General features: G+C 47.4%; 1 protein-coding gene across 1 annotated transcript; it reads left to right on the top strand.

Annotated features, from left to right (window-relative positions):
• Window positions 1-4487: 4487 nt before the first annotated feature.
• On the top strand, window positions 4488-59368 carry tnfsf11 (TNF superfamily member 11). Its single transcript, XM_067992271.1, has 5 exons — window positions 4488-4620; window positions 46276-46312; window positions 52860-52949; window positions 56982-57260; window positions 59063-59368. The coding sequence occupies exons 1-5, from the start codon at window positions 4558-4560 to the stop codon at window positions 59221-59223; spliced, it is 630 nt and encodes a 209-aa protein (XP_067848372.1). The 5' UTR covers window positions 4488-4557; the 3' UTR covers window positions 59224-59368.
• Window positions 59369-60948: the final 1580 nt, after the last annotated feature.

Here is a 60948-nt window from a genome sequence, read left to right on the forward strand (position 1 = left end):
TCCACGATAGTCTCAGCATCACGGATGCTCCACAGTGAATCCACCCGCAGCTCCAGCTCCGAAATGCGGTTAGCCAGTAGCTGCAGCTGGACACACTTCCTGCACACATAGTCGCCAGGGACACTGGTAGTGTCCATGACTTCCCACATAGTGCAGGAGGAGCATATCACGGGTGCGAGCTGTGCTGCCATGACTTGCCTTAGATTTACACTGCGTTCACCTCTCAGACTCTCCTCCTGCTCTGGGTCTCTCCTTTTATACTCTGCTCACCTCTCGGACTCTCCTGCCTCACCTGTGACGTCGCACAGTAGTTGTCTCTTGTTGCAGGTCTGCTGCTGATTTTATTCCCCGCTCTAAGTCTTCTGCTGCTCAGGTCCGCCGCCACTCTGCAGAAAAAGTTAGGAAAAGCAAGGCAAAGCAGCACCTCCTTCCCCCACTTCACCGAACTCCCACACTCACCAAACTCGCAGCTGATCACTCTGTGCTCCGCTGCACTCAGTTAGGTAGGGTAAACGTAGAGAAGATGTTTCCACTTGCAGGGGAGACCAGAACTAGGGGCCTTTAATGTAAGGTAGTCACTAATAAATCCAATAAGGAATTCAGGAAAAACATCTTTGCCCAAAGAGTGGTTAGAATGTGGAACTCACTACCACAAGGAGCAGTTGAGGCAAATAGTATTGGTGCATTTAAGGGGAAGCTAGATAAACACATGAGGGAGAAAGAAATAGAAGGCTCTGCTGATAGGGTTAGATGAAATAGGGAGGGAGGAGACTCAGGTGGAGCATAAACACCGACATGGATTTGTTGGGCCAAATGGCCTGTTTCTATGCTGTACATTCTATGTAATTCTATGTATAGAAGTGGATTCAGTGAGCGGAAGCTCCTGGTTTTTATTTTGGTATTTGGAGCACATGATGTGTCACCAGACGCAGCGAAGGTGGAAGCTATCTCGAAGGTACCTTTGCGACAAAGTGCCGCTGAGGTGAGAAGTCTATTAGGGCTGGTCCGGGTGCAGTTCACACTTTATCCATTACCTCTCAATACCACTGCAAGGGTCAATACTGAACGATGTGAAATTCCAATGGGAAGCCAAACACCGCTGTCCTGTGCCACAGCTAGACTTGCTTTCTCGTGATACTGTTGTGTCATATGAAGGTACTGAGAAGACTGCAGAACTCTGGGCAGATGTGAGCGCTGTTGGCCTTGAGCTAATGCTGACAAGACCAGATGTTGAAGATCCATCAGTTATTCTATCTGCAATGATGACAACAATGTAGCCAGACTGAATGAGAAGCCACCATGGGGGAATATGTTTCCACATGCAATATGAATGTACGGAATTGACGGGCGGGAAAGCAGGAAAATACCAGCTGGTCCATCAAGCCTGCCCCATACCTCAATATGGGTTGAGCATCATGACTAGACATTCCCCCCCCCTCCCCCCTCCCCCACCCCGCTCCACTGCCACAGCTAGTTAACAGCACAAAGGTTTTTAATGGACCATTAGATCCTATCTTCGGAAAGCCAACATTGATGGGATGGCCTTTACCTGAATGAAAACGGCACCAATGTCCTTGCAGAGAGCGTAAATAGAGCACTAGGGAGGAATAATGGCAGGGGTGGGAAAAGTCTCGGTTTGAGACTAGAGAGAGAGAGCAGGATTAATGAAACTATTGGAATAACCGTGACTGACTAGAGAAGTTAAGGATGGTATTAGATTAAAAGGAGAGGCTTACAATGTTGCCAAGAAGAGTAGGAAGCCTGAAGATTGGGAGGGTTTTAGAAACCAGCAAAGGATGACCAAGAAATTGATAAAGAGAGAGAAAATTGAATATGAGAGTAAATTAGCAAGAAATATAAAAAAAGATTGTAAAAGCTTCTACAAGTAAAAAGGAAGAGATTAGTGAAAGTAAACGTGGGTCCCTTAGAGGCAGAGACAGGAGAAATTATAATGGGGAATCAGGAAATGGCAGAGACAGTAAACAAATATTTTGCATCTGTCCTCACCGTAAAAGACACAAAAAACATACTGCAAAGAGACTGCAAAGGGATATAGACAGGTTAAATGAGTGGGCAAGAAGGTGGCAGATGGAGTATAATGTGGGGAAATGTGAAATTATCCACTTTGGCAGGAAGAATAGAAAAACAGAATTTTTTTAAAAGATGAGAGACTAAGAAATGTGGGTAGTCAGAGGGATTTGGGTGTCCTTGTACACAAATCACAGAACATTAACATGCAGGTGCAGCAAGCAATTAGGAAGGCAAATGGTATATTGGCCTTTATTATAAGGGGGTTGGAGTATAAGAGTGAGGAGGTCTTGCTGCAATTATATAGGGCTCTGGTGAGACCACATCTGGAATACTGTACAGTTTTGGTCTCCTTATCTAAGAAAGGATATACTTGCCTTAGAGGGTGTCCTAGGGAAGTTCCATTAAGACAGAATCCATACAGATAGAATTAAGAAATAGGAAAGGAAATGGTGCAATTTTCAGTGTGCACTACAGGCCACTAAACAGAGATGAGATGGAAGGGAGTATCTGCAGACAGTTCCTCAGTAGATATAAGAACAACAGGGCAATAATAGTGGATGATTTTAACTATCCCAAGATAGACTGGAATGAAGGTGATACATGTGGTCAAAGTGGGGGATGCTTTTTAGAATGCATCCAGGATTGCTTCCTAGATCAATGTGTTTGTAGTCCAACAAGCAAAGAAGCATGGCTTGATTTAGTTCTGGGAAATGAAATGGGGCAAATAGCTGATGTGAGAGCAGGAATACAATTGGGAAATAGTGACCACAACATAGGTTCGATGTAAGAATAGAAAAAGGATAATGAACAGTCAAAGATAAGGGTGCTGGACTGAAAATAGGTGAAGTTGAATGAGAGAAGAAGGGTCCTGGCCTAAATTAACTGGGCAGAGAAGTTAGATAATAGGGTAACCGAACAGCAGTGGGAAATCTTCAAACACGAGATGGATAGAGTACAAAATAAATATATTCCTGTAGGGCAAAAAGGGGCAGATCCAGCAATAGAGTTCTGTGGATAAATAGAAAGATTGAAACTAAATTGGAAGTTGTAAAGGAGGAATATGATAAAGTTAGGGCTAACAATACTCCAGCAGATCATGATGTGTGGCGAGAAAGTGTAATGGTGAGGTGAAAAGAAAGAAAGAACTTGCATTTATATAGCGACTTGCACAACCTCAGGTCGTCCCAAAATGCTTTACAGCCAATTGAGTATTTTTGAAGTGTAGTCACTTGTAATGTAGGAAACACAGCAGCCAATTGTGCACAGCAAGGTCCCACAAGCAGCAATGAGATAAATGACCAGATAATCTGTTTTAGTGATGTTGGTTGAGGGATAAATATTGACCAGGACATCGGGGAGAACTCCCCTGCTCCTCTTCGAAATAGTGCCATGACATTTTTTTACATCCATCTGAGAAGGTAGACGTGTCCTGGGTTTAACGTCTCAAACGAAAGACGGCGCCTCTGACAGTGCAGCATTCCCTCAGTGAAGAATGGATAGATAAAGGAATGCAGTAGATGTAGTGTATATCACTTTTCAGAAGCTGTTCGATAAGGTATTTCCCGAGAGGCTTGTTAGAAAAATTCAGGCCTATGGTATAAGAGGAGAAGAAGTAGCATCACTCATTTGGTAAATTCCTGGCTGGTATGTAGAAAATGAGCAAGAAGTTGAATAAACCAGCACCTTCTCCATGGCCTTTCTCTGTAAATCCAATTCCACACACAGCAGTACTCTGGCGAACTGGCCTTCTGATTTACAGATTTCTCACTTTATGTACATCTTTAGTTTCCCACTGATATTATGTACTTAAACTCCCTGTTGCTCCGAACAGCAAAGGAACAGGTCTTGGTAAATTCTGTAAGCATTGTTATGCTGTGAATATTGTTTGGTAATAGCTTAGTTCCACCCTACCTGAGCATTATTTTACTGAATGACTTCACTCTCAGCCCACTGAACTAAATGTAACGAAATGACTTAATTTCCAGTAAAACCACCTGCTGGTTGTCCGTGTCCAATCTTCTCACCTAAAAGTATCTATGAAATCTACTTATATTACAGCTCTGTGGGATTAAAGTAGGTGGCTTGCATGAAGAAAAACACCGACAGAGACCTGATGGGCCAAATGGCCTGTTTCTGCACTGTAACATCCTCTGATTCTGTCTTTAAATATTAAAGGTCTTCTGTATATCATGCACTTCCTGTTTGTGTCACACTTCCTGTCACATTTTCCCAACACACTCTGTTGATAAAACAGCCTCTGCTCTAATTCAAGACGAGCAATGCCACGGGAAGTCTGCTAGCTGTACTTTTATATCTTTCTCATTCATTGTACAAGTCTTCCAATCCATTTGATATTGTCTATGAGAACTGCATGTGCAGTGGGTTTTCCAGCTATAACACGCCACCGGTTAACACTCTGTCCCTCCTTTACAGAAAGAAATCAGTGGGATCTCTGAAGAATTCTTGCAGTGCCTGAAACTGATCTCCAATTTTAACAGTAGTGCCCCACATCTGTCAGAGTTGGACATGAAGAAGGTCTCCGAGTCTTGTTCACAACCACTGCAAGGACTGAAGCCACTTGTTAACCAGGTGAGAAGTGTAGGCTCCTGCCGCAGGCAACTTTACCAGTGCTCCTGGTTTCTAAGGTTCTTTGTTGTATAGTTTGTTCAGTGGTTCAACTGCCTCACTGTAAGAGTGCGATTGCATGCCGCTGGCTGCACTGACGTTGATCTCATCGCTGTTTTGGGCAGAGGGTCTGGCTCCTGTTCTCAGTTTGTGCTGTTGACCCTGGTGTCCTGGCCAATAGTTATTCCTCAACCAACACCACTAAATCAGATTATCTGGTCATTATCACATTGCTGTTTGTGGGATCTTGCTGTGCACAAATTGGCTGCCGTGTTTCCTACATTACATCAATGATTACACTTCAAAAAAAAAAGTACTTCGTTGGCTGTAAAGAGTTTGGGATGTCCTGAGGTCGTGAAATGTTGCTATATAAATGCAAATCTTTCTTTTTTTCGGTTATTGGTATGTGTGCAGCAGGGATTGGAGCTGAGCAGGAGTGATGGGGGCTGACATCTATTGCATGAAAGAGTGCAGTGGAGGTGAACATATTCATCATCGTGGATCAAAAATCAGCGACTTAAGTGTTTTGGCTTCTCTTTAGTTTTTTCTATTGGGCACTTACAGTGGGTGCTCAGTCAGAGTTTGGAACATCTCCTGTAACATCATACAGTTCCCCCAGCACACCATGCTCACCAGCCTCATTGAATTGATAATGCAGATTTTTAGACTGTAAAGTGCTCTTGTGTAGTAATGAAGTGAAGGGATATACTGGAGTTAGAAGGACCTGCTGAAAGGGTTAAATGAGTTAGGGTGGGAAGAGGCTCATGTGGATCATAAACGCCAGCATAGACCTGTTGGGCCGAAGGGCCTGTTTCTGTGTTGTAAAATTCTATGTAATTCTATGTGACTGCTATAAAAATGAGAAGTGATATGATCATTAACACACTAAAGATTCCTTTCACCTAAGCCTTGTTACATCCTCCAAGATGACATGCCTGGTACCTCTACCCTTTGTGCCAGGATCGGTATCCAGATACCCGAGCCAGGCAGGGCCGTTGCATTCCTGGGCACTGTTGATGATTGAGCAGACAGCCTGGCTCGCTTATAGAAACTGGAGGGGCAGACCATTGTCTGAGGGCTGGGATTCTTCCCACTTGGCTTCAGACAACCGTTGTCCTAACAGAGCATGGTGATCCTAGGGGGACAAGCAGCAGGTGTGCTGTGTTGGTACTGTGCGGTTTCAGCTGGTTAATCTCGAGCAGTGCTCCTCTGTGCCTTGAGGGGGAGGTAGGGTCCCCAAATCTTGGCTCAGCCAATCTGTACTCAAGTAGTCTGGACTCGGGTAGGTAGGGTGCGTCGCTACGGGAAGAGAGTGTGACTTTCACATTGGACAGACAGAAACTCTTCCTGTGTAAAACCATGATGTGGAGATGCCGGTGATGGACTGGGGTTGACAATTGTAAACAATTTTACAACACCAAGTTATAGTCCAGCAATTTTATTTTAAATTCACAAGCTTTCGGAGGCTTCCCCCTTCGTGTAGTTTGCTTCAGAAACTCTTAAACATGGTGATAGGTTTCCAGACACCTGGTTGACTGGAAAAAAAACATTTGTTACATGCTCTGCTTGCCACTTTAGGTACAGATTCAATGTCAGAGACATTTGTAAGAATCTAAGCCAAGAAATTGTTCAGCCAAGCTTGAGACCCCGGCTCTGAGCATCCAGAGGAGGAGGGGTGTCTGAGTTGGATTATTCCAGGGGTTGTACGACACAATGACCAATGTCTCATAGGCAGAGATTTCCTCCCCTCCGCCCCCCACACCCACCACATACACGTCTGCCGTGCAGGTTTGAGAGAGCGACCCTCGATGGTCATTATCCGAAGACCCAGCCTGCAGTATAAAAGGACCGCGAGCAGAAGCCTCCTTAACATTCAGCTGCTTCTGAGGTGTTTGTACATGAAACAGTTAATTTCTGTGAGCTCTCTTGCTGGTATCTGCAGGGACCGCTGTTTGCAAGTACTTGCCGCTTTCAGGAATTTCCGGTAAATATAGAGGGCGTGCCACTGGAGCCTCTGCAGAGCTTCGCGTTCACGGATAGCTGCAGTGGGACAAAGGGGAGAAAATGGCCCAGGTCACGCCCGATTTCTGGGTGCTGAACGAGTGTTCTGAGGGACTGCTGCATTGTCAGATGCGATATCTTTCAGATGAGAGGTTAAACTGAGGGCTCAACCCCTTGTTCAGGTGGATGGAAAAGATCTCATGGCACTATTTGAAGAAGAGCAGGGAGTTCTCCCCGGTGCCCTGGCCAATATTTATCCCTCAACCAACATCACTGAAAATGGATTACGTTCCAAAGTCAAAATGATTTGAATTTGGTGGCTTCCCTATTATAATCGATTGTATAATAGAGAAATCTTTTTTTAGAAAAAAAATTGTTCTCTAAGTGTGGGTGCTGTTGGCAAGGCTCACAAGTCACTCAGTTCGCTCAACTGAGTGACTTGGTAGGCCAGAGTCATGTGTAGACGAGAACAGGTAGGGGCAGCAAGCTCCATGCGCTGGACATTAGTGAACCAGTTGGATTTTTACAACAGTTTGGCATCTTTCATGGTCATTTTCCTGGTGCCAGCCCACAAATGACCAGATTTATTGAATTCAGTTTCACATATTGGCCATGGTGGGATTTAAACTCATCGTTATTCCAATACTGGAACCACTGGGCTACTGTACCTGTAAAAGGCTGTCTTTATTTGTTCTTTTTACAACTGAGTGACTTAGTTGGTCTACTTTGGAGGGTGGAGCATTTAAGCCCCCTCCATTCCCATACCTAGTCTTTAGCAATGCCGAATATAGGAACATAGGAACAGGAGTAGGCCATTCAGCCCCTTGTGCCTGCTCCGCCATTTGATAAGATCATGGCTGATCTGTGATCTAACTCCATATACCCGACTTTGGCCCATATCCCTTAATACCTTTGGTTGCCAAAAAGCTATCTATCTCAGATTTAAATTTAGCAATTGAGCTAGTATCAATTGCTGTTTGCAGAAGAGAGTTCCAAACTTCAACCACCCTTTGTGTGTAGAAATGTTTTCTAATCTCACTCCTGAAAGGTCTGGCTCTAATATTTAGACTGTGTCCCCTACTCCTAGAATCCCCAACCAGCAGAAATAGTTTCTCTCTATCCACCCTATCCGTTCCCCTTAATATCTTAAACTTTGATCAGATCACCCCTTAACATTTGAAACTCCAGAGAATACAATCCCAATTTGTGTAATCTCTCCTCGTAACTTAACCCTTGAAGTCTGGGTATCATTCTAGTAAACCTACGCTGCACTCCCTCCAAGGCCAACATGTCCTTCCAAAGGTGCGGTGCCCAGAACTGCTCACAGTACTCCAGGTGCGGTCTAACCAGGGTTTTGTATAGCTGCAGCATAACTTCTGCCCCCTTGTACTCCAGTCCTCTAGATATAAAGGCCAGCATTCCATTAGCCTTATTGATTATTTTCTGTACCTGTTCATGACACTTCAATGATCTATGTACCTGTACCCCTAAGTCCCTTTGGACATCCACTGTTTTTTAACTTTTTACCATTTAGAAAGTACCCTGTTCTATCCTTTTTTGATCCAAAGTTGATGACCTCGCATTTGTCTACATTGAATTCCATTTGCCATATTTTTGCCCATTCACCTAATCGATCAATATCGCTTTGTAATTTTATGTTTTCATCGACACTGCTTACAATGCCACCAATCTTTGTGATGTGGAGATGCCGGTGATGGACTGGGGTTAACAATTGTAAACAATTTTACAACACCAAGTTATAGTCCAACGATTTTATTTTTAATCCCACAAGCTTTCGGGGGCTTTCCCCTTCCTCAGGCGGTGTGGAAGTGACAATTTCGAATCCTTCGCATTTTAAGATCACATAACAAAGCCTGGTGATTACTGCCCGTTGCCAAGGCAATCACAGCGAGCAGACAGAAAGGTGTCATCTAAAAGGCCACTGAATATACAACCCCCCCAAAAAAAAAGAGAGAGAGACAGAACGAAGACAGTCAATGACCCGTTATATTAAAAACAGATAACATTTGTTCGCTGGTGGGGTTACGTGTAGTGTGACATGAACCCAAGATCCCGGTTGAGGCCGTCCTCATGGGTGCGGAACTTGGCTATTAATTTCTGCTCGACGATTTTGCGTTGTCGTGTGTCTCGAAGGCCGCCTTGGAGTATGTTTACCCGAAGGTCGGTGGCTGAATGTCCATGACTGCTGAAGTGTTCCCCGACAGGGAGAGAACCCTCCTGTTTGGCGATTGTTGCGCGGTGTCCGTTCATCCGTTGTCGCAGCGTCTGCATGGTCTCGCCAATGTACCATGCTCTGGGGCATCCTTTCCTGCAACGTATGAGGTAGACAACGTTGGCCGAGTCACAGGAGTATGAACCGTGCACCTGGTGGGTGGTGTCCTCTCGTGTGATGGTGGTATCTGTGTCGATGATCTGGCATGTCTTGCAGAGGTTACCGTGGCAGGGTTGTGTGGTGTCGTGGACGCTGTTCTCCTGAAGGCTGGGTAATTTGCTGCGAACGATGGTTTGTTTGAGGTTGGGTGGCTGTTTAAAGGCGAGTAGTGGAGGTGTGGGGATGGCCATAGCGAGGTGTTCGTCATCATTGATGACATGTTGAAGGCTGCGGAGAACATGGCGTAGTTTCTCCGCTCCGGGGAAGTACTGGACGACGAAGGGTACTCTGTTGGTTGCGTCCCGTGTTAGTCTTCTGAGGAGGTCCATGCGATTTTTCGCTGTGGCCCGTCGGAACTGTCGATCGATGAGTCGAGCATCATATCCCGTTCTTACTAGGGCGTCTTTCAGCGTCTGTAGGTGTCCATCGCGTTCCTCCTCGTCTGAGCAGACCCTGTGTATTCGCAGGGCCTGTCCATAGGGGATGGCCTCTTTGACGTGGTTAGGGTGGAAGCTGGAAAAGTGGAGCATTGTGAGATTGTCCGTGGGCTTGCGGTAGAGTGAGGTGCTGAGGTGCCCGTCTTTGATGGAGATTCGTGTGTCCAAGAAAGAAACTGATTCTGAGGAGTAGTCCATGGTGAGCTTGATGGTGGGATGGAACTTGTTGATGTTATCGTGTAGTCTCTTTAGTGATTCCTCACCGTTGGTCCATAGAAAGAAAATGTCGTCGATGTATCTGGTGTATAGTGTTGGTTGGAGGTCCTGTGCAGTGAAGAAGTCCTGCTCGAACTTGTGCATGAAAATGTTGGCGTATTGGGGTGCGGATTTGGTCCCCATGGCTGTTCCGTGTGTTTGGGTAAAGAACTGGTTATTGAAGGTGAAGACATTGTGATCCAGGATGAAGCGGATGAGTTGTAGGATGGCGTCTGGAGATTGGCTGTTGTTGGTGTTGAGTATTGATGCTGTCGCAGCGATGCCGTCATTGTGGGGGATACTGGTGTAGAGTGCCGAGACGTCCATCGTGGTGAGAAGTGTTCCTGGTTCAACAGGTCCGTGGGTACTGAGTTTTTGTAGAAAGTCTGTAGTGTCGCGACAGAAGCTGGGGGTTCCCTGCACGATGGGTTTCAGGATGCCCTCGATGTATCCAGAGAGGTTCTCACACAGGGTTCCATTGCCTGATATGATAGGACGTCCGGGTGTGTTGGCTTTGTGTATCTTTGGGAGGCAGTAGAAGTCTCCCACGCGGGGAGTACGTGGGATGAGAGTGCGTAGGATGTTTTGAAGGTCTGGATCGAAGGTCTTGATCAGTTTGTTGAGCTGATGGGTGTGTTCTTTGGTCGGGTCTGCGGGTAACCGTCTGTAGTGTTCCTGGTTGTCCAGTTGTCGGTATGCTTCTTTGCAATAGTCCGTTCTGTTCTGTATGACGATGTTGCGGTTGGTCTTGAGAGCTTTGATGGCGTTGCGTTGTGCTCGGGTGACATTCTGGACTGTCTTCCGAGTGCGGCTGGTGAATCTGGCATAGTCGCATTTCCTGACAGCTTGAGCATACATGTCAAGCTGAGGGCAGCGACCCTCTGGAGGAGTCCAGTGAGACTCTTTCCTCTTCGGTTGCTGTATCGCGGATCCCTCTGTCTGCTGTTCCGGATCGTTGATTGTCTCATTGGGTTCGCTGCTGAAATTTTGTGGTTTGTGGTAGAATTCCCGGAGCCTCATTCTCCTGATGAATTCCTCTGTGTCTGCCGCGAGACTAGTGGGGTCCATTTTGGTAGTGGGGCAGAAATTGAGTAACGCAACGCAACGCCATCAAAGCTCTCAAGACCAACCGCAACATCGTCATCAAATCAGCGGACAAAGGAGGAGCCATCGTCATACAGAACAGAACGGACTATTGCAAAGAAGCATACCGACAACTGGACAACCAGGAACACTACAGACGGTTACCCGCAGATCCGACCAAAGAACACACCCATCAGCTCAACAAACTGATCAAGACCTTCGAACCAGACCTTCAAAACATCCTACGCACTCTCATCCCACGTACTCCCCGCGTGGGAGACTTCTACTGCTTCCCAAAGATACACAAAGCCAACACACCCGGACGTCCTATCGTATCAGGCAATGGAACCCTGTGTGAGAACCTCTCTGGATACATCCTGAAACCCATCGTGCAGGGAACCCCCAGCTTCTGTCGCGACACTACAGACTTCCTACAAAAACTCAGTACCCACGGACCTGTTGAACCAGGAACACTTCTCACCACGATGGACGTCTCGGCACTCTACACCAGTATCCCCCACGATGACGGCATCGCTGCGACAGCATCAATACTCAACACCAACAACAGCCAATCTCCAGACGCCATCCTACAACTCATCCGCTTCATCCTGGATCACAATGTCTTCACCTTCAATAACCAGTTCTTTACCCAAACACACGGAACAGCCATGGGGACCAAATCCGCACCCCAATACGCCAACATTTTCATGCACAAGTTCGAGCACGATTTCTTCACTGCACAGGACCTCCAACCAACGCTATACACCAGATACATCGACGACATTTTCTTTCTATGGACCCACGGTGAGGAATCACTAATGAGACTACACGATAACATCAACAAGTTCCATCCCACCATCAAGCTCACCATGGACTACTCCTCAGAATCAGTTTCTTTCTTGGACACACGAATCTCCATCAAAGACGGGCACCTCAGCACCTCACTCTACCGCAAGCCCACGGACAATCTCACAATGCTCCACTTTTCCAGCTTCCACCCTAACCACGTCAAAGAGGCCATCCCCTATGGACAGGCCCTGCGAATACACAGGGTCTGCTCAGACGAGGAGGAACGCGATGGACACCTACAGACGCTGAAAGACGCCCTAGTAAGAACGGGATATGATGCTCGACTCATCGATCGACAGTTCCGACGGGCCACAGCGAAAAATCGCGTAGACCTCCTCAGAAGACTAACACGGGACGCAACCAACAGAGTACCCTTCATCGTCCAGTACTTCCCCGGAGCGGAGAAACTACGCCATGTTCTCCGCAGCCTTCAACATGTCATCAATGATGACGAACACCTCGCTATGGCCATCCCCACACCTCCACTACTCGCCTTTAAACAGCCACCCAACCTCAAACAAACCATCGTTCGCAGCAAATTACCCAGCCTTCAGGAGAACAGCGTCCACGACACCACACAACCCTGCCACGGTAACCTCTGCAAGACATGCCAGATCATCGACACAGATACCACCATCACACGAGAGGACACCACCCACCAGGTGCACGGTTCATACTCCTGTGACTCGGCCAACGTTGTCTACCTCATACGTTGCAGGAAAGGATGCCCCAGAGCATGGTACATTGGCGAGACCATGCAGACGCTGCGACAACGGATGAACGGACACCGCGCAACAATCGCCAAACAGGAGGGTTCTCTCCCTGTCGGGGAACACTTCAGCAGTCATGGACATTCAGCCACCGACCTTCGGGTAAATATACTCCAAGGCGGCCTTCGAGACACACGACAACGCAAAATCGTCGAGCAGAAATTAATAGCCAAGTTCCACACCCATGAGGACGGCCTCAACCGGGATCTTGGGTTCATGTCACACTATACGTAACCCCACCAGCGAACAAATGTTATCTGTTTTTAATATAACGGGTCATTGACTGTCTTCGTTCTGTCTCTCTTTTTTTTTGGGGGGTTGTATATTCAGTGGCCTTTTAGATGACACCTTTCTGTCTGCTCACTGTGATTGCCTTGGCAACGGGCAGTAATCACCAGGCTTTGTTATGTGATCTTAAAATGCGAAGGATTCGAAATTGTCACTTCCACACCGCCTGAAGAAGGGGAAAGCCCCCGAAAGCTTGTGGGATTAAAAATAAAATCGTTGGACTATAACTTGGTGTTGTAAAATTGTTTACAACCAATCTTTGTGTCATCGGCAAACTTAGATATGAGGCTTTCTATGCCTTCATTTAAATCGTTAATAAATATTGTGAATAATTGAGGCCCAAAGACAGATCCCTGCGGGACTCCACTAGTCACATCCTGCCAATGTGAGTACCTACCCATTATCCCTACTCTCTGTCGCCTTTCGCTCAGCCAACTTAGAATCATAGAAGTTACAACATGGAAACAGGCCCTTCGGCCCAACATGTCCATGTCGCCCAGTTTATACCACTAAGCTAGTCCCAATTGCCTGCACTTGGCCCATATCCCTCTATACCCATCTTACCCATGTAACTGTCCAAATGCTTTTTAAAAGACAAAATTGTACCCGCCTCTACTACTGCCTCTGGCAGCTCTTTCCAGACACTCACCACCCTTTGAGTGAAAAAATTGCCCCTCTGGACCCTTTTGTATCTCTCCCCTCTCACCTTAAATCTATGTCCCCTCGTTATAGACTCCCCTACCTTTGGGGAAAGATTTTGACTATCGACCTTATCTATGCCCCTCATTATTATCCTAACCAAGTCCGTACTTTTCCCTCAATTCCACGGGCTTCTATCTGGGACACACAGACATCCCTTGCACCCAGTGTTGCTCGGGGATAAATTAATCCTGTGATGTGTTTCCTTCATTTGCATGGGGTTATAATATGCCCCAACCCTAACCCAATGAGAATTTTGATGGGCAGAAAAAGAATCAGGGACCTGGTGTGACCGGGGCCCACCTTAGTTTGAGCCCTTGCCTGCCCACACTTGGATGTTCTATTATGCCGAAGTTTTGGGGCCTCGATATTTTTATATATTTCTTTGTGGGCATTTCTAGGTTATAACAAGTTTTAAAACATTTTCTTTACTTTCTGGAAGGATCTGTCTGGAGGAAATACACATCTTGATTGATGTGCTAATTGACTATTCGAAGGGGCCAGTTGGTACTGAAGAGGTAGATTGCTAAACAAGTCTTGCTGCTATTATCGATGTGAGCCAGCCCAATGTGCAGAAAGGCTGTGTCTCTTGGTTGCTTTCTTTCACAGCGGTAAACATCAAATCAGGGAAACCAGTTGGGCGGTTTCTGTGCCTCTCATCGCCCCCTTTGATTGGCAGTGTGGCTTCATTGGGAAGGTCACCTTTGTATTATCTTCTTTTGTCCTAGTTTGGACTTCAAAGCATAGGAGTGTAATTGGTGCCCCGTATTAAATTTTCTTACTGAAACTCTGCTTCACCAGCCAGTGAACAAGTCAGGGCTAGTAGAACACTCGTGAGTATCTGATTTCACGTGCAAACTTTACATCGTGTATTTTGGTCCAAACTAAGGCTATTACTTCTGAAATCTGGGACAGCATTAAGATGTTTTATTGTTTTGAAACAAATTCTGTAAGCTAGAAATGCTGTCTGTTGTTTCGAAGTAAGTATTGACACCACTGTGTCAGCCAATGAGTTGGAGGCGAGGCAGGACTTATGGCAGAACTCACAGTCTATCTTACAGCAAACAGTCTATCTTACAGCAAACAGTCTATCTTACAGCAAACAGTCTATCTTACAGCAAACAGTCTATCTTACAGCAAACAGTCTATCTTACAGCAAACAGTCTATCTTACAGCAAACAGTCTATCTTACAGCAAACTGTCTATCTTACAGCAAACTGTCTATCTTACAGCAAACTGTCTATCTTACAGCAAACAGTCTATCTTACAGCAAACTGTCCATCTTACAGCAAACAGTCTATCTTACAGCAAACTGTCTATCTTACAGCAAACTGTCTATCTTACAGCAAACTGTCTATCTTACAGCAAACAGTCTATCTTACAGCAAACAGTCTATCTTACAGCAAACAGTCTATCTTACAGCAAACAGTCTATCTTTATCTTACAGCAAACTGTCTATCTTACAGCAAACTGTCTATCTTACAGCAAATGTAAGTAATCTTACAACACCAGGTTATAGTCCAACAGTTTTATTTGAAAATCACATGCTCTTGGAGGCTTTCTCCTTCGTCAGGTGAGTGTGGAATTCCTTGAAGGTACCGCATATATAGTCAGAGAACAATGCCTGATGATTACAGATGATCTTTCCAACTGCCCGTTGTCAAGGCGATCAGACAGAGAGACAGTAAATACAGGACTACTGAATATACAAACGGTCCAAACCCAAAGACAGAGAGAGAGAATGACCAGTTGTATTAAAAACAGATAACTCTTTTTTCGCTGGTGGGGTTACGTGTAGCATGACATGAACCCAAGATCCCGGTTGAGGCTGTCCTCATGGGTGCGGAACTTGGCTATCTATTTCTGCTCGACGATTTTGCGTTGTCATGTGTCTCGAAGGCCGCCTTGGAGAACGCTTACCCGAAGATCGGTGGCTGAATGTCCTTGACTGCTGAAGTGTTCCCCGACTGGGAGGGAACCCTCCTGTTTGGCGATTGTTGCGCGGTGTCCGTTCATCCGTTGTCGCAGTGTCTGCATGGTCTCGCCAATGTACCATGCTCTGGGGCATCCTTTCCTGCAACGTATGAGGTAGACAACGTTGGCCGAGTCACAGGAGTATGAACCATGCACCTGGTGGGTGGTGTCCTCTCGTGTGATGGTGGTATCTGTGTCGATGATCTGGCATGTCTTGCAGAGGTTGCCGTGGCAGGGTTGTGTGGTGTCGTGGACGCTGTTCTCCTGAAAGCTGGGTAATTTGCTGCGAACGATGGTCTGTTTGAGGTTGGGTGGCTGTTTAAAGGCGAGTAGTGGAGGCGTGGGGATGGCCTTAGCGAGGTGTTCGTCGTCATCGATGACATGTTGAAGGCTGCGGAGAACATGGCGTAGTTTCTCCGCTCCGGGGAAGTACTGGACGACGAAGGGTACTCTGTTGGTTGCGTCCCATGTTTGTCTTCTGAGGAGGTCCATGCGATTTTTCGCTGTGACCCGTCAGAACTGTCGATCGATGAGTCGAGCATCATATCCCGTTCTTACGAGGGCGTTTTTCAGCGTCTGTAGGTGTCCATTGCGTTCCTCCTCGTCTGAGCAGATCCTGTGTATTCGCAGGGCCTGTCCATAGGGGATGGCCTATTTGACGTGGTTAGGGTGGAAGCTGGAAAAGTGGAGCATCGTAAGGTTGTCCGTGGGCTTGCGGTAGAGTGAGGTGCTGAGATGCCCGTCTTTGATGGAAAGTTGTGTGTCCAAGAAAGAAACCGATTCTGAGGAGTAGTCCATGGTGAGCTTGATGGTGGGATGGAACTTGTTGATGTTATCGTGTAGTCTCTTCAGTGATTCTTCGCCGTGGGTCCATAGGAAGAAAATGTCGTTGATGTATCTGGTGTATAGCGTTGGTTGGAGGTCCTGTGCAGTGAAGAAATCGTGCTCGAACTTGTGCATGAAAATGTTGGCGTATTGGGGTGCGAATTTGGTCCCCATGGCTGTTCTGTGTGTTTGGGTAAAGAACTGGTTATCGAAGGTGAAGACATTGTGATCCAGGATGAAGCGGATGAGTTGTAGGATGGCGTCTGGAGATTGGCTGTTGTTGGTGTTGAGTACTGAGGCTCTTGCTGCGATGCCGTCATCGTGGGGGATACTGGTGTAGAGTGCCGAGACGTCCATCGTGGTGAGAAGTGATCCTGGTTCAACTGGTCCGTGGGTGCTGAGTTTTTGTAGGAAGTCTGTAGTGTCGCGACAGAAGTTGGGGGTTTCCCTGTACGATGGGTTTCAGGATGCCCTCGACGTATCCAGAAAGGTTCTCACACAGGGTTCCGTTGCCTGATACGATAGGACGTCCGGGTGTGTTGGCTTTGTGCATCTTTGGGAGGCGGTAGAAGTCTCCCACGCGGGGAGTACGTGGGTGAGATTGCGTAGGATGCTTTGAAGGTCTGGATCGAAGGTCTTGATAAGTTTGTTGAGCTGGTGGGTGTGTTCTTTGGTCGGATCTGCGGGTAACCGTCTGTAGTATTCCTGGTTGTCCAGTTGTCGGTATGCTTCTTTGCAATAGTCCATTCTGTTCTGTATGACGATGGCTCCTCCTTTGTCTGCTGGTTTAATTGTCGAGCAGAAATTGATAGCCAAGTTCCGCACCCTTGAGGACGGCCTCAACCGGGATCTTGGGTTCATGTCACGCTACACGTAACCCCACCAGCGAAAAAAGAGTTATCTGTTTTTAATACAACTGGTCATTCTCTCTCTTTCTCTTCCTTTCAGATGTTTCTCTCTCTCTCTCTCTCTTTCTCTGACTTTGGGTTCGGACCGTTTGTATATTCAGTAGTCCTGTATTTATTGTCTCTCTGTCTGATCGCCTTGACAACGGGCAGTTGGAGAGATTATCAGTAATCACCAGGCATTGTTCTCTGACTATATATGTGGTAACCTTCAAGGAATTCCACACTCACCTGACGAAGGAGAAAGCCTCCGAAAGCTTGTGATTTTCAAATAAAACTGTTGGACTATAACCTGGTGTTGTAAGATTACTTACATTTGTCCACCCCAGTCCATCACCGGCATCTCCACATCATATCTTACAGCAAACTGTCTATTTTATAGCAGTCTATTTACTCAGCAAACAGTGTCTATTTAAAAAGGGTCTCTATGAACTACAGCAAAGTCTCCCGAGTACAGTAGGATTATTTCTCCAGCAAAATGCAATGAGTGGAGGGGAGTTACATAATAGAAATTATCGGCGTAAAATCAATCCTAGTCACTTACAGCAGTGCGGTCTCCAGGCGTGATTGACAGGGGAATCAACCAATCATCTCCATTCTGGCCGGGAATAGTGGTGTCACTATATGCAGCCAAGAGAGAGGCTGGAGGTACTGTTCCCAGTGTATCTATCAACTGTAAGCAGATTTATTCTTCACCTGAGGCACATTGTCTCTCTGATTAATCTGTGTAGAAGGTCACCTATTCATTCCATAGGAAATGTGATCTGGCTTCTGGAAGTGGTCCTTTTGTGCTGGACATGGAAAAAATATTTGGACCAAATCGGAAAGATAACACATGACATGGAAAAGATGGAACTCATGGGAGCGATGTCCCCAATGCTATGGGCATCAAAATGGTCTCAAAGGAATTTTGCTCATGTGACATTCTGTATCCCTCCCATCTATTGTTGACCTGCACTTACTCCTTGTGATGTGTAGAGACGTATGTTTGAAAACATGGAGGCCTAGTTGTACTTGAAAGGATTGAATCAGCAATGATCTTTGATAAGGACCTGTCCTCCAGCCTTTGCCTAGCATTCATCATGAGGAATTCTGCAGTCACCACTTGGTGCCTCGATCGGATGGTATAGCCGAGGTCGAGGGTTTTAGTGTGTGGGGAACTGGTGGCTCTGACCCATGTCCTACCACCCCATGGCATAGCAGGTTGGGTGTCATTTTCATCTTTATTGCTTTGGCAGTAAACCGGTGGAGTGGCTCACCTGCCTGTTTTAAAACCCATTATGAAATTAATGTAATGAAAAACGGGTGGGCTCTGTAACGGGCGGGCTCTGTACCGGGCGAGCTCTATAACTGGCGGGTACAATAACGGGCGAGCTCTATAAGGGGTGGGCTCTGTAACAGGGAAGCTCCATAACAGGCACATACTGTAATGGACAGGCTTTGTAACGGTCGGGCTCGGTAACGGGGATGCTCTATAACAGGCGCGTTCTGTAACGGGAGAGCACTGTCACAGGCGGGTTCAATAAAGGGCGGGCTCTGTAACGGGCGGGCTCTATAATGGGCGGGCTCTGCTCTGCCTGTTTATCACTCAAGCGGTGAAAGTGAAGAGGACGCCCCTCTTGTATCTCCCTGTTAACTCCTAGACTGCTTTTCTGGATATTGAATTTACATAGAAAAGTGTATAGCGGTTTTACCAAGTGTTTTTAACTTGAGGAATTCTACCATTTGGAGATGCCAAGATTATTTAGTTCGGTGGTTAGCATCATAAAGTAAACCATGAGGTGAACATTTTCAATGCACAAGTTGGTCACTTTAGGAGAAAAACCTAATGTATCTGCAGATAATTACCGGCAATGAGCTTCAGTTTCAGAGTAAGTAATGCAAGTGACCGAAAGTAAACAAGAAAGGTTTCGGCTTTCGTGTTAAAGGGCAAAATGGGCAACTGAACTTTTAACCTTGGGTTCATAACGTACAAGTATTCATACCGAATTAGACTGCAAAGAACAGTTGTGGTTTTCTGATGTGTGCAGGAGAGGCTTAAAACATGAAGTGCCACCTCGACAATGCTGCACTCCCTCGGTGCGGGTTATGGGCTCACGTCTCTGGATCCGGGGCTCAACGCACCACCTCCTGACTCAGAGACAAGAGTGCTACCAAGGCTGACACTTGGCGACGGACCTCGAATTGTTACCGTGTTACATATTGGCTGCAAAGCACATTCAGTGACGGTGTAAGTGGATCACCTAATTTGGCAAGCTCGGCAGTGGGTTGTTCCAATTGCAGAGTTATTACGGTGTAGAAAACCTGATTGTCATTCCTTGGTGGCAAGGCAGGAAAAGTCACTTCCTAGTGTGGCTACTACCAGGGCCCATCTTGACCCATCAGAACAATCTGGTGCCCATGATGAAAAATTACACCCAGGTCTATAGAATCAGAGGACAACTTAACGGGCTGGATCTTGCTGGAGTGGGGCATCTCGCGGCATACCCCGTTAGTCAGACTTTCTCCTCACCCTTCAGCTCGAAAACATTTTGCGCTGTAATTTGCTGGAAGTGCGAGCTGATAACGTGAATGGTGGGACCAACTGTCTGGACTCCTTAACCAATGAGATTGAAGGATTGAGAAAGAAACAGAGGTAGGATTGAGATGGAAATAGGGTGAATTAGAGTCAGATGAGGTACAGAAAAAGAAGGAAAGAAAGATTGGATTAAGAGAGGAAAAAAGAGACAGCAAGGAAAAAAGTTTAAAGTTTAAAATGTAAATTTTTAAAAAATCTCTAACAACAATTTATGACCTGCAGGACTGAGATTGAACAGTTTAAATTGTTCCCTTTCTGGGCCAGAGAGATTGATTGGCATTCCATTAATAATTGTCACATTGTTAAAGGGGTACGTACGCTGTTAAGTTCCAGCCCTAACTTTCTGTGGCGAGTTTAATGGGCAATTAATGTGGAAATCCAGCAAGTTCTTAAAAATAACGGGGAGTTTGAGGGCGGGATGCCGTTTGTGCGAAGCAAACGGTGGAGCGGCGTAAATCGACCAGGAAGTTCTGGAAATTCACAACTCACGGCGTATCTCTTCATCCCCATCGCTAACACGTTATTTTTCGAGCAAGGGTTGGCCCTATGATCTGACACAGGACAGGTTGTCTTTCTCCGACTGTCACTGATCCATTTTGGGCTTTCTTTGAACAGCTGACTTGTGTTCACAGCAAGAATACAGTTTCCATAAGTATACACGTGCTGCCTGTGATTTAAAACATTCACCCTTGTGCATGGCATGAATTGGATAGCAGGCCTTAGGACTAACACTTATCCTTATACTGTGGGATCTTGCACTGGAGATAATGTGGGCTGCCCACCACCCTCTCCTGTCCACTTGATTAGGAGATAACCATGGAATCATACTGCACAGAAGGAGGCCATTTGGCCCATCATGCCTGTGCTGGCTCTTTGGTAGAGCTCTCCAATTAGTTCCACTCTCCTGCCCTCTCCCTGTAGCCCTGCAATCCTTTCCCGTTCAAGTATTTATCCAATTCCCTTTTGAAAGTTATTATTGAATCTGCTTCCACCGCCCTTTCAGGCAGCGCATTCCAGATCATAACTCACTGCCTAAAAAAAATTCTCCTCATCTCCCTCTGGTTCTTTTGCCAATTATCTTAAATCTGTATCCTCTGGTTACTGACCCTCCACCACTGGAAACAGTTTCTCCCTATCTGCTCTATCAAAACCGTTCATAATTTTGAACACCTCTATCAAATCTCCCCTTAACCTTCTCTGCTCTAAGGAGAAAAATCCAAGTTTCTCTAATCTCTCCACATAACTGAAGTCCCTCATCCCTGGTACCATTCTAGTAAATCTCCTCTGCACCCTTTCCAAAGTAAATATCACATTATTACACCAGATTGTTCAGGCTAAAATAAATATTAAAATGTATTCAGAAATGAAATAATTACACAGAAGCAGCCACAGATAGCAAGAAACTAACAGTACGATACTTAGCTTACTTAATAAAACTGATCCTTTCAGTGACTTTTGAGTTGTGTTGATGGCTTTTATATAGAAAATAACTCTATGAAGCCCCTCATGGTTGTAAATGCTGAATATAGGCAGTGCAAAGCAGGCAAGTAAATCTCCTAGGAAAACTCTACAGTTCTTACACAATTTTTTGGTATTCCAAAGGCAGTTTGCCAGTGAAGATCAGATTCTGCATGATAGTCCCAATTGATAAAATTGTTATGGGTTTTAAATTTGAGTCAACACCTGCCTTCCTTTTGAAATGCCTCCAGTGCAAAAGCACATATATCAATATCGCTGTGGTATTCCCAGGGTCATGCATTATGCTCCAAGAGCACAACAAATATATTGAAGTGAGCTGTTGTCAGCCGTGGCTCGGTGGTGGCACTCTTGCCTCTGAGTCAGAAGGTTGTGGGTTCAAGTCCCACTCCAAAGACTTGAGCACATAATCCAGGCTGACACTCCAGTGCAGTACTGAGGGCGTGCTGCACTGTCGGAGGCGTCATCTTCTGGAAGAGATGTTAAACTGAGGCCCCATCTACCCTCTCACGTGGGGCCTCAGCTTAAATTAAATAAGTTCCTTATCCAGCACAACTTGCCCTCTAAACTCAGACAGGAGGATATAGACAACAATCACATCTTTCCTGTAATGTGGTGATCAGAACTGTACACAGTACTCAAGCTGTGGCCTAACTACTGTTTTATACAGTTCGAGCATAACCTCCCTACTCTTATATTCTATGCCTCGGCTAATAAAGGAAAGTATTCCATATGCCTTTTTAATCACCTTATCTACGTGTCCAGCTACCTTCAGGGATCTGTGGACATGCACTCCAAAGTCCCTTTGTTCCTCTACACCTCTCAGTATCCTCCCATTTATTGTGTATTCCCTTGCCTTGTTTGCCCTCCCCAAATGCATTACCTCACACTTCTCTGGATTGAATTCCATTTGCCACTTTTCTGCCCACCTGACCAGTCCATTGATATCTTCCTGCAGTCTGCAGCTTTCCTCCTCACTATCAACCACAAGACCTATTTTTGTATCATCTGCAAACTTCTTGATCAAGTCCCCCACATTCAAGTCCAAATCATTAATATATTACAGGTCTATATTATATTATATATTATAAATACATTATAGACCTGTGAATAGTGGAGCAAAATCGAGAATAAGATTTGTAGGAAAATTAGAGAGGTTTACAGTAGTGACAGAGTTGTAATTATGGGGGACTTTAATTACCTTAAAGTAGACTGTGATAAGACAAAATGGGGAGAGGTTTTTACAATAAACTGTTTCCATAATCAGTCTGTTGTATGTCTCAACAAGGAGGGATGCAGTACTGGATTTGGTTCAGGGTAAGGAAGTAAAGTAAGTGATCGGGTGATAGGAGAACATTTGGGCAATGGTGATAATTAATTCTTAAGAGAAATGGGAGTCCAAGATAAAATTATTGGACTGAAGATTCACCAATATCAATGAGATGAAATTGGTAAATTTCCAGTCCAACAGATGAATTGGTAAGGGAAAATGGCAGATCAGTGGGACATGCTTAAATAGAAAATGATTATGGTACAGGTTAAATACATGCCAACTAAGAGTAAAGTGGGTATGACAAATGATGGGATTCCATGGATAAATGGGAAAGTTAGAACAAAAATGAGATTAGAGGCATATTATAAGTATAGGGGCATAATACAAAAGTATAAAAGATCAGTAAGGGAAATAAAAAGAGAAATAGGACGAGTATGGAGTATGCAAGAAGACTGGCAGTCAACATAAAGGGAAAACACCCCATTCCAAAGACTTGAGCACGTATTCCAGGCTGACAATTCAGTGCCGTACTGAGGAAGTGCTGCATTGTCAGAGGTGACGCCTTTCAGATGAGACGCTCAGCCGAGGCCCTGTCTGCCCTCTCAGGTGGATGTAAAAGATCCCATGACATTATTTCGAAGAAATAATTGGTGACTGCTGATTGTGAAGTTAACTCATCAGTAGTAGAGTTGATAGGGTTGGATGATAAGTGGAGGTGGTCTTTGAGATGGAGTTGGAGAGTGGTCAGACCCCTGAGGATCTCCTGAGTCCATGGAAAAAACATTTAGAGAAGGAGTCATCAATTACAGTGGAAAAAATGACCCGAGAGGAAATTAGATAGCCGTGAACATCTTGCTTGTGGGAGGCCTAATAGTTAGATTGGAACTGTGTGATTCAAGACCCCATCAAAAGCATCAGAGGTGTCCAGGGTAATGTACAACTCAGACAACCTGTGGATTCACCACATAGAAAATCAAATGGATTAGGCCATAACTTTCAAGGTTATTGTTTGATACCTTCCCACTCTGCGAAGTGTGAAGTAGTGGAATGACTCGCAGGATGAATAACAGTTTGACAGGCCGTGATGTGAACACTCCTTCCATGGCCATGACCACCTTTACACCAGCTGATAAGAGGATCTTATGGGCTACCACAACCTATACGATGAGGGGGAGGGTCCACCCACACCCACACGACGTGAGTATTCTTGCTGGATGAATCGCTATTCAATAGCGATCATAACACGATCGAGTTCAATGTAGTGTTTGAAAGGGAAAAAAGTGAATCAGCTGCCAAGATTTGGGTAAGGCCGACTTCAATGGGATGAGACAGAGACTGTCCACAGTAAACTGGGCAAATCTGTTAATGGGTAAAAAGACTGATGATCAGTGGGAAATGTTTAAAGAAACATTTAACGTGATACAGAATCGGTTTATACCCCTGAGGGGCAAGAACTCTACTTGCCAAAAAAAACAGCCATGGACTACTAAAGAGATAAGGGACAGTATAAGACATAAGGAAAGGGCACACAAAAAGGCAAAAAATGGCACAGATCCTGGCGAATGGGAAAGATACAAAGATCAACAAAGGGTCACACATCAGATAGTAAGAGCTACAAAAAGAGAGTATGAAAAGAAACTTGCAAGGGATATCAAAACCAATACGAAGAACTTTTATGGTTGTATTGGGAAAAAGAGGGTGGTCAGGAGCAGTGTTGGCCCCTTAAAAACTGCAAGTGGGGATATTGTCATTGACAATGGGGAAATGGCGGACATGTTGAACAATTACTTTGCGTCATTATTTACAGTAGAAAAAGAGGATAGCATGCCGGAAATCCCAAGAAAACTAATATTGAATCGGGGACAGGGACTTGATAAAATTAACATAAGTAAAGCAACAGTAATGAAGAAAATAATAGCACTAAAGAGTGACAAGTCCTCAGGACCAGATGGTTTCCATCCCAAGGTTTTAAAGAAAGTAGGTGAGCACATTGCAGATGCCCTAACTATAATCTTTCAAAGTTCTCTAGATTCAGGAACTGTCCCTCTAGCTTGGAAAATTGCACATGTCACTCCGCTTTTTAAGAAAGGAGAGAGAGGGAAACCAGGGAATTATGGACCAGTTAGCCTAATATCTGTTGTGGGGAAAATGCTGGAGTCTAAAATTAAGGATAGGGTGACTGAACACCTCGAATTTTCAGTTAATCAGAGAGAGCCAGCATGGATTTGTGAAAGGTAGGTCGTGCCTGACAAACCTGATTGAATTTTTTGAAGAGGTGACTAAAGTAGTGGAAGGGGAATGTCAATGGATGTTATTAATATGGACTTCCAGAAGGCATTTGATAAGGTCCCACATAAGAGACTGTAAGTTAAGATAGAAGCCCATGGAATAGAGGGAAAAGTACGGATTTGGTTAGGAAGTTGGCTGAGCGAAAGGCGACAGAGAGTAGGGATGATGGGTAGGTACTCACATTGGCAGGATGTGACTAGTGGAGTCCCGCAGGGATCTGTCTTGGGGCCTCAATTATTCACAATATTTATTAATGACTTAGATGAAGGCATAGAAAGTCTCATATCTAAGTTTGCCGATGACACAAAGATTGGTGGCATTGTAAGCAGTGTAGATGAAAACATAAAATTACAAAGCGATATTGATAGATTAGGTGAATGGGCAAAACTGTGGCAAATGGAATTCAATGTAGACAAATGTGAGGTCATCCACTTTGGATCAAAAAAGGATAGAACAGGGTACTTTCTAAATGGTAAAAAGTTAAAAAACAGTGGATGTCCAAAGGGACTTAGGGGTTCAGGTACATAGATCATTGAAGTGTCATGAACAGGTGCAGAAAATAATCAATAAGGCTAATGGAATGCTCGCCTTTATATCTAGAGGACTAGAGTACAAGGGGACAGAAGTTATGCTGCAGCTATACAAAACCCTGGTTAGACCGCACCTGGAGTACTGTGAGCAGTTCTGGGCACCGCACCTTCGGAAGGACATATTGGCCTTGGAGGGAGTGCAGTGTAGGTTTACTAGAATGACACCCGGACTTCAAGGGTTAAGTTATGAGGAGAGATTACACAAATTGGGGTTGTATTCTCTGGAGTTTCGAAGGTTAAGGGGTGATCTGATCAAAGTCTATAAGATATTAAGGGGAACGGATAGGGTGGATAGAGAGAAACTATTTCCGCTGGTTGGGGATTTTAGGAGTAGGGGGCACAGTCTAAAAATTAGAGCCAGACCTTTCAGGAGTGAGATTAGAAAACATTTCTACACACAAAGGGTTGTAGAAGTTTGGAATTCTCATCCGCAAACGGCAATTGATATTAGCTCAATTGCTAAATTTAAATCTGAGATAGATAGCTTTTTGGCAATCAAAGGTATTAAGGGATATGGGCCAAAGGCAGGTATATGGAGTTAGATCACAGATCAGCCATGATCCTATCAAATGGCGGAGCAGGCACGAGGGGCTGAATGGCCTACTCCTGTTCCTATGTCAATCCAGAATTCAAAGCTGGAGCTCTGGCCTCCACGCTACTGTCTGGAGCGGGGTTTGAACCCTGCACCTTCTCGACTCAGAAGTGGGACCACTACCACTAAGCCAAAGGCTCACTCACTCTTTCAAGTGATTAACAATTTTCGAGTTAGCAACAGCTTTCATAACTTTGGAAAGTACCAACATAAGAGCAATAAGGTGGCAGGGGTTCATCTTTCTTGGTGATGGAGAGAACATGAACAAGTTTTTAGGGAGAAGGAAAGATAGAGTAGGAGTAAAAATGTTTGAAGAGATTGCATAGGACAGGTATAAGTTCAGAGGCACCCATTTTGAGCTTGATTGGAGGGATACCAGAAGGACCAAAGATACTATTTGGAGTACAGAGTATGGGTACCCAGTGCAGCTGGCAGGAATAAAGCTTTGGTGGAACAGAATGGAACTCTGGAGCCGAGGTCTTTGCCAGAATCATCGAGATTAGAGTTGGAGAAGAATAGTGAGCACAAAAGGGCGGCTTTCACTGTAGGCGAGTTAGTGACTATCAGTACCATTGGGATCACAGAATGATAGGAGGAAGATTCATGGAACTTACTAGATGGTAAGGGACCAGAGAAGTTAGTTCAGGATGCTTCAGACTGATTAAGATGTCAGGTGAAATTTTCACGAGACAGCAAGCATGATTGAATCAGTACCAGACGCGACAGAATGATAAGAGATACAACGCTGGACACTACAGCCAGCCAATCCCCATCAAATAAACACGAGCAGGGATGAGCCATTGTAAGAGTCCGCACTCCGGGCTCGAGACAAATAATTGCCCCGAGTACATACCCCAATCATAGCATGTCCTTGAGTACAACCCCGCCATCGCCGGGCTGCGGCCCCGCCATCGCCGGGCTGTAATTGCACCATCGCCGGGCTGTAATTGCACCATCGCCGGGCTGTAATTGCACCATCACTGGGCTGTAATTGCACCATCACTGGGCTGTAATTGCACCATCGCCGGGCTGTAATTGCATCATCACTGGGCTGTAATTGCACCATCACTGGGCTGCTGCACCATTGCGTTCGTGTGCAAGCAGACCCTAGACTTCTCTGGACAAGTCGTTATTCAATAAAAGGAATATTTTTAGCTTGTTGATTGCAAACCTTCTGCCTCGCGTTTTGTTCTAAATAGCAACTCGTGACACCACACAGCCAGCGGTCACTGAGAAAGCCACTTAGAAAAGTACGAGCGCAAAGCGAACACCACAGAACGTGGTTTGTGCCAGCAAGAGAAATAAAGGCACTCAAAACAACAGTGAGGGTAGACTAATGGGGAAGGAAGTGATTAAGAAAGCAGCAGTGAGGTAGGTTTGAATACTTTCGTAGTTTATTGCAACAGGTTCACACCGTAAAGTGATGTGGTGAAGTAGCTCTGGCTGAGGCTTTAGATCTTCCCAGCAGGCCCCAGCTCCACACCTACTTTACAGTAAGTGTCAAGACAAGTTTTCTATCTTTAGCTTTGACTTTGACTCGCCTCCTATCTTCACACCCATTGACCATCAGTGATGTGACCTGGACAGGCTCCAGTAAACGTCGGTTTACAGCTGCGGTTTGACTATATGTGGAGGTGGTAGTTTCATAACCATGAACAAGCATGGGTGTGCTGATTTGGCTCTCTCTTCAGCACACAGTCCCGCACATACTCTGCCTGACTGCTAAAAGCCACTTGCGCTTAGGGATGCCAACTCTGGTTGGACGTATTCCTGGAGATTTCATCACATGGGGGCCGATTTTCGGATGGCTGAGTGGGTGCGTTGGGGGCAGGGGGGCCCCTAAAATGGCGGAATCCCGGAGCGGGTCCAGAGCCCGGCTCCAACCCGCTGACTTCCGGGTTCCCCAGTGACGTGTTCGGGTTCGCGCGCAGCTCCTGCATGCGGGACTCCCACTGGCAATTAAAGCCGGCAGGATGCTACTTCACACAGTTATTTAGCTAGTTGAGGTACTTGAGAGACCTCATTGAGTGGAGATTTTGGCAGGGGTGAAATTTTGAAGGATCCTCAGTGTGTTTCCTGTGCTGTGGGAAACACTCCCTGTTGGAGCAGACGTGTTTCAGCCAGCAGCCAGTGGGAGATGCAAAGGATTATTTGACAGTTGGGGGGAAAACCTCATTTATTGCAGCAGGGCACTCTGTCACTTCAGACAAAGTTTTGGCTGCAACACCTTTGTCTTTCCACTCAAAGTTCTTAATTTATTCCCTAAACTCTGCTGTGAAAACACATTTACCGACTTTGCGGACCCCCTCAAACTCACACCGTCAGGATGGGGGGCGCCATAGCTGCATTCATCACTTCATCCGAGGACGAGCAACATCACCAGCCTCGCCAGGCACACCGTCCACCTCCGCCACGTGGAGCTCCACAACACACAGTGCTGCACCACAGGCACCTGCACAAAATAGTCGTGCAACTACACATAAACCCACTGTAGGGTGACCCAATGGGTGACATCAAGTGTAGGCGTTCATGGTGAACCTCATGAAAGGGACTTATTGCACAAGCCAGTCAAGAATGGCCAAGACATGGCAGTGGTGGTGACAATAATAATATTTAATGTGCCATTAACAAAAATCAAATATAAATAAAAAACATGACCAACCGTCAAACACCCTTGTGCATCCCCTTTGTGCTCACAAAACCTTCGCCTTACGCTTACGAGTACTCCTACGTGGTGCTTCCCCTGTGGCTGCAGCAGAGGTAGTGGCAGGTTGCTCTTGTTCATGCCCTGACCGATTAGATGCTTTGGGCCGACGCCCTCTGGGTTTCGGTGCCCGTGAGGGCCCCTCCAAAGACTGCTCCACCTGCACCTGTGCAGGGGCAGACTCGACCACCTGGAGAGGAGGCAGCATTGCGGGTACTGGTTGAGAGGTGGGCAACGGGTGAGACGTGGGAGCGCTTTGAGTGGCGTCCCCACTTCCATGTCCCCTTTCGCCATCATCCCTCTCCTGGGCCAGGCCCACATCATTCCTACCAGCCTACTGGACAACAGTTTGGAGGACATGTGTGAAGCCATGTAAGGCCAGTGCTAGTGTATCTGCCTGCCTGTTTAAGGTGGCAGAAAGTTGCTCACCCTGAGTCCGAAGGGCCGTTGCCAGGGCCTCAGTGGTGAGCCGTGCTTGAAGCTCGATGTAGGCTAGCCTTCCCTCCATCGCAGACATTCACACACTTACCCGCAACACTATCTCAGAGATGCCCTCACGTCCCTGTGACAGTATCTCAGAGGTTCCCTCCTGTCCCTGTGCCACCATTCCACTCATGCAGGAGTTGGACTCCTCCATCCTCTGCGCGATTGTGGAGAGTGCGCATGGCACCTGTTCCAGCACCTCGCAAATGCGCTACTGCCCCTCGATCATTCTCCTTTTAAAGGATGGCCCCCAGGGTTCAGCATCTGTGTGCAGCTGAGCAGAGCCTGGAGAAGAGTGCTCACACCAACGCGGACTCTCCACAGCTGCCCCTGCCACCAGTGTCTGCTCGTGCTCACATGTGAGTGGTGACTCACCATGTGCGACCCCAACTAAGTGAGGACGGGGACCCACCGAGGTGTGTGTATCTGCGCTGGTGGATGGCTCACTCAGATGTGATGGTGCCCTCTCAGAGGCCGGGAGCTCCTCTGAGGAATCTCCCTCTGTCACAGCAGTCGCTGAAGGCCCTGTAAGAGAACAGAAGGCAATATTAAGCATGATGACAGATGTTGAGGTGCTGAAGATGACGAGGCATATTAACATCATTTGCTATTGTGAGTGCTGAATGTTAAAGTTCTGTCACCAGCCGTTTGTCGGGTGACAGTCTTGGCGTCCCTGACGGACAGGCACTCGAGGGTGCGGCTGACTTCAAGAGCCTCCTGCTCCGCGTCCGTGAGGACGACCTGATGTTGCGGCCCCCCTCCGGTCTTCACCCTCTCCCGTGCATTCTGGGCTCTCTTCTCCTCTAAGGGGAGAAAGTGAAGAGGCATGAGTGAGGGGTGGTGATGTGGCCAACCACTGAATGCATTGGTTTGGGTGAGGATGACCGTGAAAGAGATGCATCAGAGGGTGAGTATGAGACAGATCCATGAGATTGTATGAGGATTGGGTTGAGTGGTAGTGGTGGGATGAGTACTGGCGAGGTGAGTAAGTGCAGGTAAGTTGAGGATGAGGTTTGAGTGGGTGTGAGGAGTGATGTGATAGAGTAGTGTTGGGAGTGCAGAAGGAGTTGTGGGGTGGGGGCAGTGATGTGGAAGACGGAGTGTAGGAGAATGAGTAAGTGTACTCACTTTGGCTGACCTAGTTAGGTCATTGAAGCGCTTCCTGCACTGGATCCATGTGCGGGAGATGCCTTCTTGGTGGCAGAGACAGGCCACTTCCTCCCATTCGCCGGGTAGAAAATATCCCTCCTCCTCCTCACCCCATCCAGTAGGACCTGGAGTGAGGCATCGGTAAATCTGGGAGCAGCCTTTCCTCTGGTCTGCTCCATTCTATAATTTTGGTTCTTTGCTGCAGGAGCAGCATTGGAGGACTGCCCCTTTAAGTAGAGCTCCTCCAGCTGACAGCCTGTGATGCGGGTGCGCAGTCCGCCCGCTGCGCAGGGAAACCCGGAAGCCACGTTAAGTGCCTTCAATTTACCCGCGATCGCGTGGGGAACGGACGGATTTTACTGGGCGGGTTACCCACGTGCCCAGTCGCCCCCCCCCCTGCTGCCATCCCACCTCCCTGATAATATCGGGGCCATGATCTCTCGTCTCCAATTGCCCCACCCCCACGCTCCCGACATTGGTCCCCCAACACATCCATCTTTGCGAAACACTGCCTTCCCACACCAAACGTAAAGTGAACAGACTTTGTTACTCAATTGGATGATTCGTGATTGTCAGTCAAACAGCCAATTTTCCCATCTCCAATATTTGAACAACCAATAAATGAAAGTGCTGAAAGAAAATGAAAATAATGTACAATGTTTTTTTTTGCCTCTATGTTTGTTCTCCCGGGTGTTGATCACAGCAGTGTCCTGGAGATTAATCTTTAATTCCTGGAGACTCCAGGCCAATCCTGGAAGGTTGGCAACACTACTCGAGCTATGCTATAGAATGCCTGGTACGTAGAAGAACATAAGAAGGCACGGAACACCTGGGCCGAAACCTTCTCAGAGCTGCTCACGCTCCTCTGCTATAAGTTCACCGAGCTTACGGGAGGTTTCTGTCGTGCCTGCGGCAAAGTTATGGCATGGAATGGGAGCATCTCTGAGGAAATTCCCGGCCTTGGTCAATCATCAACAGTCCTCCCAATTTGGTCCAAATGTGGCCTCCACTCAATTTCCTGAGGAAAGGTACGATACCATTTCTCCCCAAATCACAGTGAGACTTGAACATAACTCCAAAGTATCCATCGCACTTCGCAACCGACTTGATCTGAACAGTTACAGAGAATTTAGGGGGCATCGTGTGACTTGAAATGCTGTCATTTATACTTCATTCTATTGTTGCTTTGTGACACATTTCACAGGCTACAGGTCAACTGTAGAGGGGTGGACTGTGAACCTGTTCCACACCTGAACAAGGGTCTGCCCTGTGTACTTTGGAAGAGATGTGTGTTCTGGGCCACCCTTGAACCCTTAATGAAGGTGTCAAATGCATTTTTTATCGCCATTTGGAGATTCTGTTGTGATTCCATCCATTTAAAGTGACAAAAAGAAAGAAAGACTTGCATTTAGATAACGTCATTCATGACCTCAGGACGTCCCAAAGCGCTTTACAGCCAATGAAGTACTTTTGAAGATCCCACAAACAGCAATGTGACCAAATAATCTGTTTTTTAATGATATTGATTAAGGGATAAATATTGGCCAGGATAATGGGGAGCAATCCACTGCTCTTTTTCGAAATAGTGCCATGGGATCTTTTACACCCACCTGAGAGAAAAGTTCAAATTACTGTTTGGTTCAGTGGGAATTATTGGACTTTCTGGGATGATTAACAGTGTTTTGTGGATCATATTCAATGATCATGCAATTTGCATTGACAAACGGACATATCCATAACCTGATGAGGATCAAGAAAATACTCGAGGAGCTGTGAAATAGGTTCCACAGACAGGGACTGTGTGTGATCTCTGACACTAGTTATACAGACTGGGACTGTGTGTGATCTCTGACACTAGTTCTACAGACTGGGACTGTGTGTGATCTCTGACACTAGTTCTACAGACTGGGACTGTGTGTGATCTCTGACACTAGTTCTACAGACTGGGACTGTGTGTGATCTCTGACACTAGTTCCACACACTGGGACTGTGTGTGATCTCTGACACTAGTTCCACACACTGGGACTGTGTGTGATCTCTGACACTAGTTCCACAGACTGGGACTGTGTTGATCTCTGACACTAGTTCCACAGACTGGGAATTTGTGTAACCTCTGACACTATTACTCCAGACTGGGACTGTGTGTGATCTCTGGCACTAGTTCCACAGGCTGGGACTGTGTGTGATCTCTGACACTAATTCACAGACTGGGAATGTGTGTGATCTCTGACACTAGTTCCACAGACTGGGACTGTGTGTGATCTCTGACACTAGTTCCACAGACTGGGACTGTGTGTGATCTCTGACACTAGTTCCACAGACTGGGACTGTGTGTGATCTCTGACACTAGCTCCACAGACTGGGACTGCGTGTGATCTTTGACACTAGTTGTACACACCGGGACTGTGTGTGATCTCTGACACTAGTTCTATAGACTGGGTATGTGTCCGACCTTTGACACTAGTTGTGTACACTGGGACTGTGTGTGATCTTTGACACTAGTTTCACAGACTGGGAGTTTGTGTAATCTCTGACACTAGTTCCACACACTGGGGCTGTGTGTGATCTCTGACACGAGTTCTACAGACTGGGAATTTGTGTGATCTCTGACACTATTACTCCAGACTGGGACTGTGTGTGATCTCTGACACTAGTTCCACAGACTGAGACTGTGTGTGATCTCTGACACTAGTTCCACAGGCTTGGACCGTGTGTGATCTCTGACACTAATTCCACAGGTTGTTTCTGTGTGTGATCTATGACACTAATTGCGCAGACTGGGACTGTGTGTGATCGCTGACACTCGTTCCTCAGATGGGGAATGTGTGTGATCTTTGATACTAGTTTTACACAGTGGGACTGTGTGTGACCTCTGACACTAGTTCCACAGACTGGGACTGTGTGTGACCTCTGACACTAGTTCCACAGACTGGGACTGTGTGTGACCTCTGACACTAGTTCCACAGACTGGGACTGTGTGTGACCTCTGACACTAGTTCCACAGACTGGGACTGTGTGTGATCTCTGACACTAGTTCCACAGATTGGGACAGTGTGTGATCTCTGACACTAGTTCCACAGACTGGGACTGTGTGTGACCTCTGACACTAGCTCCACAGACTGGGAATGTGTGTGATCTCTGACACTAGTTCCACAGATTGGGACAGTGTGTGACCTCTGACACTAGTTCCACAGATTGGGACTGTGTGTGACCTCTGACACTAGTTCCACAGATTGGGACTGTGTGTGATCTCTGACACTAGTTCTAATGACTATGACTGTGTGTGATCTCTGACACTAGTTGTACAGACTTGGACAGTTTGTGATTTCTGACACTAGTTCCACAGACTGGGAATGTGTGTGATCTCTGACACTAGTTCCACAGACAGGGACTGTGTGTGACCTCTGACACTAGTTCCACAGATTGGGACTGTGTGTGACCTCTGACTCGAGTTCCACAGACTGGGACTGTGTGTGACCTCTGACACTAGTTCCACAGACTGGGACTGTGTGTGATCTCTGACACTAGTTCCAGAGATTGGGTCTGTGTGTGACCTCTGACTCGAGTTCCACAGACTGGGACTGTGTGTGATCTCTGACACTAGTTCCACAGATTGGGACTGTGTGTGATCCCTGACACTAGTTCCAGAGATTGGGTCTGTGTGTGACCTCTGACTCGAGTTCCACAGACTGGGACTGTGTGTGATCTCTGACACTAGTTCCACAGATTGGGACTGTGTGTGACCTCTGACACTAGTTCCACAGACTGGGACTGTGTGTGACCTCTGACACTAGTTCCACAGACTGGGACTGTGTGTGATCTCTGACACTAGTTCCACAGACTGGGACTGTGTGTGATCTCTGACACTAGTTCCACAGACTGGGAATGTGTGTGACCTCTGACACTAGTTCCACAGACTGGGACTGTGTGTGTTCTTTGAAACTAGTTGTAGACACTGGGACTGTGGTGATCTCTGACTCTAGTTCCACAGACTGGGAATGTGTATGATTTCTGATACTAGTTGTACACACTGGGAATGTGTCACTGGGAATCTTTGACACTATGTCTCCAGACTTGGACCGTGTGTGATCTCTGACACTAATTCCACAGACTGGGACACTGTGTGACCTCTGACTCGAGTTCCACAGACTGGGACTGTGTGTGATCTTTGACACTAGCTCCACAGACTGGGACTGCGTGTGATCTTTGACACTAGTTGTACACACCGGGACTGTGTGTGATCTCTGACACTAGTTCTATAGACTGGGTATGTGTCCGACCTTTGACACTAGTTGTGTACACTGGGACTGTGTGTGATCTTTGACACTAGTTTCACAGACTGGGACTTTGTGTGATCTCTGACACTAGTTCCACAGATTGTTTCTGTGAGTGATCTATGACACGAGTTGTACAGACTGGGAGTGTGTGTGACCTCTGACACTAGTTCTCTAGACTGAGACTATGTGTGATCCCTGACACTAATTCTCCAGACTGGGACTGTGTGTGATCTCTGATACTAGTTTTACAGACTGGGACTGTGTGTGATCTCTGATACTAGTTTTACAGACTGGGACTGTGTGTGATCTCTGACACTAGTTCCACAGACTGGGTGTGTGTGTGATCTGACACTACTATTCCAGTCTGGGACTGTGTGTGACCTTTGAAACAAGTTGTACACACTGGGACTGTGCGTGATCTCTGACACTAGTTCCACAGACTGGGACTGTGTGTGATCTTTGACACTAGTTGTACACACTGGGACTGTGTGTGATCTCTGACACTAGTTCTACAGTCTGTGATTGTGTGTGATCTCTGACACTAGTTCCACAGGCTTGGACCGTGTGTGATCTCTGACACTAATTCCACAGGTTGTTTCTGTGTGTGATCTATGACACTAATTGCGCAGACTGGGACTGTGTGTGATCGCTGACACTCGTTCCTCAGATGGGGAATGTGTGTGATCTTTGATACTAGTTTTACACAGTGGGACTGTGTGTGACCTCTGACACTAGTTCCACAGACTGGGACTGTGTGTGACCTCTGACACTAGTTCCACAGACTGGGACTGTGTGTGACCTCTGACACTAGTTCCACAGACTGGGACTGTGTGTGACCTCTGACACTAGTTCCACAGATTGGGACAGTGTGTGACCTCTGACACTAGTTCCACAGACTGGGACTGTGTGTGACCTCTGACACTAGTTCCACAGACTGGGACTGTGTGTGACCTCTGACACTAGTTCCACAGACTGGGACTGTGTGTGACCTCTGACACTAGTTCCACAGACTGGGACTGTGTGTGACCTCTGACACTAGTTCCACAGATTGGGACAGTGTGTGACCTCTGACACTAGTTCCACAGACTGGGACTGTGTGTGACCTCTGACACTAGTTCCACAGACTGGGACTGTGAGTGACCTCTGACACTAGTTCCACAGACTGGGACTGTGTGTGACCTCTGACACTAGTTCCACAGATTGGGACAGTGTGTGACCTCTGACACTAGTTCCAGAGATTGGGACTGTATGTGACCTCTGACACTAGTTCCAGAGATTGGGACTGTGTGTGACCTCTGACACTAGTTCCACAGATTGGGACTGTGTGTGATCTCTGACACTAGTTCTAATGACTATGACTGTGTGTGATCTCTGACCCTTCCACAGACTGGGACTGTGTGTGACCTCTGACACTAGTTCCACAGACTGGGACTGTGTGTGACCTCTGACACTAGTTCCACAGACTGGGACTGTGTGTGACCTCTGACACTAGTTCCACAGATTGGGACAGTGTGTGACCTCTGACACTAGTTCCACAGACTGGGACTGTGTGTGACCTCTGACACTAGTTCCACAGACTGGGACTGTGAGTGACCTCTGACACTAGTTCCACAGACTGGGACTGTGTGTGACCTCTGACACTAGTTCCACAGACTGGGACTGTGTGTGACCTCTGACACTAGTTCCACAGATTGGGACTGTGTGTGACCTCTGACACTAGTTCCACAGACTGGGACTGTGTGTGATCTCTGACATTAGTTCCACAGACTGGGACTGTGTGTGATCTGACATTAGTTCCACAGACTGGGACTGTGTGTGATCTGACATTAGTTCCACAGACTGGGACCGTGTGTGATCTCTGACACGAGTTCCACAGACTGGGACTGTGTGTGACCTCTGACACTAGTTCCACAGACTGGGACTGTGTGTGACCTCTGACACTAGTTCCACAGACTGGGACCGTGTGTGATCTCTGACACTAGTTCCACAGACTGGGACTGTGTGTGACCTCTGACACTAGTTCCACAGACTGGGACCGTGTGTGATCTCTGACACTAGTTCCACAGACTGGGACTGTGTGTGACCTCTGACATTAGTTCCACAGATTGGGACTGTGTGTGACCTCTGACACTAGTTCCACAGACTGGGACTGTGTGTGACCTCTGACATTAGTTCCACAGACTGGGACTGTGTGTGATCTCTGACACTAGTTCCACAGACTGGGACTGTGTGTGATCTCTGACATTAGTTCCACAGACTGGGACTGTGTGTGATCTCTGACATTAGTTCCACAGACTGGGACTGTGTGTGATCTCTGACATTAGTTCCACAGACTGGGACTGTGTGTGATCTCTGACACTAGTTCCACAGACTGGGACTGTGTGTGATCTCTGACATTAGTTCCACAGACTGGGACTGTGTGTGTTCTTTGAAACTAGTTGTAGACACTGGGACTGTGGTGATCTCTGACTCTAGTTCCACAGACTGGGACTGTGTGTGATTTCTGATACTAGTTGTACACACTGGGAATGTGTGTAATCTTTGACACTATGTCTCCAGACTTGGACCGTGTGTGATCTCTGACACTAATTCCACAGACTGGGACACTGTGTGACCTCTGACTCGAGTTCCACAGACTGGGACTGTGTGTGATCTTTGACACTAGCTCCACAGACTGGGACTGCGTGTGATCTTTGACACTAGTTGTACACACCGGGACTGTGTGTGATCTCTGACACTAGTTCTATAGACTGGGTATGTGTCCGACCTTTGACACTAGTTGTGTACACTGGGACTGTGTGTGATCTTTGACACTAGTTTCACAGACTGGGACTTTGTGTAATCTCTGACACTAGTTCCACAGATTGTTTCTGTGAGTGATCTATGACACGAGTTGTGCAGACTGGGAGTGTGTGTGACCTCTGACACTAGTTCTCTAGACTGAGACTATGTGTGATCCCTGACACTAATTCTCCAGACTGGGACTGTGTGTGATCTCTGATACTAGTTTTACAGACTGGGACTGTGTGTGATCTCTGATACTAGTTTTACAGACTGGGACTGTGTGTGATCTCTGACACTAGTTCCACAGACTGGGTGTGTGTGTGATCTGACACTACTATTCCAGTCTGGGACTGTGTGTGACCTTTGAAACAAGTTGTACACACTGGGACTGTGCGTGATCTCTGACACTAGTTCCACAGACTGGGACTGTGCGTGATCTCTGACACTAGTTCCACAGACTGGGACTGTGTGTGATCTTTGACACTAGTTGTACACACTGGGACTGTGTGTGATCTCTGACACTAGTTCTACAGTCTGTGATTGTGTGTGATCTCTGACACTAGTTCCACAGATTGTTTGTGTGTGTGATCTCTGACACTAGTTCTACAGTCTGTGATTGTGTGTGATCTCTGACACTAGTTCCACAGATTGTTTGTGTGTGTGATCGCTGACTCTATTTCCACAGACTGGGACTGTGTGTGACCTCTGACACTAGTTGTACAGACTTGGACTGTGTGTGATCTCTGACACTAGTTCCACAGATTGTTTGTGTGTGTGATCTCTGACACTAGTTCCACAGACTGGGACTGTGTGTGACCTCTGACACTAGTTGTACAGACTTGGACTGTGTGTGATCTCTGACACTAATTCCACAGACTGGGATACTGTGTGACCTCTGACTCGAGTTCCACAGTCTGGGACTGTGTGTGATCCCTGACACTAGCTCCACAGACTGGGACTGCGTGTGATCTCTGACACTAGTTCTACAGTCTGTGATTGTGTGTGATCTCTGACACTAGTTCCACAGATTGTTTGTGTGTGTGATCGCTGACACTAGCTCCACAGATTGGGTCTGTGTGTGATCTACGACACAAGTTCTAATGACTATGTCTGTGTGTGATCTCTGACCCTTCCTCAGACTGGTACTGTGTGTGATCTCTGACACTAATTCCACAGACTGGGACTGTGTGTGACCTCTGACACTAGTTCTCTAGACTGAGACTATGTGTGATCTCTGACACTAGTTCTCTAGACTGGGACTGTGTGTGATCTCTGACACGAGTTGTACAGACTGGGAGTGTGTGTGACCTCTGACACTAGTTCCAGAGACTGGGACTGTTGTGATCTCTAACTCTAGTTCCACAGACTGGGACTGTGTGACCTCTGACACTAGTTCCACAGACTGGGTCTGTGTGTGATCTCTGACACTAGTTCCACAGACTGGGACTGTGTGTGATCTCTGACACTAGTTCCACAGACTGGGACTGTGTGTGATCTCTGACACTAGTTCCACAGACTGGGACTGCGTGTGATCTCTGACACTAGTTCTACAGTCTGTGATTGTGTGTGATCTCTGACACTAGTTCCACAGACTGGGACTGTGTGTGATCTCTGACACGAGCTCCACAGACTGGGACTGCGTGTGATCTTTGACACTAGTTGTACACACCGGGACTGTGTGTGATCTCTGACACTAGTTCTATAGACTGGGTATGTGTCCGACCTTTGACACTAGTTGTGTACACTGGGACTGTGTGTGATCTTTGACACTAGTTTCACAGACTGGGAGTTTGTGTAATCTCTGACACTAGTTCCACAGACTGGGACTGTGAGTGATCTATGACACTAGTTCTACAGACTGGGACTGTGAGTGATCTATGACACTAGTTCTACAGACTGGGACTGTGTGTGATCTCTGACACTAGTTCTCTAGACTGGGACTGTGTGTGATCTCTGACACTAGTTCCACAGACTGGGATTGTGTGTGATCTCTGACACTAGTTCCACACACTGGGACTGTGTGTGATCTTTGACACTAGTTGTGGAGACTGGGTCTGTGTGTGATCTGACACATAGAAACATTGAAACTTAGAAAATAGGAGCAGGAGAAGGCCATTCGCCCTTCGAGCCTGCTCCACCATTCAATATGATCATGGCTGATCCTCTATCTCAATACCATATTCCCGCTCTCTCTCCCCATACTCCTTGATGCCATTTGTGTCTAGAAATCTATCTAACTCTTTCTTAAATATATTCAGTGACTTGGCCTCCACAGCCTTCTGTGGTAGAGAATTCCACAGGTTCACCACCCTCTGAGTGAAGAAATTTCTCCTCATCTCAGTCCTAAATATCCTACCCCGTATCCTGAGACTGTGACCCCTCGTTCTGGACCCCCCAGCCAGGAGAAACATCCTCCCTGCATCCAGTCTGTCTAGCCCTGTCAGAATTTTATACATTTCAATGAGATACCCTCTCATTCTCCTAAACTCGAGCGAATACAGGCCGAGTCGACCCAATCTCTCCTCATACGACTGTCCTGCCATCCCACGGATCAGTCTGGTGAACCTTCGTTGCACTCCGTCTATGGCAAGTATATCCTTTCTTAGGTAAGGAGACCAAAACTGCACACAATACTCCAGGTGTGGTCTCACCAAGGTCCTGTATAACTGCAGTAAGACATCCTTGCTCCTGCAGTCAAATCCTCTTGCAATGAAGGCCAACATACTATTTGCCTTCCCAACTGCTTGCTGCACCTGCATGTTTGCTTTCAGTGACTGGTGTACAAGGACACCCGGGTCCCTTTGTACATCAACATTTCCCAATCTATCACCATTTAAATAATACTCTGCCCTTCTGTTTTTCCTTCTGAAGTGGATAACTTCACATTTATCCACATTATACTGCATCTGCCATGTATTTGCCCACTCACTCAACTTGTCTAAATCGCCTTGAAGCCTCTTTGCACGGGTACGGTAGCATAGTGGTTATGTTACTGGACTAGTAATGCAGAGGCCTGGACTAATAATCTGGAGTCATGAGTTCAAATCCCACCATGGCAGCTGGGGAATTTAAATTTAAATTCAAATAAAAAAAACTGGAATTAAAATACTCGTATCAGTAATGGTGACCATGAAACGACTGGATTGTCGTAAAAACCCATCTGGTTCACTAATTACCTTTAGGGAAGGAAACCTGCCGTCTGGTCTGGCCTATATGTGACTCCAGACCCACAGCAATGTGGTTGATTCTTAATTGCCCTCTGAAATGGCCGAGCAAGCCACTCAGTTGTAAAATCTCGCTATGAAAAGTCATAATAAGAATAAAACCGGACGGACCACCCGGCATCGGACCACGAGGCACCGGACACAACAACGGCAAAACACCAAGCCCAGTCGACCCTGCAAGGTCCTCCTTACTAACATCTGGGGACTTGTGCCAAAATTGGGAGAGTTGTCCCACAGACTAATCAAGCAACAGCCTGACAGAGCCATACTCACAGAATCATATCTTTCAGCCAACGTCCCAGACTCTTCCATCACCATCCCTGGGTATGTCCTGTCCCACTGGCAGGACAGACCCACCAGAGGTGGCGGTACAGTGATATACAGTCAGGAGGGAGTGGCCCTGGGAGTCCTCAACTTTTGACTCTGGACCCCATGAAATCTCATGGCATCAGGTCAAACATGGGCAAGGAAACCTCCTGCTCATTACCACCTACCGTCCTCCCTCAGCTGATGAATCAGTCCTCCTCCATGTTGAACACCACTTGGAGGAAGCACTGAGGGTAGCAAGGGCACAAAATGTACTCTGGGTGGGGGACTTCAATGTCCATCACCAAGAGTGGCTCGGTAGCACCACTACTGACCAAGCTGGCCGAGTCCTGAAGGACACAGCTGCTAGACTGGGCCTGCGGCAGGTGGTGAGCGAACCAACATGAGGGATAAAACTTACTTGACCTCGTCCTCACCAATCTACCGGTCGCAAATGCATCTGTCCATGACAGTATTGGTAGGAGTGACCACCGCACAGTCCTCGTGGAGACGAAGTCCCATCTTCGCACTGAGGACACCATCCAACGTGTTGTGTGGCACTATCACCGTGCTAAATGGGATAGATTCAGAACAGATCTAGCAGCTCAAAACTGGGCATCCATGAGGTGCTGTGGGCCATCAGCAGCAGCAGAATTGTATTCCAGCACAATCTGTAACCTCATGGCCCGGCATATTCCTCACTCTACCATTACCAACAAGCCAGGGGATCAACCCTGGTTCAATGAAGAGTGTAGAAGAGCATGCCAGGAGCAGCACCAGGCGTACCTAAAAATGAGGTACCAACCTGGTGAAGCTACAACACAGGACTACATGCATGCTAAACAGCGGAAGCAACATGCTATAGACAGAGCTAAGTGATTCCACAACCAACGGATCAGATCAAAGCTCTGCAGTCCTGCCACATCCAGTCGTGAATGGTGGTGGACAATTAAACAACTAACAGAAGGAGGAGGCTCTGTAAACATCCCCATTCTCAATGATGGCAGAGTCCAGCACGTGAGTGCAAAAGACAAGGCTGAAGCGTTTGCAGCCATCTTCAGCCAGAAGTGCCGAGTGGATGATCCATCTCGGCCTCCTCCTGATATCCCCACCATCACAGAAGCCAGTCTTCAGCCAATTCGATTCACTCCACGTGATATCAAGAAACGGCTGAGTGCACTGGATACAGCAAAGGCTATGGGCCCCGACAACATCCCAGCTGTAGTGCTGAAGACTTGTGCTCCAGAACTAGCCGCGCCTCTAGCCAAGCTGTTCCAGGACAGCTACAACACTGGCATCTACCCAACAATGTGGAAAATTGCCCAGGTATGTCCTGTCCAGAAAAAGCAGGACAAATCCAATCCGGCCAATTACCGCCCCATCAGTCTACTCTCAATCATCAGCAAAGTGATGGAAGGTGTCGTCGACAGTGCTATCAAGCGGCACTTACTCACCAATAACCTGCTCACCGATGCTCAGTTTGGGACCACTCGGCTCCAGACCTCATTACAGCCTTGGTCCAAACATGGACAAAAGAGCTGAATTCCAGAGGTGAGGTGAGAGTGACTGCCCTTGACATCAAGGCAGCATTTGACCGAGTGTGGCACCAAGGAGCCCTAGTAAAATTGAAGTCAATGGGAATCAGGGAGAAAACTCTCCAGTGGCTGGAGTCATACCTAGCACAAAGGAAGATGGTAGTGGTTGTTGGAGGCCAATCATCTCAGCCTCAGGACATTGCTGCAGGAGTTCCTCAGGGCAGTGCCTTAGGCCCAACCATCTTCAGCTGCTTCATCAATGACCTTCCCTCCATCATAAGGTCAGAAATGGGGATGTTCGCTGATGATTGTACAGTGTTCAGTTCCATTCGCAACCCCTCAGATAATGAAGCAGTCCATGCCCGCATGCATCAAGACCTGGGCAACATCCAGGCTTGGGCTCATAAGTGGCAAGTAACATTCGCGCCAGATAAGTGCCAGGCAATGACCATCTCCAACAAGAGAGAGTCTAACCACCTCCCCTTGACATTCAACGGCATTACCATCACCGAATCCCCCACCATCGACATCCTGGGAGTCACCATTGACCAGAAACTTAACTGGACCAGCCATATAAATACTGTGGCTACAAGAGCAGGTCAGAGGCTGGGTATTCTGCAGCGAGTGACTCACCTCCTGACTCCCCAGAGCCTTTCCACCATCTACAAGGCACAAGTCAGGAGTGTGATGGAATACTCTCCACTTGCCTGGATGAGTGCAGCTCCAACAACACTCAAGAAGCTCGATACCATCCAGAATAAAGCAGCCCGCTTGATTGGCACCCCATCCACCACCCTAAACGTTCACTCCCTTCACCACCGGCGCACTGTGGCTGCAGTGTGTACCATCCACAGGATGCACTGCAGCAACTCGCCAAGGCTTCTTCGACAGCACCTCCCAAACCCGTGACCTCTACCACCTAGAAGGACAAGAGCAGCAGGCACATGGGAACAACACCACCTGCATGTTTCCCTCCAAGTCACACACCATCCCGACTTGGAAATATATCGCCGTTCCTTCATCATCGCTGGGTCAAAATCCTGGAACTCCCTTCCTAGTAGCACTGTGGGAGAACCTTCACCTCACGGACTGCAGCGGTTCAAGAAGGCGGCTCACCACCACCTTCTCAAGGGCAATTAGGGATGGGCAATAAATGCCGGCCTCGCCAGCGACGCCCACGTCCCATGAACGAATAAAAAAAAAAGTGCCAGTGAATTGGTGTGAGCGCAGTTGCAAGAGAGAGTTTGGTCGTTACAGTCCCACATCCTAATTTCAGGTTATGTTGAAATAAATCACTAAAATAGCCTCTCAGTACTCTCTCCGGGTTGTCTGGGTAGATTTTGTGCTCAAGCCTCTGGAGTGGGGGCTTGAACTCACGACCTTCTGTCTCGGAGGCGAGAGTGCTGCCAACTGAGGCAAGGCTGAGACATCACAGAGGTGTCGTCTTCCTCTTTCAACTTCTTGTCTCGGGGCCTTGGAACAGCAGTGTGCTCTGGTTGCAAGCCTTCCCAATATCCACCTGTTGAGATGGCCATCTTTTTTGCTGAGAACAATCACCGTGACTGAATTAGGTGACAGCCTGTTGTGTGATTGTGAGCCCTGCCTGTCAGTGTCTGATCTGAACTTTTCATCTGCTGGCCTGTGGAAAAAGTGGTTGAGGGGGAGGTGCTGTGGGTGTGAAATGGGTGGGTTTTAATCACCCGGTCCCTTGCTTCGTGCCTCCCCCGCCCATCACCGTTTCTAAAATAAAGATGCTCAAAAGAACGAGAAAATTCCAACCCACAAAGATGTGGTGTGGGCAGTGTCGACCACAGCCTGAATTACTACTTTGCAGCAATCTGTTCCCCTTCCGCTGGCACTCTGGTTAGCAGTTTCATGTTTCAACTCCAGCTGTAACCAAAATGTCACCAACCTGCGGGTCAGCAAGTTCACACTCCTTGTTGTAGTGGGTTTATTTCACTGCCGATTATGGGCTGGTCAAACACGGCATCTGCAAAAATGATTTTCATTGCATTTTATTCTCTATCCACTCATTTTATTGATTATTTTCCTCCCTCCCTACAGTTTTATTTATTATTAATTTTCTAACTGCCCCACTCTTTAATTTGTTAGTTTTCCAATTTCCCTCCTGTGTTATTTAGCAGGTATTTTCTATCTGCCCCACTTTTATTGATTTTTGTAAGCTTCTCGATGTTTTATTCATTATCTGTTTCTCTCTGCCCTGTTTTATCTATTATTGATCTTCTATCTTCTGCCCGTTCTGTTGAGCTGTCAGCCGGGGCTCTGGTAGAATTATCCCCTCCGAGTCAGAATGGGTTCAAGTCCCACTCCAGAGAGTTGAGCCTATAATCCACACTGACACCCCAGTGCAGTACTGAGGGAATCCCCCGCTCCCTCTGTGCTCTCATCACCAGCGATTTCACAGTCGCCTCCTTTATAGGCCCTCAAAGGCTTGAAGTTGAGGGACCGTACTCCTGTTCACATTTCCTCCCTCTGGTAAGCGCTGCCTCGTCCTGAAGGAAAGCACGTTCTGTGGTGTCACCGTGGCTCAGTGGGTAGCACTCTCGCCTCTGAGTCAGACTGCACAGTCCCACTGCAGAGACTTAAGCACACAATCTAGGCGGACACTCCAGTGTAGTACCGAGGGAGTGCCGCACTGTCGGAGGTACTGTCTTTCGGATGAGATGTTAAACCGAGGCCCCACCTGCCTGTTCAGGTGGACATAAAAGATCCCATGGCACTATTCAAAGAAGAGCAGGGCAGTTCTCCCTGGTGTCCTGGCCAATATTTATCCCTCAACTAACACGGATGGTCTGGTCATTATCTCATGGCTGTTTGTGGGATCTTGCTGTGCAGAAATCAGCTGCCGCATTTGCCTACATTACAACAATGACTACGCTTCAAAAAGTACTTCATTGGTTGTAAAATGCCTTTGGGAGATACTGAGGTTGTGAAAGGCGATATATAAATGCAAGACCTCTCTTTCTTTACCCTCCCCCTTTCAGTAATCCTTCTCGTGCTTTACATGAAGCACAGATCATGCAGCAAGAATTGGTACCACCAATTGGTACCTATTAGCTTTACTCAATGTCCATCGGTGGAGGGGCGGAACTCAAGGTAGATGGGAATATCAGCACTGCAGTGTCGTCACCCTATTGTGAGCTGCGTTGCTGCCTCAGTCAGTCTACACTGAACTCGCTCTGACATCTACCTAATTGCTTCCTTTTCAACAACAACTTGCATTTATATAGCGCCTTTAATGTAGTAAAATGTCCCAAGGCGCTTCACAGGAGCGTAATCAGACGACATTTGGCACCAAGCCATGTTAGGAGATATTAGGACAGGTGACCAAAAGCTTGGTCACAGAGGTAGGTTTTAAGGAGCGTCTTAAAGGAGGAGAGAGGGGTAGAGAGGTGGAGAGGGTTAGGGAGGGAATTCCAGAGCTTAGGGCCTAGGCAGCTGAAGGCACGGCCACCAATGGTGGAGCGATTTAAAATCAGGGATGCGCAAGAGGCCAGAATTGTTGGAGAGCAGAGATCTCGGAGGGTTGAACGACTGGAGTTCGACAGACCTTTTGTGACAGTTGCTGTTCTTAGTTTGTGCCACTGCTCTGAGGTGCAGGTGTTTACACCATAGAAAGTACTGACCGGTAGGGAGTCATCATGAAACTCAGCGATAGAATGTCCCATCAGCTGATCTCTCAATCCGGTTCAGAGCAGGGGCCTTAACCTGGCTGATTTACACTGTATGAAGTCAGGAACCACAAACCTGCTCGCTCTCCGTGTACTTGAGGCAGTTGAAGTCCATTGGAACAAGTGACAGCTCGCGAGTGACCCAAATAGGGACAGAAAGGGAATCACCTGTTTCTGCTTTTTGTTTAGGTCGTGCACAGTGCTACAGACAATCAACGACTCAAAGGTAAGTCTGGGGGTTTGTTACCCTGTTTTGATCCCGGAGCAACGAAGATTCTTTATTCATTGAGACCCATGTTCTCCTGAAAGCTCCAATTGGCCAGCGGCCCTGCCAGGTATATTGTCGAAGTGGCCATTCCTTATTGAGTCAGGACAATGAGCATTATCAGGCAAGTCAGTCATGGAGGGCATCGCAACCAACATCAATCCTGTCTCCATTAATACTCATTATCTAGGCTTAACTGGTTTCTCTCTCTAACTCTATCTTCCATCTCAATCTCTCCTATCTCTTCAGCTCAGAAGTTCTCTCACCAAACTCTCTCACCCCCTCACACACTCTCACTCCTCACATACACACACACACTCTCTCTTCCCCTCACTCTCACTCTCAACTCACACTCTCTCCCTCCCTCCCTCTTTGACTCACACTCTCTCTCTCTCCCTCCCTCCCTCTCTGACTCTCTCTCGCTCTCTCAGACTCGCACTCTCTCTCCCTCCCTCCCTCCCTCTCTGACTCACTCTTGCTCTCTCAGACTCACACTCTCTCTTCCCCTCACACTCTGTCTCCCCCTCACACTCTGTCTCCCCCTCACACTCTGTCTCCCCCTCACACTCTGTCTCCCCCTCACACTCTGTCTCCCCCTCACACTCTGTCTCCCCCTCACACTCTGTCTCCCCCTCACACTCTGTCTCCCCCTCACACTCTGTCTCCCCCTCACACTCTGTCTCCCCCTCACACTCTGTCTCCCCCTCACACTCTGTCTCCCCCTCACACTCTGTCTCCCCCTCACTCTCGCTCTCTCCCCCTCACTCTCGCTCTCTCCCCCTCACTCTCGCTCTCTCCCCCTCACTCTCGCTCTCTCCCCCTCACTCTCGCTCTCTCCCCCTCACTCTCGCTCTCTCCCCCTCACTCTCGCTCTCTCCCCCTCACTCTCGCTCTCTCCCCCTCACTCTCGCTCTCTCCCCCTCACTCTCGCTCTCTCCCCCTCACTCTCGCTCTCTCCCCCTCACTCTCGCTCTCTCCCCCTCACTCTCGCTCTCTCCCCCTCACTCTCGCTCTCTCCCCCTCACTCTCGCTCTCTCCCCCTCACTCTCGCTCTCTCCCCCTCACTCTCGCTCTCTCCCCCTCACTCTCGCTCTCTCCCCCTCACTCTCGCTCTCTCTCCCTCACTCTCGCTCTCTAACTCTCTCGCTCTCTCCCTCACTCTCTCTCTCTCCCTCCCTCTCTGACTCACTCTCTGTCTCCCCCTCACTCTCACTCTCTCTCCCTCACTCTCGCTCTCTCCCCCTCACTCTCGCTCTCTCCCCCTCACTCTCGCTCTCTCCCCCTCACTCTCGCTCTCTCCCCCTCACTCTCGCTCTCTCCCCCTCACTCTCGCTCTCTCCCCCTCACTCTCGCTCTCTCCCCCTCACTCTCGCTCTCTCCCCCTCACTCTCGCTCTCCCTCCCTCTCTGACTCACTCTCTGTCTCCCCCTCACTCTCACTCTCTCCCCCTCACTCTCACTCTCTCCCCCTCACTCTCACTCTCTCCCCCTCACTCCCGCTCTCTCAGACTCAGACTCTCTCCCTCCCTCCCTTGCTGACTCACTCTCGTTCTTTCAGACTCACACTCTCTCCCTCCCTCCCTCACTCACTCTCGCTCTCTCCCCCTCACTCTCGCTCTCTCCCCCTCACTCTCGCTCTCTCCCCCTCACTCTCGCTCTCTCCCCCTCACTCTCGCTCTCTAACTCTCTCGCTCTCTCAGACTCGCACCCTCTCCCTCACTCTCTCTCTCCCTCCCTCTCTGTCTCCCCCTCACTCTCACTCTCTCCCCCTCACTCTCACTCTCTCCCCCTCACTCTCACTCTCTCCCCCTCACTCTCACGCTCTCCCCCTCACTCTCACTCTCTGACTCACTCTCGCTCTCTGACTCACTCTCGCTCTTTCAGACTCACACTCCCTCCCTCGCTGACTCACTCCCGCTCTCTCAGACTCAGACTCTCTCCCTCCCTCCCTTGCTGACTCACTCTCGCTCTTTCAGACTCACACTCTCTCCCTCCCTCCCTCCCTCACTCACTCTCGCTCTCTGACTCACTCTCGCTCTCTGACTCACTCTCGCTCTCTCCCTCCCTCTCTCACTCTCTAAGTCTCTCTCAGACTCGCACTCTCTCTCCCCCTCACTCTCGCTCTCTGGCTCACTCTCGCTCTCTCAGACTCGCACCCTCTCCCTCACTCTCTCTCTCCCTCCCTCTCTGACTCACTCTCGCTCTCTCAGACTCACACTCTATCTCCCCCTCACTCTCACTCCCTCCCCCTCACTCTCGCTCTCTCCCTCCCTCTCTCACTCTCTAAGTCTCTCTCAGACTCGCACTCTCTCTCCCCCTCACTCTCGCTCTCTGGCTCACTCTCGCTCTCTCAGACTCGCACCCTCTCCCTCCCTCTCTGACTCACTCTCGCTCTCTCAGACTCGCACCCTCTCCCTCCCTCTCTGACTCACTCTCGCTCTCTCAGACTCACACTCTATCTCCCCCTCACTCTCACTCTCTCCCCCTCACTCTCGCTCTCTAACTCACTCTCGCTCTTTCAGACTCACACTCTCTCCCTCCCTCGCTGACTCACTCCCGCTCTCTCAGACTCAGACTCTCTCCCTCCCTCCCTCCCTCCCTCTCTGACTCACACTCTCTCTCTCCCTCCCTCCCTCCCTCTCTGACTCACTCTCGCTCTCTCAGACTCACACTCTATCTCCCCCTCACTCTCACTCTCTCCCCTTCACTCTTGCTCGCTGACTCACTCTCGCTCTTTCAGACTCACACTCTCTCCCTCCCTCCCTCGCTGACTCACTCTCGCTCTTTCAGACTCACACTCCCTCCCTCCCTCGCTGACTCACTCTCGCTCTTTCAGACTCACACTCTCTCCCTCCCTCCCTCGCTGACTCACTCTCGCTCTTTCAGACTCACACTCTCTCCCTCCCTCCCTCGCTGACTCACTCTCGCTCTTTCAGACTCACACTCTCTCCCTCCCTCCCTCGCTGACTCACTCTCGCTCTTTCAGACTCACACTCCCTCCCTCCCTCGCTGACTCACTCTCGCTCTTTCAGACTCACACTCTCTCCCTCCCTCCCTCGCTGACTCACTCTCGCTCTTTCAGACTCGCTTTCTCTCTCCCTCTCTCTCACTCTATCTCCCTGTCTTAGACTCGCACTCTCTCTCCCCTTCACTCTTGCTCTCTGACTCTATCTCCCTCTCTCAGACTCGCACTCCCTCCCGCCCTCCTCTCTTGCTTTCTCTCTCTCCCTCAAAGTTCTGTGAATTTAGTAAAGATAAATCTGAAGTCCTGGTCCACTGTACATATTCACCTCCGTGATATCGAGGCACCGACCAGCCCATCCCATCATGCAGCATCTTTAACCCTTTCATCAACATGGCAGTAAAAGTGGTCACAAGCTCTTCTCTACAACAGCTAAGATTTGGCACAGACATTCTCCTTGGCCATTGCAAGGCTCTTTGGGTACAACAGTGTAGTGACTATGCATTGGCCTTGCAACTCAGTGGTTGTGAGTTCAAATCCCCCCATGGCAAGATACGAAATTGAATTCATTTATTCTGGTAATTTGTAGACTGGCACCAGGAAAATGACCATGAAAGCTGACGGACTGTTATAAAATCCATCTCGTTCACTAAATGACCTTCGGGCCTACCTGCCACTTCAGTCCCACAACCTGTGGTTGACTTTCAGTGGTCTTGGATTTACCTCATGACCCACTCGACTGTAAAACAACTGCTGCAGCACCGAATAACAGAAATATCGCAAGGATATCGGCAACAGCCCAGGCATCAGATCAGACGAGAAACAGGCAATCCCAGCCCTGAAAAGTTCACCTCACTAACAGCTAGGGACTGGTGTCTAAATTGGGAGAACTGTCTCACCAACTAGTCAAGCGACAGCCTGATGCCATACTCGCAGAATCAGCCAATGTCCGAGACACCTCCATCACCATCCCTGTCCCACTGGCAGGACAGACCCACCAGAGGTGGGGGGGCACATTGATATACAGTCAGGTGGGATTGGCTATGGAAATCTTTCACATTGATTTCGGACTCAACGTCAAAGAAATCTGTTTATCGCCACTTACGAGCCCGTCAATCAATCAATACTATTCCATGTGGAACATCACTTCGGAGAGAAGCAAAGGCACAGAATGTACTCTGGGTAGTGTAACAGATTTGGTCGTGACGCCAAATGGTAACCGATGTCTTATTTATTAATAATCAAATCTAACATGTAAAAGTATCCAATATTATACGACAGTAATAACAGAGTGAAGACAATTATAATACAGAGATTAAAACAATATTACCCTGTTTGATCTCTGGGCAGAGTTCGTAATTAAGTTGGCGGCATGGTCATTTTGAGTTTTCTGACATCTTAGTCGATCTCTGGGCAGAGGTTGTAGTCTTCTGACAGCTAGGCAGACTTCTGACAGCTGGGTGAACTTCACTGGTTCCTCTGCCCCGAGCTCAAAAGACATTGGATTTTTAAAGTTTTGTGGCAGGAACCTCACACCATATATGGCGTTGTTATTCATAAAACTCTCGTAGATTTACGAGGTGCTTTTTTCACAAAATGCAATTTTGCCAGCACGACCCATCCGGTCACAAGATCCCTTGCAAGGTTGTTTCTCACAGAGGTCAAGTGACCATCTGATTGACCCTTATTCACCTAGCTGCCTGCCCTTATCCTGTTCTTATCACCACCCTTGCCACTTTTCCTGACTCATTGTCCATATCTGTCTTGCCACAAAAGGGTGTTGACAAGGTTCAGTGATTAGTCGAAGATCAGTTTTTACCATTCAGCAAAACAAAATAACACAACTTGCAAATTATAGCAGTACAGTTTGCAAAGCATGATGGTTAATAGTGTTAAGAAAAAGATGTCAATTTGTCTGTATTCCCAATTTTCCTACAGTGGGGGACTTCAAAGGCCACCATCAAGAGTGGCTCGGTAGCACAAGAGCTGGCCGAGTCCTGAAGGACATAATTGCCAGACTGGGACCATGTCAGGTGGTGAGGGAATCTACCTGACCTTTGTCCTCACTAACCTACCTGTCACAGGCACGTCTGTTCACGTCATTGTTGAAAGAAGTGACCACCACACAGTATTGGTGTAGACAAACCCTCTTCTCCATGTTGAGGATATCCTCCATCGTGGCACTACCACCATGCTAAGTGGGACAGAGTAAGGACAGATCTCGCAGCCCAAAACTGGGGCATCCATGAGGCACTGTGGGCCATCAGCAGCAGCAGAATTATATTCCATCCCTCATTCCTCCATCACCACCCAACCAACAGATCAACCCCGGTTCAGTATAGAGTGCAGAAGGGCATGATAAGCACCAAAAGCAGAAGGTTATAGGCAGAGCTCACCCATCCCATGTACAAGAGCAACTAGGGACGGGCAATAAATGCGACCTTGCCGGTGTCGCCCGCATCCCGAGAACAAGTTAAAAAAGGGACTTCAGTTCATCCTTAATGCCGTGGCTGGGAGAAGAGTGTAGATGGGTGACCGAACTCTCAGGTGTATAGGAACCAGACAGCATTGGAAGAGCCTCAGCCTGAGCCTATTCCTGCACGACCCCTCGGTGAGTCAGGGAGCTACGTCTGATGTGGCAGATCCACTCCCCAGGGTGGTTTGTCCTCTACATCCCTGAGCTGCCCTTTCCTGAAGCATCTACTGCACTTTGTGATAATCGATGATGGCTGCACTTGTGCTCATGTCCTGGGAAAACTTTGAAATTTTAACACTCTCACCTCTGAGTCAGAAGGTTGTGGGTTCAAGCCCCACTCCAGAGGCTGACACTCTGGTGCAGTACTGAGGGAGTGCCGCACTGTCTGAGATGCCCGTCTTTCGAATGAGACGTAAAACCAAGGCCCCCTGTGCCCTCTCAGTTGGACATAAAAGATCCCACAGCACTATTTCGAAGATGAGCAGAGAGGTTCCCCCTGTGTCCTGGCCAATATTTAACTCTCAAGCAACATCACTAAAAACAAATTATCTGGTCATTATCTCATTGCTGTTTGTGGGATCTTGCTTTGCGCAAATTGGCTGCTGTGTTTCCTACATTACAACAGTGACTACACTTCAAAAAAGTACTTAATTGCCAGTAAAGTGTCCTGAGGTTGTGAAAGGTGCTATATAAATGCAAGTTTGTCCTTTCTGTCTTTTTTCCTTTCTTTCTTTCTTTCATCACAACTGACAGTAGGGATCTGTCCCATGGCCTTTCTCCGTACCATTTCTACAGCCTAAGAGTTGCCTTGTGCTCAGATTTTTGTGTAACACTGAAATAATTTCTACCCCCCACCCAGCGGTTTCACCTGAAAGATGCAACCTACATTTTCCTTGTTTTCCATCTGGATTTTAATTTTTAATTGACTTGGAAATGGGGGGGGGGGGGGGGGAGATTGTAATATACACAACGCCCTGACTTCAGGTTGAGAACGTGGGCCCATTTGGATCGTGTGCTAAGAGGGCCAGCTTGTCTTCACAAACTTTCAACAGCAAGACGTTTGCTTTTCAGGGGCTTTATCAAGTCATACGAGAAAGAACCCACGACGGCAGGCACCGTGTGCCCATCTCACCATAAAGAAACCGATCAAAAACTCCCCTGGTAAGTTCTATTTAGCAGTAATGAAGTGACTGAAGTGGATCCAGGCTCATACCTTCAGACTACAGCTGTCAGCTGTGACAGCAACTTCCCCCCACCCTCCAAACCCGAGGGGATTTTATCTACCCTTAGAGAAACTATCCGACTTTTTCCACTAAGATCTCAACTTGTTGAGATACCACAGAATGGGAATGGACTCGGGTTAGGGTTACCAACTCTGGTCGGACGTAATCCTGGAGGTTTCATCACGTGACCTCCCACCTCCAACTGCCCCTCCCAGTCAAACAGCCTTTTTTCCTCCGTCACCAATATTTTTATAACTAATAAATAAAAGGGTTCAAGGAAAAGGAACAAAACACAGAATTTGTTGATTGCCCCAATGATTTTTCTCCCGGGTTTTCGCTCACAGCAGTGTCCTGGAGATTAATCTTTAATTCCTGGAGACTCCAGGGCAATCCTGGAGGGTTGGCAACCCTAACCCGGCTTCAAGCCCTTATGCTTTGCTCAGCTCCTGACCTGAGCTTCATTCAATGGGGAGATGCCAAATGGAGACGTATTTCCTTCCCCCTCCAGGGGAGAGGAGGGGGGACGTTGGGGCACAGCGACTCAGAACTTGCTAGCTGTTGGTTACAGGGTCCATGGTGTCCAGTCTCTTGGCTGCAAGATTGAAACCAGGCTAGCAAAGAAAGTGCAGTAAAACACCAAAATAAAAGAGGAAACAACAACAACAACTTGCATTTATATAGCGCCTTTAATGTAGTAAAACGTCCCAAGGCGCTTCGCAGGAGTGTTATCAGACAAAATTTGACACCGAGCCACATAAGGAGATATTAGGACAGGTGACCAAAAGCTTGGTCAAAGAGATAGATTTTAAGGTGCATCTTAAAGGAGGAGAGAGGGGTAGAGAGGTTTAGGGAGGGAATTCCAGAGCTTAGGTCCTAGGCAGCTGAAGGCACGGCTGCCAATGGTGGAGTGATGAAAATCGGGGATGCGCAAGAGGCAAGAATTGGAAAAGCATAGAGATATCGGAGGATTATGGGGGGTTGGAGGAGGTTACAGAGATAAGGAGAAGCGAGGCCATGGAGGGATTTGAAAACAAGGATGAGAATTTTAAAATCGAGGCGAAGCCGGACCGGGAGCCAATGTAGGTCAGCGAGCACAGGGGTGATGGGTGAACGGGACTTGGTGTGAGTTAGGATACGGGAAGCAGAGTTTTTAGATGAGCTCAAGAAACTTGCCAAATAGACCAATAGCCATGTTATTGTAGTGAGTGGCAAGGCAGCCTTACAACCAGTGAATTATTCTCAAAATGCAGTCCTGATTGTAATGTAGGGAAACATAGCAGCCAGTTTGTGCACAGCAAGGTCCCACAAGCAGCGAATGAGGATGAATGCCCAGATAATCTAATTTTAAGTGTTGGTTGAGGGATAAATGTTGGCCAAGACACCAGCAAACTCCCCTGCTCTTCCTCAAATAGTGCCCAGGGATCTCTTACGTCCACCTGAGAGGGCAGACAGGGCCTCACTTTAACACCTCATCCGAAACACGGCACCTCCAACAGTGCAGCACTTGCTCAGTACTTCACTGGACTTTTAGCCTGGATTATGTGTTTTAAGTGGCTGCAGTGGGGCTTTGAACCCACAACCTTCTGTCTCAGAGGGTTAGAAGGCGAGTGAGCTACCCACTGAGCCACAACTTAACCAAAGACAATCTCGCTCAGATAGCAGTCTCCTTTTAGATGCCAGCAGTGCGAGATCTGAATCCAGGGGCTCTGTAGCTGGTGAAGGACGCGAGCTGCCGCCTCCACTGGCTCCTCCTGCCCCCACCGCCGCCTCCACTGGCTCCTCCTGCCCCCACCGCCGCCTCCACTGGCTCCTCCTGCCCCCACCGCCGCCTCCACTGGCTCCTCCTGCCGCCTCCACTGGCTCCTCCTCCTCCCTTTGGCTCTGTGAAGAGGAACAGATGTAGACTGCTGGCTGCATGGCATCCCTTCCAATATCAGTCATATGGCAGTATACTGTGTGACGTGTGCTGTGCTCGTGTGAGATTGAGTGAGTACAGGGGACTAAAAGTAACAGGAAGAGAATGCTCCCAGCTTGTGGGAGGCCTCTGGCTCCACCCATTCCCACTCTCTCTGTGCTCTCATCGCCAATGATTTTAACAGTCGCTCCTCATAGGCCCTCAAGGGTTTAAAGTTACAGAGCTGTACTCCTGTGTACATTGCCTCCCTCTGCTATGTGTTGTGTAGTCCTAAAGGAAAGTAGTGTTTAGTGGTGTCAGCGGTGGCTCAGTGTCTGCATTCTCACCTTGGAGTCAGCAGGTCGTGGGTTCCAGACACTTGAGCTCAAAATCCAGGCTGATACTCCAGTATAGTACTGAGGGAGTGCTGCACTGTCAGAGGTGCCGTCTTTCAGATGAGACATTAAACCTCTCTGGTGGACGTAAAAGATATAATGACACTATTTTGAAGAAGAGCAGGGAAGTTCTTCCTGGTGTCCTGGCCAATATTTATCCCTCAACCAACATCTCTAAAAACAGGTTATCTGGTTATTATCACATTGCTGTTCATGGGATCTTGCTCTGTACAAATTGGCTGCCGTGTTTCCCTACATTACAACTGTGACTACACTTCAAAAGTGATTCTTTGGTTGTAAAGCGCTTTGGGAGATCCTGAGGTTGTGAAAGGTGCTATATAAATGCAAGTTTAAATTAAATTTTTGCAGCTGATTGGTTAAATTCTGAACAGTACTCGACAGTACAGTGACTATCCAGACAGTTTCATGATTGATGTTTCAAAGCTGTTGGTTTATTATCTTACAATTGAGGCACCTTCCACAACCAACCCTCAGCTGATGCCCATTACACAACTACACAGGGCTGGGCAACATGTCATTGCCCTCCTCAGGTTTACTCCTCACCGACCTCTGACTCCACCACTTCCCAGCCACCTCCTCCCCTAGGCTACATTACTCCATACCTGCCTCTTGCCCGTTTCTATTGCTTCTCATTGCCCTCCTCAGGTTTACTCCTCACCGACCTCTGACCCCACCACTTCCCAGTTGCCTGCCTCCCGGTTCTGCATATTTCATACATTCCTGACTAAAAAGGCACCTCCTTACATCCTGTTACTTACACGGCTGCCCCCAGTCATTCCGTACTCTCTGGTTGAATCCATTTCACATCCAAAGCTGAAGCGAAGCTAGCTGCTTCTGGCCTGTCTGAATCAGGTGTCCCTGGATTGAAGAAATCCAGCCTAACAGCTTCTCAATCCAAACTCAAAGTAAACTCTCCGCAGTTGAGCCCTTTGGGATTGCAGCATCTCTATTCTATGCTCCCTGAACCGTCTTCAGCTTCTCCTCCACCATATCATTCACATCCGAAACTACACTCTATCTAAACTCTTCCCCGCCTGACTCCTATCACTGCATCGCCTCCGTCCCCATTATCAGCAAGGCCACTGCTCAAATACACCACTTTCGTAACCCGCCATCTTTAAAACCACCCCACACACAGCATTGTGGGATCCTCCCCATGGCATTATTTTGCTTAACTTCAATGGGATAGATGTTGACTTTGTGCCAGTGTATAACGGGCGACAGTGAGTCGGCAGCCTGTTTTACATCTCTCCCCATTCTTACCTCCACTGACTTCAATCCCACAACACTGTCGACTCGCTATCACCCGTTTTACACTATTGCAAGATCGACCCCAATAATTTACTCACTATTCATAAATTTGTCGTCAAAATTAACTTTCTTACTTAAATTTAATTTAGTCACTATTTATTTCTAATATTCCCCCCCAAAAAATAAACATGAGGAATACATTTTTCAATCAATCTCCTCCTCAGTAACACTCCTACAACTTCTCTCTCAATTTACTCATTTATAGCAGCACCTTGCCTTTTATTATAAACCTTCCCAATTTGCCATTGAGCAATGCCACGGGAGATCAACGAATACAGGGGGGTGGGGGAGAGAATCCTGTCCTGTTAAATGACCTCTTTCAGATCATGTGCATTGTCTTTTCACTCAGGTCTCAAGACCAGTTTTCCTGGATTAAAAGGGAAGCTCATAACATCTTGGGAGGAGAAGGTGGGAGTAGCCCATATGAGACAAATGTCCTACAGCCAAGGATCCCTGAGAATCAAGCACCAAGGCCTGTACTACATTTATGCCCAGATTTTATTTCGATATCATGCAGACCACCCCATGAGCACTAGGGAGTATCAGCTGATTCAGTACGTCTACAAGAAGATGGCCAAATACCCAACGCCAACTTTGATCTTGAGAGGTGCCAGCACCTGGTGCTCAGGTAACCATAACTTGTATTCGGTTTATCAAGGAGGGGTGTTCAGTCTGCACCATGACGACGAAATCTTTGTGACTGCGTCAAACATATCTTTGGTTGATGTCGATGAGGCATCCAGTTACTTGGGAGCATTCAAAGTGGATTAAGTGAAGCGATACTTATGCATCATTAAGGTTTAACCCAGCCTTCGAATAACGTGCAGCCAACATGTTAATCCTGGCACCATCAGCACTTTCTGAGCTAAATCATTCCTTTCTTGAATATGGAGATTAAATAACGGATGCGTATCATTTAAGAAAATCTGACGAGACTATTCAGAATCGCTCATCGTGTATTAGCAAACCCACCAATGTCCGATTTTTAATTTAGACTGAATCTAGTTCTACAAATACATCAAAGCCTATAGGAGTAGGGATCAATCCTAAATTGAAATTGTAACAGGGGACTACTAGTGATGGGACACAGCGTCCCTCCCCAATGGACCAGCAGTCAAATTGGTCATGATTTTTAATCAAAATGTGGCGGGAAATGATGTCGTGCCTGTGGAACCTTTACCTGTGACCCTGTGCATCTTTTAAAGTGACAGGTACGTCAGAAACCTGAAATAGGCCAAATTTAGACCCGAGATGGGTCTCAGTCGGGTTGCTTGAGATTCAGGATTTGATCCCGGTCTCATCCCTCGTGCATCTAACGTTCAGGTGCCCGAGCCCTGGCAGAAGCTCCCTACCTCCAATGGGTGGAGATGGAGAAGATTCAAATCACTAATTTGGCACATCCCTTCCCATGATTCCTTGAAAGAAGGATCTTGCCCTGCATTCACCAAGGGGGCCATTGCCAATGACTGAGCCATAACACGAGGACCACGAAGCTATCTGAGCCGAATTGAACCAGCCAGCCAACTGAAGGGGCGTGTATTTGGGGGTGACGGTGAGTTTATCACCCATTAACATTTAAGAATAGGTTAGAGTGGTAGTTGAAGGAAAGTGTGATCATGGGAGATGGAAACAGGGCGGGCACGTGCGAAGGATAAACGCCTGAATGGCCTGTTTGCGTGTCGCTTGGGGAGCCCTGGCAGGGGTTATACCTGCGGCAGCATAGCCCTCAGGCTCATAGGATCACTTGAACTGTCCCAACAGATCAAGGTGCAGTCCTGTTGGGTGGGGGGTGGAGATGGGCGATTTTTCCCCAGTAATTTGATCACCATGGGGAGAAAAACCATCATGGAAGAAGCCCTGGCCCTTTGACATTACGACTCCAACCCTATCTGCAGTGTGAATTATGTATGGCCAAAAGAGTTTTAATTTACCCTTTGAGACTGCTGATGCCTTTAATGAGAAGGATTCGGAGCGGGCAGTAATTCTGTTGCCCGACCCTGTGATTAGCATATTCAACACAATATGCAAAATAAATACAGAGCAATCCAGGTCAGTGAGAAGATGAGGAGGAATGCAGTCTCTCCAACACACTTGAAGAGTTGAAGCTTCAGGCTATGTTTCAAACGAGGCAATTAGGGATGGGCAATAAATGCCGGCCTTGCCAGCGATGCCCACATCCCATGAACGAATAATAAAAAAATGCTCTGGCACTATTACAGGTCACACTAACGGAGCTGGCACTCGTACTTAGCCCAAAGGGAGCCCCGATTTGCCAAAGGTGCGAGGTAAAGGTGTTTTGAAAATGAGCTGTTCCTTTGTTTTGCAGAGAAAAAATTGTTTTAATATTTATAATCGTCATATTGCTATTTCAAATAGATGAGCGCACTGGACACCTCCCGACAGGCCTGACCCTCCTTTTTTCTTTCCTAGTGATGCTGTCCATTACCAATAAACAAAACTGTGTTGGCAAACCTGTCTTTCAGGAGCATTCGGCCAAATGTAAATTTAGAATGTCTCCTCGTGGAGAGTTAGAACACATGAAGATCAATGTCTATTTTTCAAGAGTTCTCTGTCCTTATCAGTATTATTGAACAGTGGGGAATGAGTATGCAGTGTAATCCTCTTCACAGTATACAGCAGTTTGAGAGCTTTGGACCTTATCTGCTGATACCTGCTGTATATTTGGACTTTTTTTTAAGAATATGCCGTTTAATAGTTTTCATTTCAAGATAATCAAAAGGTTTATTGTAAAACTTAATAAATTGTGCTTTTGAATCTATAACTGGTTTCATGTATTTTTAGTGAATGCAGTTTTGATTGGATTTTTTACACCAGCACAGACCCTTACAGAAGAGTTTGTGCAGATTCTGAAATATATTTGGATAAAATCCTCGCAGCGTAACATCAGCTTGCATTTATATAGCGCCTTTATGCGTGGTTCTGTTTCATACTGCCCTCAGCTATCAGTGGAGCCCCACCTCGACTTCAGCATCAGTTAAATACTCACTTCAAGTACTGGCATGGAATCTGTTTTGAAAATCACACAGGTGAATCTACACTGAACGCTCTCAATGGCTTTAACCTCAGTTGGTAACACTCTCTCTCTCTCTCGCCTCTGAGTCAGAAGGTCGTGGGTTCAAGCCCCACTCCAGAGACTTCAGCTCATAATCCAGGCTGACTCTCCAGTGCAGTACTGAGGGAGTGCTGCATTGTCAGAGGTGCTGTCCTTCAGATGTGACGTTAAACCGAGGATCCTTCTGCCCTCTCAGGTGGAACTAAATGATGTCCTCGCACTATTTTGAAGAAAAGCAGGAGAGTTCTCCCCGGTGTCCCGGCCAATATTTATCCATCAACCAACATCACTAAAAAACAGATTATCTGGTTGTCATCTCATTACTGTTTATGGGACCTTGCTGTGTGCAAATTGGAAATTGGCTGCCATGTTTCAACAATAGCATTTATAGAGCATCTTTAATGTAATAAAATGTCCCAAGGTGCTTCACAGGAGCATGATCAGGCAAAAAGATTGATTCTGAGCCAAAGAAGGAGGAATTAGGACTGGTGACCAAAAGCTTGGTCAAAGAGGTAGGTTTTAAGCAGGGTCTTAAAGGAGAGAGAGAGGTAGAGAGGTTTATGAAGGGAACTCCAGAGCTTAGGGCCTAGGCAGCTGAATGGTGAAACAAAGGAAGTGGGTGTTGGACAAGAGGCCAGAATTGGAGGAGCAGGGGGTTCTCGGAGGGTTGTAAGGCTGGAGAAGGTTACAGAGATAGTGAGGGGCGAGGCCATGGAGGGATTTGAAAACAAGGATGAGAATTTTAAAATCAAGGTGTTGCCGGACCGGGAGCCAATGTAGGTCAGTGAGCACAGGGGTGATGGGAGAACGGGACTTGGTGTGAGTTAGGATACGGGCAGTAGAGTTTAGGATCAGCTCCAATTTATGGAGGGTGGAAGATGGGAGACCGGCCAGGAGAGCATTGGAACAGTCAAGCCTGGAGGTAACAAAAGCATAGATGAGGATTTCAGCAGGAGATGGGCTGAGGCAGGGGCGGAGATGGGCGATGTTACGGAGATGGAAATAGGCGGTCTTTGTGATGGAGAGGATGTGAGACCGGAAGCTCTGCTTATGGTCAAATAGGGTGCCAAGGTTGTGAACAGTGTGGTTCTACCTCAGCCAAGGTTGGGGATGGAATCGGTGGCTAAGGAACGGAGTTTGTGGCAGGGACCAAAGGCTTTGTGTTCCCAATGTTTAATTGTTGGAAATTTTGGCTCATCCAAGACTGGATGTTGACCAAGCAGACTGTCAACACAGAGGCAGT

This window comes from Heptranchias perlo, chromosome 11 (assembly GCF_035084215.1).
Source record: "Heptranchias perlo isolate sHepPer1 chromosome 11, sHepPer1.hap1, whole genome shotgun sequence".
NCBI classification, from domain to species: Eukaryota; Metazoa; Chordata; class Chondrichthyes; order Hexanchiformes; family Hexanchidae; genus Heptranchias; species Heptranchias perlo.

Bases quoted from the DNA above. Each gene is read 5' to 3' on its own strand.
- tnfsf11 (XM_067992271.1), top strand. From the start codon at position 4,558: ATGAAGAAGGTCTCCGAGTCTTGTTCACAACCACTGCAAGGACTGAAG. The intron at 4,621-46,275 runs GTGAGAAGTGTA...CTTTTTGTTTAG, and splicing joins TGAAGCCACTTGTTAACCAG to GTCGTGCACAGTGCTACAGA. The intron at 57,261-59,062 runs GTAACCATAACT...TTTCTTTCCTAG, and splicing joins TGCCAGCACCTGGTGCTCAG to TGATGCTGTCCATTACCAAT.